Source organism: Stigmatopora nigra, chromosome 5 (genome assembly GCF_051989575.1).
Source record: "Stigmatopora nigra isolate UIUO_SnigA chromosome 5, RoL_Snig_1.1, whole genome shotgun sequence".
Classification (NCBI taxonomy): domain Eukaryota; kingdom Metazoa; phylum Chordata; class Actinopteri; order Syngnathiformes; family Syngnathidae; genus Stigmatopora; species Stigmatopora nigra.
In genome coordinates this window covers 12,911,254-12,982,558 of record NC_135512.1, presented here as the reverse complement: position 1 = coordinate 12,982,558, position 71,305 = coordinate 12,911,254, and the positions used below count along the sequence as shown (strand labels likewise).

General features: G+C 37.3%; 6 protein-coding genes across 14 annotated transcripts in view; 3 read left to right on the top strand and 3 right to left on the bottom strand.

Moving 5' to 3' along the window:
* tie1 (tyrosine kinase with immunoglobulin-like and EGF-like domains 1) overlaps positions 1–578 on the bottom strand; it is an 18,646-nt gene extending 18,068 nt beyond the window's left edge. Inside the window, exon 1 of the mRNA XM_077717761.1 lies at positions 215–578. Within this exon, the coding sequence (XP_077573887.1) occupies positions 215–278 (64 nt within the window). The 5' untranslated portion in view covers positions 279–578. The remainder of the gene's footprint in view (positions 1–214) is intronic.
* Positions 579–5,742: 5,164 nt separating this feature from the next.
* On the top strand, positions 5,743–13,234 carry c5h1orf210 (chromosome 5 C1orf210 homolog). 4 transcript variants are annotated; one of them, XM_077717317.1, is made up of 6 exons: positions 5,743–5,859; positions 8,042–8,364; positions 11,320–11,509; positions 11,604–11,698; positions 11,835–12,014; positions 12,579–13,234. In XM_077717317.1, the coding sequence occupies exons 4-6, from the start codon at positions 11,644–11,646 to the stop codon at positions 12,779–12,781; spliced, it is 438 nt and encodes a 145-aa protein (XP_077573443.1). In that variant the 5' UTR covers positions 5,743–5,859; positions 8,042–8,364; positions 11,320–11,509; positions 11,604–11,643; the 3' UTR covers positions 12,782–13,234. The 4 variants fall into 4 exon arrangements, with proteins under 4 accessions (XP_077573443.1, XP_077573444.1, XP_077573446.1 ...); XM_077717318.1 differs by having other exon boundaries at positions 11,320–11,529; XM_077717320.1 differs by lacking the exon at positions 11,320–11,509.
* A 2,763-nt stretch (positions 13,235–15,997) lies between these two features.
* ap1m3 (adaptor related protein complex 1 subunit mu 3) lies at positions 15,998–32,447 on the top strand. The gene is made up of 12 exons (XM_077717823.1): positions 15,998–16,252; positions 18,544–18,700; positions 19,463–19,530; positions 20,238–20,368; positions 21,899–22,046; positions 23,070–23,196; positions 25,922–26,064; positions 26,181–26,252; positions 26,877–27,035; positions 27,710–27,835; positions 27,914–27,989; positions 31,296–32,447. Exons 1-12 carry the CDS (start codon positions 16,211–16,213, stop codon positions 31,316–31,318), a joined length of 1,272 nt encoding a protein of 423 aa, XP_077573949.1. The 5' UTR covers positions 15,998–16,210; the 3' UTR covers positions 31,319–32,447.
* Positions 32,448–35,406: 2,959 nt separating this feature from the next.
* tmem125a (transmembrane protein 125a) lies at positions 35,407–46,746 on the bottom strand. 5 transcript variants are annotated; one of them, XM_077717167.1, is made up of 4 exons: positions 46,434–46,746; positions 36,768–36,817; positions 36,537–36,654; positions 35,407–36,465 (listed from the first exon to the last, which is right to left on the bottom strand). In XM_077717167.1, exon 4 carries the CDS (start codon positions 36,445–36,447, stop codon positions 35,749–35,751), a length of 699 nt encoding a protein of 232 aa, XP_077573293.1. In that variant the 5' UTR covers positions 36,448–36,465; positions 36,537–36,654; positions 36,768–36,817; positions 46,434–46,746; the 3' UTR covers positions 35,407–35,748. The 5 variants fall into 5 exon arrangements, with proteins under 5 accessions (XP_077573293.1, XP_077573288.1, XP_077573292.1 ...); XM_077717162.1 differs by having other exon boundaries at positions 36,537–36,817; XM_077717166.1 differs by having other exon boundaries at positions 35,407–36,654; positions 46,434–46,745.
* A 7,091-nt stretch (positions 46,747–53,837) lies between these two features.
* On the top strand, positions 53,838–57,793 carry ebna1bp2 (EBNA1 binding protein 2). Its single transcript, XM_077717003.1, has 9 exons — positions 53,838–54,054; positions 54,343–54,426; positions 54,850–55,022; positions 55,397–55,520; positions 56,128–56,217; positions 56,317–56,392; positions 56,525–56,618; positions 56,707–56,869; positions 57,319–57,793. The coding sequence occupies exons 1-9, from the start codon at positions 53,959–53,961 to the stop codon at positions 57,364–57,366; spliced, it is 948 nt and encodes a 315-aa protein (XP_077573129.1). The 5' UTR covers positions 53,838–53,958; the 3' UTR covers positions 57,367–57,793.
* Positions 57,794–58,491: 698 nt separating this feature from the next.
* Positions 58,492–61,011, bottom strand: cfap144 (cilia and flagella associated protein 144). Of its 2 annotated transcripts, XM_077717475.1 has the most exons (5): positions 60,883–61,011; positions 59,309–59,510; positions 59,126–59,185; positions 58,707–58,810; positions 58,492–58,625 (listed from the first exon to the last, which is right to left on the bottom strand). In XM_077717475.1, the coding sequence occupies exons 2-5, from the start codon at positions 59,424–59,426 to the stop codon at positions 58,530–58,532; spliced, it is 378 nt and encodes a 125-aa protein (XP_077573601.1). In that variant the 5' UTR covers positions 59,427–59,510; positions 60,883–61,011; the 3' UTR covers positions 58,492–58,529. The 2 variants fall into 2 exon arrangements, with proteins under 2 accessions (XP_077573601.1, XP_077573600.1); XM_077717474.1 differs by lacking the exon at positions 60,883–61,011 and having other exon boundaries at positions 59,309–59,554.
* Between the last annotated feature and the right edge of the window lie 10,294 nt (positions 61,012–71,305).

The following is a 71,305-nucleotide window of genomic DNA, read 5'->3' as shown; positions in this document are numbered from 1 at the left end:
ACAGAACAATGCCAGGAAACATGGATGAACTCCTTTTTCTCTCCAGAGAGTTCCCAATTCAGCTCGAGAGTCCTTGTGACTCAAAAATATATGTATATATGTATATGTATATTAAAGTTAACTATAAAACATGACATGCACTGACATAATTCTTAATTCTAATACATTGACGCTTCCAGTATTAGGATAAAAGATGGTTAATCTTCATTCTTACCTGACAGGTCCAAGATGCAAAGCACCCACAGGTACATAATCTTCATGTTGTTTATAATCCGCATTGACAAATGATTACTGTTTGTAAATAGTCCCAAAGTGTGCCTGTTTTTTTTTTTTTCTTTTCTTTTTTTTAATCTAGTAGAAGAGTTGACAGCGTTGTATATCAAACGCAGTGGCCATGCGTCACGGCAAAAGATGCGCCTTTCTCCTCATAACTCGGCGGAATATTTTGTAACGCAATAATCTCCCGTCGGTGAATGTTGTCGGTAACTGCGCTCCTGTCGAGAATCGAATCAGAGATTAAAACTCAAAGCGAAGCTGTTTTCACGGGGTGGGAAAGGAAGGAAGAACGTCACAGACTGTTGGCGCTCCACATCGTATTCCAATGAATGTATTTATGAGTCTAAACCTTGTTTCCCTGGCGTTGGAACACAGGATATACTTGAAGTCATTTGATATTGTCAATATTATTCCTCAAAACGCAATTGGGATGATGATTCCAATTTTTAATACTGCATTTCTGCATGAAGGAGACAATCTGTGCAAAACTTCATTAGAGGTAAACACTGATGCGATAAATCAGGGGTGGCGAACTTGTGGCTCTCGAGTCGAATGCGGCTGTCATATCATATTTTGTATAAACTGTGGCTCTTTTCCTCGTTTCAAGTTCCTCTTAGTACTTTTATTCTCTCTTATAATAAATTCAAATTATTAAAAAACAAATAATAAATCTTTTTTTTAGATTTGAGGGTTATGGTGAAGAATATGGTTGTAATTGTATTCATGTGTGTGTCTGTGTGTGTGTGCCTCTGTTTTGGCAGGACTCTGCGCGGTGTGGCTCTTTGAGTCTCAAAGTTTATTTATTTTTTTTGCTGTTTGTATCTGACTTGTTCAACAACCTTGAGATAAATTAATTATTTCAACATTTCTGTTTCTTACATGGTTTGTTTTGTAGTTCATGGATCGATCAAAATACATTTATGTGGCAAATGACGAGACAATATTTTATTTTGAGAAGTCACTGAAGTAATGTTTACCTGGGCCTGCATGGGTTTTCTCCGGGTACATTCCTAAGACATGCATGTTAGGCTGATTGGACACTGTAAATTGCCCCTAGGTACGAATGTGAGCATGGATGGTTGTTGGTCTCCTCGTGCCCTGCGATTGGCTGGCCACCAATTCAGGGTTCTCCCCTGCCTCTGGTCCCAAAGTCAGCTGGGATAGGCTCCAGCACCACCCGCGACCCTAGTGAGGATAACGTGGTTCAGAAAATGAGATGAGAAGTCATTGCAGTACTACAGTATACTTGTGACCTATGAGAACAGGATTAGTGGTTTACCATGAAACAAAAATTCGTTCGGAATGTGTCTTTTTGCTACTGTATGTTTTTATTTATCCAGATATTGAGAAAACAAGCATAGGATAAATTGCAGCCCGTATCATGTTTTGCCAAATGCAACATCTTTGTTCTGTCACTTCAATGAGCTTATAGAGCTGCCGCTTTAGATTCCATGCACCCCCTTCCCCCTCTCCCTTCTTGCAGACTGGACATACTGAACAATATGATTGTTGTGTCTAGTGCCATTTTGTCTCTGATTATTTTAAATGCTAACTTTGAAATATCAACTCACACACGCCTTTTTCTCATTTACACAGCAATAAGTGTCAGACTGAATTGATGTTTTCTTTACGTTTCCCTTCAGCTTCAGACAATCAGGTTTGAGTTGAGTCCACTTCTTATTGTTTGAGTTTTCCTGTTTTCAATTTCAAGAGCCCACTAAGTTGTTGTTTTTTCATCCTGAAAGGAATATCCAGTTGTATGCTAGTCATCTAAAACAAAGTGTAAATTATGTAATATTTAGCTGAATATTAATTGTTTATTTTATTAGGTTGTGCCCATCAGGTGTTCAACTAGTGAATAACAACAAATCATCGTTGATTTATTGCCAACCTCATTGTTCGTAAAGTGGTAATAATAAGGGATGGTAGGAGGTAAGAACGGCAGTTAACGCGTCAGCCTCACAGCTCTGGGTTCCTGGGTTCAAATCCAGGGTTGTGTAGTATTATTGGTGAATTGGTAAAGATGAACAACCATTCATGCTCACACAAATACCTAGGGACAATTTAGAGTGGTCAACCACACTACTACACATAGTTTTGGGATGTGGGAAGAAAGCATAGTACCTCTAGAAAACCCACGCATGCACGGCTAAGACATGGGAATTCCACACAGGAAGGTCAGAATCCAACAGTGATTGAATCCTCGATCTCAGAACTATGAGGATCACATGGTAACTACCCTGCTCCCTGCCCTCATACAATCTTTATTAAGTATTCCTTACTTGTCAGAGAATATTATCAATATTAGCTGGTTGATTGATTTTTTGGGACTCATATCATTGCATCTAAATCTCAAATTGGCCCAATAATTGAAATCAAAACCACTAGAGACCAAAGAATGTTGCATATCATGAATTTCAAGTTATTTGGATTGGATTGGATAACTTTATTCATCCCGTATTCGGGAAATTTCTTTGTTGCAGTAGGAAGAGGGTGAGGATGCAGTAATAGGAAAGGCATTATACACAAGTTGGGAGTTAATAGTAAGTCAATAAATAAATACATGAATAAATATATAAATAGGTAACCGTGTTGCTGAGATATATATATACATACACATACATATATATAGAAGCACATCTATACTATATCAGAATTCAGGAGGTCCTAACCCATCGTATTGTATCATCGTATTATAAGATCGTATTGCTAAAATACTGAGTGTCTGTACCAAATACGCTGGTTCGTCCTTCTATTTTTAAATAATTCCACATTCTGCCCCTTTTTTTGGAACGGATTGGCCAAAGTCTAGAACATGTATGCTGGCTCAAAAATACATACACAGTTGCAGTCTACAAAAAAGGTCCTTATCTGCCGTGCAACTATTATTGGGTATATTGGGGTAAATTAATGTAGGTATTGAGAGGTAGAGCAGTGCAATCAAAGTGTAACACGGGCAATGCTTATCACTATTATATGTATTCCATCATATTACATTACCTGTTTCATGACACCATATCTCCTGCATAATGTATCTTTATTAAACACTGCCAGATTGTCTCCCACAGTTTGTCAAGTGCTACATTTACAGAAGTGTGATACTGATTGTTTGTATTGGTTACGTACATTTTGTTGTGGTTTCAACTAGGGAGGGGATAGCAAAACTTGGAGTGAAAACTAACAACTCAGACTAGAGCTCTCTGTGACTTTGTGAGAAAGTTTGTATTAAATTCCCATTTCCCCTTATTGTGAGGTGAATTGGCAAGGCTCCACACGCACTGATCTTGCCGAGCCCTTAGAGCCTATAGGCTACGGTGTCACTCATACCCTCCAAAATCCCGGAATAGAGGAGTGAGATAAGGGAAATATTAACTTTAAAAAATAGTTGGAGCTCAGCCTGAATGGTTATGAAAGCTCTGAATGGCCATTGTGGTAACTTATAAATTCCAAAAAGATAAAAAAAAGAAAAACTTTGATAAGTCACTTGTTTTGAAAGGAATGTATCGAGCTTTCAAAGTAAAGGAAGTACTTTCTACAATCACTAGAATATTTCCCTTTCATATGAACTGATAATAAATGAAGCAGGGGCCTGTTTCATGTTTGTTTGTTTGTTTGTTTAATAATAAAAATACATTGGCGGAGGATTTGTAACAAGTTGTAAATCTTCAAAACTAAAATAATTCTAGTGAATATTGTATCAGTTTGTTTCTCCTTTTGACATTTCATAGTAATATTAACAATAGCAATAAAAACACCGAGCTGATTTTCATCATTATGAAGTCAAGGTTCACAATGTCATCTTATGAATCTTGACAATACACATTCTGATTTTGAAATGTTGATACAGTGACAGGCCTAAACTTTAAAGTGCTCCTTATAATTATTTTGCATTATTTTTCACGTGTCCCGGTGGAGACAGTGGTTAGCGCCTTACAGCTCTGGGATCCTGGGTTGAAGTCCTGGTCGGTCCACCTGTTTGGAGTTTGCAAGTTCTTCTGGGGCCGGTGTGGGTTTTCTCTGGGTACTCCGGTTTCCTCCCACATTCCAAAAACAAGCAAAGTAGGCTGATTGGACACTCTAAATTACCCCTAGGTATGGGTGTGAGTGTGCATGGTTGTCCGTCTCCTTGTGCCCTGCGATCAGCTGGCCACCGATTCAGGGTGTCCCCTGCCTCTGGCCTGGAGACAGTTGGGATTGGCTCTAGCACCCCTTGCAACCTTTAATGAGGATAAAGCGGTTCTGGAATTAGATTGTTTTTCACAACCATCCTTATGGTTTTCTAGGTAGGTGCTTGTTTATCTCATGTTTACAGTCTATTTGAAAAATATTACTGTTATGTTCACTTGGGTAGCAGAGCGGAGCGGAACCCATGAGCAGGAAGCAGGCAAAGGGAAGTGCTGGTGCACATAAGGTTTTAATGGAATAAAATATTCTTACAAGCAATAAAACTGGGAAGACAATTAACAAAATACCAACTTAGTTGTGGCAGATGAAAAAAAGGGAGACGAACACGATATCAAAGGGCGACAATGAGACATAAAATGTCCTTGGAATGTGGGAGAAAACCAGAGTACCCAAAGAAAACCCATGGAAGCCCAAGGTGAACATGCTAACCCCACCCCGAAAGGTCTACATAGAGGTTCAAATCCTCAATCTCAGAACTATGAGAACCACTCATGCACCAGGCCATTTTGTGTAATAAAGAGAAAATATTTCCTTTTCTTTTTAATTGTAGAAGTATGGAGCTCTTTACACATTGTTATGGGCGATTTAAAATGTGCCAAAATAGTTTTCCATAGTTCAGCTCCTTTTGAAAAAGGAAAACACCAGTCTGAATTCGGCTGGCTGACCTGTCATCTGTCACCAACCCCAATCTGCCAATGTGTCTCCCATGGCGATTGTAAACTCTAGCAATGGTGATGAGGGTGATGTGGGTCCATCAGCAGATGCAAAATAAACTGACCTTTCTGCTGACATCAAAACAACCCTCTGGGCTGACAGGATGTTGACGAATGTTAATTTTACACTTCTGTTAACCTCACAGGTAGCTGTACTGTATGCGGACATGCATCTCATTACTAGTGTTGTGAAAAGACTCGTGACGAATCCCAATCATAACAACATGGAGACAACCTTTGGATCTTACATGGAAGGAGGCCAGAGGGCCCCTCCTGTGGGATTGTGTGTGATAACAAATTTTTATACTGTCAGCAGACAAGTAAAAGAAGTGAGGGCATGTGTTAAATTTTTTCTCTTTACCCGTAGAAATGGTGTACATGTGCTATAAAAAGTTTAACTCAAACTTTGCTCTACATCCCAAATTCTGGTAAAATTTCTATCTGAAAACATAACAATGTTTAATAGAGAGAGAGAGGTAGGGAGAGAGAAACAGAGAGAAAGAGAGGGTGAGAGAGAGAGAGAAAGAAAAGAGGGAGAGATGAGCTATTGTTACTTGTTCCCTATCCAAAGAACTTGAGCCAGACTCAGGAAGAGGGACTGCTGCTTCAGGCTGATATGTGTGTGAAGGAAGTGAAGGCAGTGCAAGGGCAGGAGTCAAACTCCAGGCAGGAAAGGATTGTGGAGGTAATGGCAGTTGTGGAGATGCAAGGGGGGGGAGAGTCTCAGCTCCTGTATGAAACACAATTTCTGATGTGCTTACATTCACAGCAATGCAATGTAGTTTTGAAGGCCATTGAGGCTTATTTACTTGGGAATATACTATATGTATGTTTGGAGGGAGGTGTTGGCATAATGAATTAAATGCATTTTCTTAGCAGAGGAAGGAATAACCTATCACTGCCATGAATTATAAGAGGACACAAATGTTGAATCTGGGTCATCTTGCACAAAGTCAAGAATACATAGTAACATATTTTGAGCAAATCATTTTTCCTATTTTATCTTTTATGTTTGTATTTACAATTATATATTTTTTTAAAAACTTAGTACTGAATGGAAGAAAACATTTTAAAAGTTTGGATCCACTTGCAGCAGTTTGCTTCCCATTTCTTAAAGATTTGAAGCAGATGTTTAACTGCATGTTTATATTATCAGATTTTCAGATGGAGACCACATATGTACTTGCAAACTGAAAAAAATGCAAGCAACATAAAGTGGTCACTTTATGAATTTACAGCTAGTTTGGTTGAAGTAAAAGAAGAATGAAACACTTGGCAGCCAAAGTGAAAGCTTAATTTATATAGGTAGTCTCATGGTGATATTTAACAGTCACAATGTGAAATGTTTGTTATAAACTCGTCCTCGAGAAGTCTGCCTCCTATTGTTCTGTTCAGTGTGACACGTGTTGTGATTTCCTCCTCCAAAGGATTTAGCATAGCTGTCCTATCTTCCTTCCAGAGATGGCCATGGCCTCAGACCTTCATTTACTTTCTGAGTGGGATGAATAGCATAAATTGGGAAATTCCCACTACACTCTTTTTCCCAACTGCTATAAAAGGTCATGTAGTTTTTTACAATAGTTAGAGACATATATGGGTGTTATCCCGACAAACGAGCAATTTACAAGTTATTTTATTCAATTTAGGTTAAGATGACAAAATTGCTGGATTTGTTTTGGTGAAGGAGATTCACTATTTCGGTAATGTGATCTTTTTGAAAACCGTTTGGTGACAATGGAAAAATTTCCTATCACACACAGATGGGGAATTTAAAATAAAATGGAGGAACAGACAGTTGAGTCTCTGGGGTGTGAAGAATGAAGGAAAAGTTAAGAGTGAGACTTGGGGGATGCAAAAAGGATACTGAGCACATTGGTTAGTGTCCAGGAAATACCCCTATTGTCTATCAGAATGCCCTTTGTGTTTCCTTTCTGAGCCATTTTAAAATCAATAATAAAACATAATAAATAAAAATAATAACATATATTTAAAATAAAAAATAATAAAAATAATAACACATTTAAAATAAAAAATAAAAATAATAACATAAATTTAAAATAAAAAATACAAATGATAAAAATGATTACATTTATTTAAAATAAAAAATAATAAAAATAATAACATACATTTAAATTAAAAATTATAAAAATAATTACATATATTTAAAATAAAAAATAAAAATAATAACATATTTAAAATAAAAAATAAAAATAATAAAAATAATAACATATATTTAAAAGAGAAATAATAATAATAATAATATATACAACACAACAGGGTATTTTATCCGCTGTATTCGAAAACAAAAATGTGTGTGCTACATACTGCAGGTTGTACTCACTAGCGAAATCATAAAACACAGGCAACACATGGACCCTTAAGTCTGCAAATAATTCATCAGGTTTAATACAAAAAAAACTAAAATAATAATAATCGGGTTCAAAGGATCCATAAATATTGGCTCATGCAACACAACATAAAGTTTCGAGATCGGTTTCATGAATGATGGAGGGGAAAATTGGATTTCACAAGAAGAAGAAAAACTACCACTTAAATTACGACATGAGAGGCCTTGGCCCCGTAAAATGATTTGAGAAAACATTCCCTCATACACACAACTTCTGAAAGTTAAACAAAGCTGAGTCAACTTACAGTATTTACAGTTGAAGTGCAGTAGATTTTACGCAAAGCAGGTTAGATACAAGGGTTGCAAGAGTTAAATTATTATTTTCTTTTTAGGAGTTATGGAATATCTTTACAAACACTTCAATTAGTCTGGGTTTTTAGTCCGTCTGCCTAGATTACTTATAAATCATAGCCTGGCAGCCATTGATTTTCTATACTGATTTTGCTGTTTTTGTATGCAGGGCACTGGAGCCTATTTGATCCTGTGACAGGTGCATAAAAGTGGTAGATCTACAATCTGGACTCGTCAGAAGTTTCTGACTATGTAATGGTGAGGTGTCTATGGATGAGTTAGAACACCAAGTGGGAGGAGGCTCACCTTAACTCTCCTAAGTTACTCATTCACAGCTCTTCAGGGAAGTAGGTGCAAGGCACGCCTCTCACAACCTTTGCACAATGTTTCTCAGTTTAATAAACACACAAATTGTGTCTATTTGAAACCACAACCCCAGCATACAAAACACTTAAGCTCTGTAAAGGCAGTAGCGAAGTTTCTCGTGATCAGGTATTGAAAGCCTTCGACTTGTGCCTTTTGCCTTATTTTGCACATTGTTGTTTTCTGATGTTAATGACTTCTCATATGACAAAGAAAATCTTCTGTGAGTTTGATTTCTGTTTTTTTTTTATATCTAACATGTTTGATATCAATTTTTACAATTCCATTGCCGGAAATTTGACTAAAGTGCAATAAGCATTCTTTCATTTGTGCAAACCTTTAGCTCCATACCATTGGCAAGAAGACTTGCCAATGGTATGGAGACTATGTTGACATTAGCTTTATATTATTTATACCCTAAACATGAGTGAATCATGCGCTCTTTTCTCACTACCTGACACATTTTTGTGACCCGAAAAACACTTGAATTGAAAAAAAGGCTTAAAGATTGGACATGTTTTTGTATAATACATGGTGGTGCATTTATTCGTCTCTCTGCCAAGTGGGTTAACGTGGCAGCGCACCAGCCCAAAGTCACAACAGAGTAAATTATTGTTATGAGTAGTTGTTCTTTTCCATTCTATTTTGATTCCTTCTACCATGTATTTCCAGTTTTTCCACTGTTCATTAAAATAGGCCATCTTTTTGGCAAGTGGCAACATATGTCCTCAACTGGTCAACATTTAATCACACTGCATTCATTTTGAATTAATAAAAAATTGGGCAAGTAAGTAAGAAAAACTGTTGACCTCAGCTTGACTGTGTTCTTAAATGCACGAAACACAATGGCATTGTCAGAGTCGTTTTTAGATTTCAAACAGGATGAAAATACTTTTTTGGCAATGGCATAAGTGAGGAAAGGGGGAGTCTTATATGTAGTCTTTGAAGTTTTGGGGTTAGAATTGACTTTGGGCGGGATGAACTGTGATTTATGAAGATATATGCCTGCAGATGCTAAAAGGAAAAAAAGCCACAGTAATATTTTGAAAAAATCAAGCAGTTTGAAAAGATTTTAGACACAATTGGCAGAATAAAACAGTTGGAAAAGAGAAAAGTTAAACCCTAAAATTTAGGGTTTAACTTTTCTCTTTTCCAATCATTTAGAGCCTAAATGATTATATTTGGGACAATAATTAATACGTGATGAACTGAATTAAAATCATTAAATTCCACAAATGTAGGCACTATCACCTATTTGTATATAACCCCAAAACTACTTCAGTAAAACACGGCCACCTTTTACTCTTGAAGTGTATGCCATAGATTTTCCTTTGTGCTTTCTCTTTGTGCGAACAGAACAGGAAGAAATATAGTCCCCCTGTTGGTTTGTTTATAAGCTTAGCAAAGAAAATGTCTGCTAAAGACATCAAGGAAGCCAAACGGCTGAAAGTGTGAGACCAAGTTGTTGTTGTTGTTGTCGAGAGATATGGATTACATTAGAAGGGGGAACAAAAACTAAGAAATAAAAAGAGGGTGAAACAATCTTAAATTGATGATTAATTATACAAATTGTGCCCTGCAATTGGCTGGCAACCAGTTCAGGGTCCATTTGGTTTGGTGGGATATGCTCGAGCACCCCTATGACCTTTGAGAGGATAAGCCGTGTACAAAATGAATGGTTAATTGCAAATCACTAATCCTTCATCATTTATTTTATCAAGCTAAACATCATTTGCTGATTTGGCTAAAGCCTCAGAAGGAACAAACATGGGAACGTAGACATACCAATACAGGGTAAATAACAAAAAAAAACGTTCTCTCTTAAATAAGACTCACTGTTGAGTCAGAGCAGGAGATTGTTCCATATGATGAATTGAACGTTAAAGATATAAAAATCATAACACAACACACAGTGTTTTAAAGTTATAGTAACATTCATAGATAAATATGTTGAACTCATAAGACCAATCAGTAGGTCTACCTCAGACATGGGCAAACTACGGCCCTCGGGGCCACATCTGGCCTGAGAGGCCTTTTAATCCGGCCCGCCGACATTGTCCAAATAATGTTTTTTTTTCTCCCCAAGATGGCGCCGTCACCCGGAAGCCAATGGCAGTAGCTCTGTACACTTATTTGTTTTTCGTGTTTTACAGCCCCTTTATCTTTTTTTAAATTACATTGTAATATTTCTTAATACATTTATTTTTATTTTACTTAGTACGTTATACTTTTTACTTTAATGATGAGTGATGAGTATGTTAATACTTTGGTCCTATTTTTCTGTTTATGTTTCATATGTAGTGTTAACGGATGCAGTTTTTTACATGTATCGTATCTTGTGCTGACCCAATTTTTAAAGTCAATCTGCCCCCCGGGCCGAAAAGTTTGCCCACCCCTGGTCTACCTGCACCTAGTAGCGATTGCTAGATGCACAACTTTTCTCCATCATACTGATTTATTTTCCCCTTGTTTAGCTGAATTTGTTGCAAAATATAAATAATATTGATTAAATTCTACCACACTCCAATTATAACAGTAATCAATATTGTTAAATGTATTTCTTTTAAACACTCCAAACCGTATCTTGATATCAAAATCTGATAAACATTCATGTTTAAAACAGTGCGGCTTTAAAAATTCCCAAATCATATCTCTCTGTTGAAATTTGATCCATCATTTATGTATGTATATAAAAGTATCTCTAGCCCATATTTAAAATGCTCACATACTCTGTGTAATACCCGCAAAACTAAATACATTCACACCAACACAATGGTTTTTGCAAGTAATTTGTGTCAGCGAGACCTAGGGAAGAGTGTTCATCAGTATATCAGGTTTCCTGTTTATGGCACACTTTTCCTGTTATGGTTCCTATCCTCTAGAATTCTTTACAACTCAAAAACAATCTGAATTTCTGGATTCAATTTTTTTGTTGCATATATGCATTACAGAGTAAAACAATATTTACTTGCAAATGTAATTCAAAATAATTGACATACCCCTTTCTTTGACATAATCATATTCTAGATTTATACAATCACTGGATTAATACTGGTTTTATTTCCCTGTTTTTGTTTTTCCCAGTCTTACTGAAAGCCAAGGAATCTGTCACACAACCTTGCCCTCTAGTGGGATTCTCTTGCTACAACATCATTCCCAGTCAAGAGTGAATCCCTGCAACTCTGAATACTTTCACTGAAGTAACTTGAATCCATTGAAGAACTGCTATCCCAGAACTTTCCAGAACTTTCCCAACTATTCCAAAACTGATAGTGTCAGTTTAACTGTATTAAAGTAAATTCGAGATACTGAACCCATTTGTTTATTTTGCCAGTCTTGCTAAAGAACCTACAAATTGTGCCAAACAGGAGAGGAAACTTCCCAATAGAGTAAAGAAAAGCAAAAATAATGGATGCACTGGTAAATACAAGCACACTGCCCATAACTACATCAGCTCTAAATGGTAAGAGATTTCTTTATTTCCTTTATTTAAGCTCATTGGAACACCAAACTATTGCAGAGCAGAAATGATCAAATATCACCTAACCAGGAATTGTATTCACACTTGGTGTCATATGTGATTGTCTCTGCCTTCTCAGACACAACGAAGACTACGTCTCACAGGTGGGAATTCTTGCTGGCAGTTCTGGTTACTGCCATCTCAATTTCCATTCTTATTGCCCTACTGGCAAAATGGCAAGTGGTTTGGCGCTACCTCTCAAGTTATCGGCACACTCGGTTGAGGGAGATGGACACAGTCAGCCAGTATGAGCAGTCAGGTTGGTTCTCTATTTGCTCAATTTCATAAATCAACTTTATTGGTCCCAAATGCTGTTCATGTCATTTTTTTGTGTGCTAATGAAGTATTGTGTTTCCTTTTTAACTGAGACACAAACTTGAAAGACTAAATTGACTAAGTATGAGCAATCTTGGTCTGGAGAGCAGTCTTATAATACTTATAGAGTAGACAAGCAGGGGCCTGCTTGTTTAGAACCAAAAGACTATCATTCACGCTCACTCTCATACCTATGGGCAATTTAAAGTGTTCAACAAGCCTACCATCCATGTTTTTGAATGTGGGAGGAAACCGGAGTACCCGGAGAAAACCCACGGAGGCCTGGTGAGAACATGCAAACTCCACACAGTTGGACCGATCTGAATATGACGGATAAATGTGCAGAAAAAGATTATATGCCAAAATAATGAAATGAGAATTATTTAACATTTTCAGACTACCTAAGAGATCTAATGTTGAATTACAGGCATAATGCTATGCTTTTAAAATTACAGTCCATATGATGATCTCCTGTTTTGGGAACCTTCTGATATCCTCATTTTTCTAGGCCTGGAGGTGGGATTTGACATACATGGGGAAAGTGATATAAACCTTCGCCATGCTGTACATGCTGAAGATGATGATGGCTTCATTGAGGACAACTACATCCCAACAAGTGAAAGAGTAAGAGCTGAAAGAGCAGAAAAGAACATGGAGGACAACGAGGACACAGAGGACGAAATGGATGAAAATGAATTCACGATTACTTAGAAAGAGTGGAATTCTACATCATCTGATGGATCAACGGGCGGCCCGGTGGATTGAGTGGTCAGCACGTCAGCCTCACAACTCTAGGGTCCTGGGTTCAAATCCAGATTGGTCCACCTGTGTGGAGTTTGCATGTTCTCCCCTGGCCTGCGTAGGTTTCCTCCAGGTACTCCAGTTTCCTTCCACGTTCCAAAGACATGCATGTTAGGCTGATTGGACACACTAAATTGCCCCTAGGTAAAAATGTGAGTGCAAATGGTTGTCCGTCTGCTTGTGCCCTGCGATTGGCTCGCCACCGATACAGGGTGTCGCCCCCCTCTGGCCCGATGTCACCTTGTATAGGCTCCAGCACCCCTCACGAACCTAGTAAGGATAAAACACTTCAGAAAATGAATGAATGAATGAATGAGGAACCGACACCCGCACCTTCAAGTGTATATAAATAGCACCATATCCACTCCACTTTTACTTGTTGGGAAGGAGGTCTCAATAACTAATTTACATTTATTATTGTTCATCCTGTTTTTGGCGAAGACACTAAGCAAAATTGCTATTTTTCCAATGTCAGAAATTTGGTCGCTACATTCTTGGTGTTTATAAGCATCAATACACGGAACACGATTTAGTTTTGTTTTCTGTTTTGTCTCAAGGCTGATTAATTATATTCATTGTGTAATAAAAATTGCATCTCGTTTTTTCTGTATCTTTGGAGGAGCCAAAACTACGTTAAACTTTTCACATATATTATATAATATTTCAAAAGTTTTGGCTTTATTCTTTGAGCTGATGGGCTGCGCACAAATTGCAGCCGTCCCTACCGTGAGAGAATAAATAAAAGTGGATCTATCTTGTGAACTTATGGTCTCATGTAGCCTATAACCTCATTCTTTAAGTTCAACTGGGAAATTTCAACAAGAGGGTCATTTTCAGCTGTACTTTTCCACAATTATTTCCCATTTTGAGCACAACCAAAGACAGCTACACACCTCCAAAACCTTCAGGGGAAGTTGAACCTTTTTTATGTATTTTATGTAGAAAATACCGTAAATAGATCTAAAAACTGAACTATATGGAGTATGAAAAGCATACAATTTGTGTTAATACATGTAAAATAAATGCAGTTAGTTGGGGAAACCCTACTTGGTGGTTTTTCACTTTTCAAGGGGGGTTATGTATTGGTCCTTATTGAAATTATTAAAATGAGGGATTACTGTATATGGATTTAAATGTCAACCTCCTCCTTGAAATATTAAAAGTCGCTGCTTTCATTTGCTTTTGTATTGTGTTTTGACCCCCACTCCTCATACCTTGCCCAAATAATAAAAAAACGCAACATTCTTGTGCAATGATGAATAATACATTTGTGGGTGGGACACCATTTCTTTGGGTGACGGCGAGGTCTGTCTTTGGCTTCTGGCGCAGTGAAAACAGGTAAAAGTAAAAAAAGAATGGGAATTAAAAATGAATGAACCTTCCGAAGGTCAATGCTTGTTCCAGCAATTTAGAATTTTCCACAAAACAGCAAATTAATTCATACTGGTTCATTTTGGGTCAATATTCCATAGCCATTTTTAACTATTGTGTTTGGGCAAGCTAAATCAAAAGGTTTCCAGTAAATGGACATTGGGACAAATTTACAAATACTTTGGTTACTAGGTGAAATACTTCTCTTTAATAAATCACGTGATGTTTAAAAAGATCAGCATTTTTCATGGGACTGTAATACAGCTGCTCCGATTTTCTGTTATGGTAATTCTAAACACTAGTTTGGCTGAAGGGTAATTTACCTCTGTGAGTATTAAGAGGGAATGTGGGAATTTCAATTGACGGTGCTATCTCAAATGCTTTACTTAGAAGGTGACGTTGGACTTGGGGACTTGCCAAAGTCATGTGCACTCTACATCAATCCAATTCTTTTATTTTTTCTCGCGTTGGGTAATGTAAAGGCAATTCATATTTATAATTTAATCACCCAGCAACATCTGTGAGAAACTACAGTAGATAAATGCCTTGCTCTTGGACTTCAGTAAATAATTATTTAGCGGTTCATGCCTTGTTGAATATTAAGGATCATCACTTCTAACATCTCATCACATTTCATTTTATGAACCGCTTTATCCTCATTAGGGTGGCAGGGGGTGCTGGAGCCTATCCCAGCTGACTCCGGGCCAGAGGCGGCAGACATCCTGGATCAGTGGCCAGCCGATTCCAGGCTACAAGGAGACGGACAACCATGCACTCTCACACTCATACTCATACCTTTGGGGCAACTTAGAGTGTCCAATCAGTCTACCGTGCATGTTTTTGGAATGTGGGAGGAAATTGGAGTACCCAGAGGAAACCCACGCAAGCCTGGGGACAACATGCAAACTCCGCACAAGTTAACGTGGCCTGAATTTGAACCCAGGACCCCAGAGCTGAGTGGAAATAAAAATAATACGAAAATAGGAAATAATATTCAAAATTAAATGTAAGTACAAAAATAGTAGAAACCACAAATGATTTGTGAATTTGACTATCCGTAAATGGAGGCATATCTTACATAATATATAAATAAAATAATAGTATCACACATCGTACCATATGAGTATTGTGCATATTATGTACATGGCAATGTCACAGTACAAATGAGACAAAAAAATTACGTATTATTTTTACTTTTAAATTCTTAGTATGGGCGGCCTGGGGGTATGAGTGGTTTGCGTGATGTCCTTACAACTCTGAGGTCGAGGTTTCAATCCCAAGCGCTTCCTCACCGTGTGGAGTTTGCTTGTTCTCCCTGTGCTTGTGTGGGTTTTCTCTAGGTGCTCTGGTTTCCCCCCACATCCCATAAGGGAGTGTAAATTTCCTTGTGCCCTGTGATTGGCTGGCCACCATTTCAGTATTCCCCCTCCCCCCACCACCTCATGTCTAAAGTCAGCTGGGGTAGGCTCGAGCACCACCAGCGACCCTTGTATGGATAAGGAGTTGAGAAAATGAATGAATTCTCTCAAGGATATAATATATCCATCAAGTGTAAATTATACATTTAAAAATACCATGTATACTAGACTGGATTTTAAAAAAAAATCAGCATTAATTCATTATTAAGTGTGACGACTCAAATTTGCTGTTTAACATTTGAAATCAGCACTGCTGTAGGCATCGCAAAATCATGTCACACGCGAACTCTTCCCTTTTGTTTCACAGCCTTTATTTTCGATACCGGAAGAGCTTTATTTCTTTTTTGCAAGCTTGACGCTACTTGACAGAAGAAGAGCCGCAAGTTTGAGTCAAAAGAAACGCAAGGAAATGAGGATGGATGGAAGAGGCTGGTGAAGAAGGGAAGAAAGATGATGGGAGCTGCAATTATATTACACAAGTGACCCACTTCTAACTGTAGACATTGAAGCCTACTTGTAGTATCCAAGGATTTAACTCTCTATAGCGAAGATGTCAGCCTCGGCGTTATTTATCCTGGACCTGAAAGGAAAGGTTAGTTTTGAAGATTTGTGCTCAAATTAACACCTGCTTCACGGGCGCATTAGTATAAACATATCGTTAAATTCTGCAAATCGTATTAATGCAAAGCAATGGGAACTCTCTGTTTTTCATGAAAGACAGACGTGTCAATAAGAACTTGTCAAACTGGTTGCACGGAACAAGCTTTTCTTTTGGAGTCATGTAACTTGTATATCCAGTGAGACTTTTGAAGTGCATGCAAAAGAAATATTTTGTTTTTCATTCCTCATGAAAGGGTTTAGAATCAATGAACACGACTAAACTTAGAGCAAGGATTTTATTGTACTTTTTTTTAAAAAACAACTTTTTTTGGATTGACATTGCATTGAGTCTGAAACACTGTGGATGTCGTTTTATTTTAAAAAAACAAATAGAAAAAGTGTGCAGTACCGTATGACCAATTCATGATTACACAAAAATCTCAACATCAAATCTATGCGTATTGTCCACAGTAATGCAATTTTCTACTAATTTTTATACAAAAGGCGGCCCAGCGGGGCCAGTGGTTAGCACGTCGGCCTCACAGCTCAGGGGTCCCGGGTTCAAATCCAGATTGGCACCTGTGTGGAGTTTGCATGTTCTCCCTGGGTCTTTATGGTTCTTTTTCCAGGTACTCCTGTTACCTCCCACATTCCAAAAACATGCATGGTAGGCTGATTGGACACTAAATTGCCCCTTGGTATGAGTGTGTGCATGGTTCTCTGTCTCCTTGTGCGCTGCGATCGCCTGGCCTCCGATTTAGGGTGTCCGATGGGTCAGATTGGATAGGATTGATCACCCCCTGCGACCCTAATGAGGATAAAGCGGTACAGAAAATTATTGAAAGAATGAATGAATAATTTTCATTCATTTTCCATACTATTCCACTTAGGGTGCTGTAGCCGCATTCAAGCAAAAAGTGGACTACTACACCCTAAACTGGTTGCATGACAGTCACATACATGACCACAATGGTATCGTAATACTGGGTGATTCTAAGACATGTTATTCAAGACAATATATTTATTTGTAACAGAATAGGAAACATGTCAATTGAGGGTCTTATTTGTATATTTTTATTTTTCCATCTTGCAAAGTGAATTGCCTCAATGTAGAACTTTTCTGTCTTTAAATGTGTAAATGCAAATTTGCTTAAATTTAAATGAATGCAAAAATACAAATCCTCATTCTGGATGCACAGTGGTCGAGTGATTAGCGTGTCAGCCTCACAGTTCTTACATTAAGGGCTCAATCCCTGGTGGGTTCAGACCTCCCTGTGTGGAGTTTTGGATGTTCACCATCAATTTTGTTTACAAAAGTCTGTGTTAATTTGACAACAAGGAAAGGTACTGACAACACTTGTTAAACAGTTTTGCCTGGTGGTGTTGTGGTTCACTCACCTGACTTCGGTTTCGGCAGACGTGGGCTCGGTGGTGGTAGTATGATTGTTAGTGTGAATGGTCATTTGTCTCTCTGTGTGCCCTACGGCTGACTGGTGAACTGTCGAGGATGTAGTCAGCTGGGATAGGCCCCAGAAACGAGGATGCAGGTTACGCAAGATGACTAACACTTTTAATTCCATATTCATGTTTTATTGCAGAACCTAATCTTCTGGGCCTAAAATTTCTTGGCTGTGCTTATCTGTCCTCATTAATGGTAATTATAGCAAAGTTTAACTGCGTTGGACTTAGACCTTTGCAGGCTCCTATATCTATTTCACTTATGATTCTAAAGCATCCCAGAGATGCCACAGATCATTACTAATGACTCAATGTGATTAATTGTGTTGACTAAAGACTGAGTTTTATCTATTGACAATGATTCTTCCATTTCCTTAACTAAACTAACAGTAAAGAGGACAAAGCCAGTCAGGATATTTACCAGATGAAAGGTTTTTTGCAGGGCAAGGCAGCAAAGTCAGTAACATCAGCATCACTCAGTTTTGTCTTTTTATTCCTCAAAACATTTTAAAAGTTTTCCTAACACTTCCAGGCTATTATAATTCATCCTCTAGTAATGCCATCACATACCCTTTTTTACCCATCCATTAAAACCCATCTGGGTCAGGAGGTAAAGAAAAATATACTGCTATACAATATATATACTAGCAATTTTCCAGTAAACTGTTCTTGGTCTTTGTATGTTTTCAGCGCTAATTTTCAAACATAATTAATATGCAGGAAACGCAGCATGTTAATGACTCCACATTGTAAATATATCAAGACATTATGATGCTTCTATGCTTATGTTATTTACCTCTACATTATTTTATGTTATACATTCAGGTCTTGATCAGTCGTAACTACATGGGAAACGTGGATATGAATGAGATTGACCACTTCATGCCGTTCTTAATTAAGCGGGAAGAAGAGGCAGAGATGAGTCCAGTGATCACCCATGGTTCCTCACACTTTCTGTGGATCAAACATAACAACCTGTACTGTATCCAATTACAAATCATTTTTATTTACATTCTTAACGTCTTGGTAACAAAAAAATAGGAAACTATGGAGACAAAAGGAATTTTCCTGCCTAATTAAATTTTTTTTTTTTTCCATAACAGCATCTGAGCTTCAATTTAGATCACAGGTGTCAAAGTGGCGGCCCGGGGGCCAAATCTGGCCCGCTGCATCATTTTGTGTGGCCCGGGAAAGTAAATCATGAGTGCCGACTTTCAGTTTTACGATCAAATTAAAATGAAGATTATAGATGTATATTATATTTACTGATTTTCCCCCTTTTAAATCAATAATGAAATCATTTTAATCCATTTTTTCTGTGTTTTTATTTCAAAAATATTTTTGTAGAATCTAAAAATATTTAAAAATATTTTCTTTTTTCCTCTTTAATATGGAACATAATGATTTAAAGAGATTTTACCTTACTAAGAAAAAAAAGCTCAAATAAACATTGTTTTAGATGTATAAAAACCTGAATATTCAGGACTTTTGATCCACTTTTTTTAATCCATTCATAAAAAAAACATTCTAAATATTATATCTAAAATGGTCCAGCCCCCATTAATCAAGTTGACGTTAAAGCAGCCCGCAAACCAACCCGAGTCGGACACCCTTGATTTAGATGAACAATTTTGTTTACCTAAAGTTGAATTTAGCCTCATAACAGCTTTGTAGTGTTACGTACATATCACACATTCTATATTTTACCCTACATGACTTTTTTTCTTAACGGTCTGCTATACAGTGGTGGTCATGACCAAGAAGAATGCCAATGCTGCTCTGGTGTACTCATTTCTTTATAGAATTGTCCAGGTTTGTAACTTTTTTAAATGTATTTTCTCAAAAATAACAATATCGCACATGTATTTTATGCAGTATTTTTGATTGACAATTTTAGTGGAACTGATTTTGTTTCTTGCCTCTTTATTGCTACTGTTTATTATTTTAGAAAACAATACACAGCGAGGTTTCTCATGAAAATAATAAATTATTCAAACAGAGTAGGCTTTCTTCAAATTCATTTAGTTATGTATTTCATAAGCACTTAGAGGAAAAGAAATTGCAATTTTTCATGAATTTTTAAAAAATGCCCCCATCCACACACATTAGCCAAATAATTTAATGATGTATATTTATTTTAAAAAGAAATTCCAGCTACTTTTAACAGTGCGTGCATTGATTTAGCAAGTATTGTTATGCTCACTTAAGCATGACCATTTGGTCCAATGTTTTATTTAGTTCTCTTAGAATGTAATATACCATAGAAATTTTGGGTTATTAATGCTAAATATTGTAAAAAAAATAATGTTAATAGTGCTTGTCACTGATGATCTTGTGGTACATTTTCTGTTCTATGACAATTTTAATCCATATTCAATCATGTGAGTTATATAAAATGATAGGCGGTACAGAAAATGAAGGAATTTCTACTCCATAAATTTGCATTACATTTTATCTAAATTTTTTTACACGTTTGTAACATTATTTTTAGACGCTAAATGTTTTTTTTTCCTGTTTAGGTGTTTCAGGAGTACTTTAAGGAGCTGGAGGAGGAGAGTATTCGTGACAACTTCGTCACTGTGTATGAACTAATGGATGAAGTGATGGATTTTGGATTCCCACAAACAACTGACAGCAAAATTCTTCAAGAGTAAGAAAAAAAAATTACAACAATATATTTTTCAGAACAGCTATTACGATAACGCTGCTGCTGATGCTAAATATTATAAGGAAAAAAGGCAATCTACTCGTTAAGTTTTTCTTTTTCTTCATTCATCTGTTGAACTTGTACATCAATCAAACCTTCTATAATTCTATTCAGTCTTTGTGTGCCAAGGCTTGCCGTTTTTGCCTTTCTTGCTGCATAGTTGGATTTTTCTTTTTTTTTTATGGTCGTTGGTTCAGCTTTTGTGTCTGACACAAATTGGCTGGCTTTCAGAAGTTGGTTCCTTTAGTTTACAGGAAAAAAAGAATACAATAGCAGCTCAAATTACTTGATTTATATGAAAGAGTAAAAAATAAACAAAAGGTGTATGTGAGATGTATCCCAATTTATAATTTTGAAATGATATCTATGGTTTCTTGATTGTATTTCATTGCGTGATATATACATAAAATACAATGAATAATGGAGCTTTATCCGTATACTGAAATGAACTGACCAAAGTGCAATGACAGCGCCAGTGGAGCGTGCTGTGCTTTCACTATCTATTACAGGGTTTTTTCTGTTTTCCCTTGCCCGGGCAGGCAATTCTGCCTAACTAAAGACCTTAGTGTTTTCTCCACAACTAGCCCTCAGTACCATCATCGTTTTTTTACTGTCAATTCACTGCACACGCCACATCAGCACATTTAACCTAACTGGTTTTCTATTGATATTGTGAATATGTTTATGTATCGAATCAAAAGCTTTTATTGTCATCATACACAGCTGCGCATAACGAAGTTGGTGGTGCTACTCCAAAAGTGCGTTTTCCCAGTAAAAAAAAAAAAGTAATATGAAAATTAAAAAAAAGATATTGCATATTCTTAGATTGTGCAATATTTTAGAATTTATTTTGCCAAGATGTGTTTTTTTTATATTTTATATTTTTTTATATAACGAGACAGACAACTATTCACGCTTACACTCATTCCCAGCGGCAATTTATATTGTTCAACCGGCCTCTCCTTGGAATAATTTGGAGGGTTTACTTGAGAGGGTCATCAAACTTTGTTGAAAAATATACAATTGTTACTGTTGGTAACATAGTTTTAAGTTAGAAGATTTCCATCTGATGTTGTGCCTTGAGATTATCTAAATGCAAAATAATGTGCCAGAGGTCAAAAAAGGTTGGGAAACACTGACTTAAATCTGTCATAGAATATCTGTGTTCCTGATTATTGTTTTAGGTTTAATTAAGGAGATTCTTGAAAAAACATCTGAAAATAATTTACAGAAGCAACAATAACTTCTTATGCATGTCATAATTTTTAATTAAACCCATAAATATTCTGTATAAAAATGTGTTTTGAATCAGAATAAATTAAAACATAAGATTGTTGAAAGTAATGCCTTGTGAAAGATTAATGGAAATTGAAGAAATGAGAAATAGATTATGTGATTCCAGTGTAATTGCTGTTCAAGACTAGTGCCTAATTAGAAATAAACCCATTAAACTTTCTTTTACTTTTTTTCTAGGTACATTACACAGCAAGGTCACAAACTGGAGATTGGGGCTATTCGACCTCCTGCCACTGTCACCAATGCTGTGTCCTGGAGGTCAGAGGGTATCAAGTACAGGAAGAATGAAGTTTTTATGGATGTCATTGAGTCTGTAAATCTATTGGTGAGGAAACATTAATATATGTATGTAAATACATACATACATACACATACATACATACATACATACATACATACATACAATTAAATGCAATGAAAAAACATGTAAGTCAGCTACCTCGTGGTGTCGAGGTTCATTTGCCTAACTTCAGTGCGGGCAGGTGTGGGCCCGATTCCCGCCGGTGGTGGTATGGAGTGTGGATGGTCGTTTGTCTCTCTGGATGACCTACGAGTGACTGGCGCCCAGTCTAGGGTGTAGTCTGCCTTTCACTCAAAGACAGCTGGGTTAGGCTCCAGCAACCCCCGCAACCCTTTCGAGGATGGGCGGTATGGAAGATGAATTAATTTAAGCAATGACTAATGAATGAGTCCTTATCACGCTGGCTTCACAGTCCTGGGATCGAGGGTTTAATCCCAGGTCCTTTGTCAATGTTGCACGTTCTCCCTGGGCTTGCGTGGGTTTTCTCTCGATACTCCCGTTTTCTTCCCACATCCCAAAAATATGCATGGTAGGCTGGTTGAAAACTCTAAATTTACCCTAGGTATGAGTGTGAGCATAAATGGTCCATCTCCTGGTGCCCTATGATTGGCTGGCCACCATAGTTTGCTGGGATAGGCTGCAGCACGCCTCACAACCCTTGTGAAGACGAACGATACAGATAGGCAACATGCAAATATCACATAGGTGGAACAACCTGGATTTGAACCCATTACCCCAAAACTGAGGCTGACGTGCTAACCACTCAGCCGCCAGGCCACCCTGTGGTGTATTCAATAAATTTAATTTCATTATAATTTGCTAATTGTCACCATTAATATTTACCAGATTAAATAGTTTCAGAATCTATATATTTTTTTAAAAATCATTGATTTTAATTCGTCACTTCAGGAACCAAATGAATGGACTCTCCTTAGGTATTATATTTTCTTACTGTTGATAATTTAAAATATGTAGACTGTTTATGTGTGTTTATATGTATTTATATTTTTAAAATGGGTAATAGATTGTAAACTGCTTTTCTTTCAGGTTAATGCCACTGGCAATGTCCTGCGAAGTGAAATATTGGGCTGTATTAAGCTTAAAGTGATGCTTTCTGGGATGCCTGAACTAAGGCTGGGACTTAATGACAAAGTACTGTTTGAAATCACAGGCAGTAAGTAACAGTCCATAAATCTCTGTATCTTCAGACATATTTACATGGATTAGGTCCCTACTTTCAACATCCCTAATTAACAGCAGTAGGTTGCCGTCTTGTTGGGTAATGGTTAAAGTCAAATAAGTCCTGACTGATCAATCAGATTTAACTCAGTCATTCAATCTCATACCAACATTTTTGACTGTTACCATACAGATGTTCTTCTGAAACACTAAATTTTTCACTCAACAGTTTTAAATTGTCAATTGTCAGTTTTGTGAATCATTCTGAGGTTTTTACCTTTAAATGCAGCCATGTTCACCCATTGGCCAACTTGAATCCAGCAGCATTATCAAAGGAAAAACTGTTATTTCATATAACAGATTTGTCTCAGTAATTCACACCTTTAGCTCTTAAACATCCCGAGTAATGTGCTCTCATACCAATGCTTGTATTTATTCATGCTCTCTAATTACTTAAAGTAGAACTCTTTTATCCTAATGGCTCACACTTTTTTGGTTTTTATTTGCTTTATTTACTTGCTAATGCAACCAAGGCAATTTCCCAAATACGGGATGAAATACAATTCTAATCTAATGTAATCTAATCTAATCCTCAAATACCACAAATTTGGTAGTTCTATTGATAACACTCCGTACTGGGATCATTACCCATAATAGTTCCCCTTCTATGTTTTAAATATATGTTTATAAAAAAATAAATAGTAAAAATCCAAAAGAAATACATGTAAAAACGAACAAAAATTTGCCTTAAATCCAAAAACAATATCAGAATAATTTCCCAACATAAATCATTCAACACTGCCCTCTTCTGGAAAAGGTCTACTGCGACAAGAAGGCAGGTCGTTTCATTGTATTCTTTGAAATACAATGCATACAAGACATATTATACATTATTGGCTGTTCAGTCAGATCTTAACTTTGCTCAAAATGTGCAACTTATTTCAAGTAATTAATGTTTATTTGTAAAAACTGTGAACTGATCATTTTATTATGATAATTTTGATTTAACAAAATTCAACAGAAAATATTCAAAAGGGATTAGAAGGTCATCTGGGATGATTCTTTTTTTAATTTTAATTTGTTTATTTTTATGATGTTCTGTATGGTGAGAGGAGTTACTAAGCAGAAACACAAGGGACACTGTCACATCTGCCCTACCCTAGCTTTTTCAAACACGCACATGCACAGACTTGTCCCTTGTTATTATCCCTCAGGTTGTTGCAGTGACAGAATGTGTCTCAAATGACCTCTGCTCTGTACCTTGGCTAGAAAGCACAATGACTTTGTGAGGTTGTAACTGACAGATCATGGAACAGAGGAAAGCAGATAAATTCAAGTGTTCCTCCAGTTTGCATTCGTTAAAAGAGTAGGATTTTAAGATATTAATCACTCAAAAAAAAAGGAAAACACCTCATTTAGGTTGTATGTAATCTTTCTTATTGGAGAAATAATAGACATGCATCATTGAAAGCAGGGAGATTATGTTTTAGCTGACTTGGAATGAGGGGGATTTAGCTGAAGGCCCACTGTTCCAGCAGTTTTTCACCACTCAGCACTCACAATTAGGCAGAGAAGAGGAGAACATTAGGGTCATTTGGGTTATTTCTTTTCAAGGAGAACATGGATGCCACCATTAAGGTGCTCACATTTTAACAATGTCTGGCAATAATTGAGTTTATTATCTACTCTTGAGAGGTCATGTCTGGAAAAGATAACACAGTCTACAAGTTTTGTCTATATTCACATTAAATGCTCTATATAGGAAAGACATACAATATGTATTACATACATTCGGTTTTAAGGCAGTCCCTTTAGTTTGCATGGAGTTTATTTTGGTAGCTATTTCTTTAATTGACCAGTTAATATGAGGTTTTTCTTTTTTTCAGGTTTTCAATCTCATACAATTTGTAGATTTTTGCTCTTACAGATTATTTATACTACAACGCTAACTCAAAATTATGATAATTAAAAGTATAGAAAAGTAAGTATACTGATTTGCATACACAGTTATTATGACAAGCTGTGTTTTGATATGTTTATTTTCAAAAATTTAGAAGAACTTTACTTAAAATGTCAATATAACACCAACCTTCCATCACTGAAACGCCACTGTGGCATAACTAATTATAATTATTTAATTTAAATTAATGTATTTTCATTGATATAGTGAAAATTAGGTTGATGGACTGATCGAATCATTATTAGATCATTATCGGATTTTATCTATTGTCTATTCATGCTCAAACAAGGACAATTTAAGATGCCTGACAGAGTTTACTGTGCCATAAGAGAGATGGACACATTTATATGGCATTCAAAGGATTATAATTGGTTCGTAATCTCATACGGTGACATGTTTGGAATATTAAAAAGAATAATAATAATAATAATAAAAAAAACTGAATAGCAGTGTCTGAAACTTTCACTTTCAAGATACTAACTTAACTGTTGGTTAAAACTGAAATAGAGGGTAGAGGTATAGTAGTTATACTGATGATGCAAAAAAGAGGTACATGGTTACATGCTATATATAATCATTGTGTGTGTCTGAGCCCGTTTCTGTACCCTTATTGAATACAATTGGCATTTTAAAATGGTTGGTCATATACATGGCAAGTGAAGTTAGTTGGGGTTCAGATAGACAGAAAGAAGTCTTCATTACTTGACCTTGTTTTGAGTACAAAGTTCTCACTATGTGTGTGTGTGCACCTGTGTTTCAGGAGAAAAGAGTAAAAGTGTGGAGCTAGAGGATGTGAAGTTTCATCAGTGTGTTCGACTGTCACGCTTCCAGAATGACCGCACAATTTCCTTCATCCCACCTGATGGTGAGAGCGAGCTTATGTCCTACCGACTCAACACTATGGTGAGCCCTGTCTTTATTTTTTTAATATCATTATGCAGTGGTCATTTATGTTTTATTGATGCTGTTAATGTCATTGCTTCCCCGTCTGAACTTGTCTATTCTTCTCATCCCCCCAGGTGAAGCCACTCATCTGGATCGAAAGCGTGATAGAGAAGTTTTCCCACAGTCGTGTTGAGATCAAGGTGAAGGTAATGGCAAATGATAGACAAAATACAAATATCAGCAGATTTTCAGTTCAGTCCCTAACTTGTGTGTACTTATGACATGTGACTTGCCAAAAAAAATCACATTTCCATTTGCATTGTAGTTTAGCTGGCTGATATACATACACATTTATTTGGGAGCCAACATGCGACATACGCAGTAAAATTTAAAAAGAGATTAAACCGGAAGCTTGGCAGAATCTTGTGAATGGCTACCAAAAGTGCCTAATTGAAGTGAAAATGGTCAAGGGACATGTTACCAAATATTAGCGCTGCTGTATGTATATTTCTGACCCAGCAGATCTGATCACTGTTTTCTGTTGACCCATAATAAAGTCATAAAAGAACCAAACTTCATGAATGTTTTTTGTGACAAAGAAGTATCTCTTCCAATCACTATCAGAGAAAAATCTGAGTTGTAAAAATAACTGGAATCTCAAGAGAGCCATGACGATATGTTCTTTACAAGTGTATGAAAATGTTTGACCACAACAGTACCTGGCTCCCAAATATAAATGAAAAAAAAACCCATATAGATTTCCTTGTGCATGCTCTCCTTTGCTGCAAATTTCAAATGGAATTTGTGTTGTCGTCTGTTTATCATTGCAGGCTCGTAGTCAGTTTAAGAGCCGATCAACTGCCAACAATGTGTCCATTTTGGTGCCAGTCCCCAGTGACGCAGACTCCCCAAAGTTCAAGACCAGCACCGGCAGTGCCAAGTGGATGCCCGAGAAGAATGCAGTGCAGTGGGATATCAAATCTTTTCCTGTTAGTGTGAAACCTCCTGTGCTTTCATTCTTTCAAGTATTATCTTGCTTTCAGATTGTACACATTTGGCTTCTAAAATGGGAAATGCCACTAATGCTTTGTTTAGACTGTATGCAAATCTGATCCCAATTAGATTCTTCTTCAAATCTGGTATTTGGGGATAACTATTTAAACTACCTTTAGCAAGTGTCCAAATCAGATCTGGGTTTGTTAAGACTGTGCCACAGTTTTGACCCATCTCACAGGTTGCTATGGCAACAAAAGGGTCATCCAGCATAAGGTGAGAGGCAGTTAAAACCCATTTAGGATGTTCAGACTGAGAAGCATCCTGTCCGGATATGAAACTACCTTTGATAGGTAGTGTCAAATAATCTCACAAAAAATAGATTGTGCTTTTTGACCGAACAGACTTTAAGAGAGCCATCCATTTTTAATCTGGATGGACTAATAATCTGATTTTGGATGCCGGTTAAGAGTAGTTATTACACACAAATGTACAAATTTGTATATATAGGTAATTGTTTTTGTTAAATTATTTGCTTTTGAATGAAGTTTAAACATTGTGCTCATTATCCTCTAGCGTACAAGATGTGTGGGTCGTTGTGTTTTGAATTTGGTGCATTTTAGCGGTGTGAGCAAAGAGTGAATTTTTTTCTTCTTCTTTGTATCATAAGGGTGGCAAGGAGTACCTGATGCGGGCACACTTTGGGCTACCTAGTGTGGAGGCTGATGAGTTGGATGCAAAAAGGCCAATCACTGTTAACTTTGAGATTCCCTACTTTACTGTGTCTGGCATTCAGGTTTGTGCCTAGGTCTGCAAAAAAGCTGTTTAACTTAACTGTTGACTCATTAGAATTCAATCATTGTTTGTGTCCTAGGTGCGTTACCTCAAGATTATAGAAAAGAGTGGCTATCATGCTTTGCCTTGGGTGCGCTACATCACACAAAGTGGAGGTAAGAACAAGATTGATTGGTTACTTAGTACTTACCCAAAAGTTCAGAGGCTCGGTTTACTCTATTTTCTTTTTTTCTTTTGAAAGTTATGGAATATATTTTAAAAATTGTTTACTTAATTTCATCAACAAAATATGGTAAACAAACACATCCACTTTCTCATAAGACCTGCCAATGGCATCGACTGATGCCTGACACTAAAACCAGTAAAGTGCCTGCCAATTAAATACTCATGTTAGGTTTCAATGTGGCTGAAATGTCACTGTGGCATAACTAATTCTAATTCTTTAAATTAAATGAATGTATTTTCATTGATACAGAAATCAGTCATTGATTGCTAATTGCTTTTTGAAGCATGGCCTAAAATTTCAACTTTGATTGCTTCAGATTAAAAAAAAACTTCCAATCGTGTGGGAAATATGTTTGTTTTTTTTATCAGCAAAGTTGCATACCATTGCAAATTAACAACCATGTATCATAATTTTCCCTTATACATGGTTTAGATTTGTTCTATACCAGTTTTATATCTCGAACTTCATAGTCTAGTTTTCAACATTCCTTCATCATCATATGCTAGAATAAAATAGTTAATGGCTGCTTGAGTTGGGAAGGTTCTTTCAATGATTTCACTTCTTATGAAAGCAATGGCCAGATAGGTAGTTTGAGGGAAATTGTGGATAAACCCGGTAGCTTTTTGCCATAAACCATGAGGATTCCAGGGATGTAGCATTGTTAACTTAAACTAGTATCCTTTACCTCTGTCAATGGACTTTGGTGAGATGAGAAAGAGAGTAAAAGCACGTTAAAGATATATCTTATTAACCTGCAAAGCTTTTCGTGACTTAAAGGGGGGAAAGTAAATGATAAGCAAAATGTATCTCAGTATACTTTCATCAGACCATGCCAGAAACCATTAAGTTTCATACTTGCCATTCACTCTGGGAAATAAACATGACTGTAGTGCATACATCATGTTCATTACTTTGTCAAATAAGAGTCAAAAGCTGTAGAGATAGAAGTGCCAGCAGGCACCCTGGTACATCTCATTTAAAAGATGGAGTTGGCACAACTGAAGGCAAAGATTGTATTAATTACATCGTACTGTTACTATCAGCCCAAAGACAACCATGGTCACATTTATTGAAAAGAAAATACCCCATAGACAAATCCATTTTGATTAAAACACCCTACAATGCATTTTTGCTTGGTATTAGTGAGTGAGGACAGTAAAGCAAATGTGGTTTATCATTTGTCCTCATGTCTTTTCACAATACATATTTGCAAGCAGCCACGTGAATTTTGTATTTCTATCACGTGTTCAATTATTATTCAATTATTCATAACAGCCTTAATTTTGAAAGACCACGAAACAGTCTTCTTCTGCATCATCGTCTCTCACTCCAACTACCGTATTTTCACGACTATAAGGCGCACTTAGAAGTCTTAAATTTTCTCCAAAATAGACAGTGCGCCTTATAATCCAGTGCGTCTTATATATGGAAAAAACTGAAAACCAAAAATGAAAAACCACCACTGTTGGATATTAAAAAAAACACAAACGCCTGAACTGAAACAGTACCGTTAAATATGCAGATACCATCTTAGTTTACAAAATATTGCATCATATAGCTCCTCCCCCACTGCAAGATTTTATACAAAAAAAATCCAAAACATAAACAATGGCTGGCTCTAGAGGTGACTGTGTAGTGAGTGTTTCATACCTGGAAGTCAATACAAATTACTGTTTTTTTTTAATTAACGTATTACCGTACCTTTATCCCTTCCCTCACCACATCCTTAAACCCCATCTTTCGTCTTCTTCTTGGCCTCCTGTCTTGAATTTTGGAGGCTCAGCATCCTTGTACCAATATATTCTCTATATCCAGATAAATGTGCAAACCATTTCACTATGGCCTATCTGACTTTTTATCCAAATCATCTAACATGTGCTGTCCCTCTGATGGACTGATTCCTGATCCCATCCAAAGACATTTAATTCTAAATGGACTTACACTACCCACCTTCAAGGCACTCAATGAGCTAAGACAGGAAATTGTCTTTTACCCACTGATGATGCATTATCTGGAGCAACATTGGGTTTAGTATCTCGCTCAGGGATTCAAGGGCAGGCAATCAAACCTGCGACCTTTGGATTAGGGTATGACTGATCTACCATTGATCAGCGCTTCCAAACTATCCTACAAGTCATCCTAAACCTCTTGTTTGGCCTATCCCACCTCCATTTTCATCTTACACTGCATCTCTTCAGTCCTCTGTGTATCACTTCTTCTTAGCAGACCTTTCTCTGTATACACTTCTGCACCACCTCCTTGCACTATCAAATTTCCAAATCTACTTTTCTTCTAGATGACACACCAAATACTCTCCAATCTGTCTCCTAGATCACATTTGATGTAACTGTGCGGTCATCTGGAAGCACATCCTGACCATCCTGTCTAAATCCCTTCCTGAAAGTCATACAACACTCTGCCTCTTTCAGATTTCACAATGTTATCTATCCTCTGCTCTATTCGTATTCTTTTTGGGGTTGATGGTGGTGTAGTTGGAATAGATGTAGTCTACCTGTACACTGCTACTCTAACACTCTTTGTTCTTACCTATTTTGGAAGAATGTATTCACTACAGCGATTTCCATTCTTTTTAAAAAGTTAACCCTGCACCCGTCTGCAGAATACCAAACCTTTTCCATTACCTGTTTCTGGCACCAACACGACCTGTGAAGTCTGCACTAAAGACAATGCACCCTCTCTTTGTCAATATCTTCTGCAGAATGTTCTCTTTATCTAGTGCAGCATAACCACCAATAAAAGAACATTACACCTTCAATTTGTAGTTTCAGACTCATTAATCTTTAATTTGGACACTCTTTTTACACTTAGGACATTGCTAACCAACCCTTCCTCCAAAAGAATACCCACTCTCTTATCTTCCTATCTATTCCATTATAAAACAACCTGAACCCGCCCCTAAATTTAAAATGTACAGTCTACCTCTACTTCCGAATGCCTCTAGGTGTGAATTTTCAGGTTATGAAACCCTCTGATATGCGTGATTTACATCCTCTTACAGTCCTACTCAAATTTACTAACCATTGTTGTTAATGTCTTTCCTTTCACCTTTACCTAAGGAGACAAATTATTGAGTATTTGATTTAGTGAACCACTGTTACAGCTAGTATATGCGTAAATCATTTTTAAAGATTTGATTTTGCCAATGATGGGATGCGCAGAAATGATGATAGGGACAAAAGCTGTGTTAATGCACTGCTGTTACATCTTTTGGCAGATTACCAACTCCGGACAAACTAAAGGGCGAAGATGCTGCTAGACAAATGGCCCACTGTCTTCCTCCAATGTCCTTCAGTCCGGTGTACATGGAACAACAGCAACAGCATCCCTTGTCATGCAGAAATATTTGTTATAACATTTTTGCAGAAGGTTTGTCTTTTTAGATAAATCATATAACAAATTCCCCTTTAAAATTTTAATTCAGCTCACTAGCTTCACTGAGTGACAGCTAGAGATCAATGCGAGCCACTGACCACTTTAAAAGTATTTGCATAATTTATTCAGCCAAAATGGAATCTTTTAGCATTTTAAAACCTGGATTTGTCTTTGTGGTAGTTTTTTTTTGTCATTATGTCTTTAGTACTATCAGAACCTCGGTGGTAATGGTATTGACCAAAATGTATTGTTGATGTATCATCTCTCCAAGCACTTTGAACATAATCCTCAGTCAAGTGAACCAAACACCAGCCAACATGTCAATGATTAATAAGTGACAATATTCTTTTCGACTTAGGCAGTGTAATATTACACCGCTAACAGGCCCGCAGAGGCTGTAACTTTGTCCTTGCGCTCAAATCCTACTTGCCGCCTTGAGTCAGCATGAGTGAGTTTAATACAATAATCCTGTAACTTCTGCATGTGTTTTTAGAAAATGACAACTTGGTTTTTATATGAAGAAAAGTTACCTTAAACTAAAATGACTGCTTCACAATAATTATTGCACTGCTTCAAAAATTAAATTTAGAGTAAAGTATTGTACTGTTTCTCCTAACGCTGATCCTATTTACTACAAATCTGAGTTTGAGTTTGATTTATTTAATCAGAAACAGCATTTTATGAACATATTTATCTTCATGTAAATGAACATATATATGAAAATATGTAAGATTGTAGCCAATGTCTAATTTCCATCTTTTGTCCCTTGTTTTCGCTTGCATGCTAATCTGTTAAAGTCTGCCAAATCTGCTGTGTGATTTGCTTTAAAAAGCTTATATTTATGGTATTGGTTATCATTAATTTATCATTGATCAGCTGGCTTATGAAGCAATAACACATATTTGAAAATAAAAATATTTTACTTTCTAAAATATTGAGCCGTTCTTTGGAATGTTTCAATTGCAAATAATTAAAAATACTCCTAAAGTGGAAATGGCCACAAGCATCTTTAAGCTCCCTGAAAAACAAAAACAAGTTTAACCAAATAGTATCTTTTGTACTAGTGTCTTAATAGTTTGTTCTTACAGTTAAGCATTGACAGATTTTCATACTCAATGGCATGAAAATCTGGTGGCCACACAAAACAATCTCTAAAAATATCAAACCAAACCAATGTGATTCTTTCCAGAGGAAAATTAAGATGGGAATTTCCCATTTTAAAAGATGATTTGTGACAATGCTAATTTGTTTTGGTTTTGATTCTGGGTTTACAAAGCACATGTTGATTTCCACTATCAGCCAAATAATCCAGGTTGCCACATTTCTGTAAGATACGTGAACTAAGATTGCTACCACATTCACACTATTTAAGGTTAAAAACACAGACTTTGTATACAAATAGAGCAATATTGCCAAATGAGTCATGACAAATTCAGAAGCAAAAGAAGGATTTACATCGGAGATGCCTTTTAACAAACGAGACAAATAATAACATGGAAAAAATTAAAGACAGGCTAAAGTTGCACAATTTCTTCACAAAAGATGATGCACTTTTGAGTTTTCCTGTATTACTTTCTGGCATTGTACATTGACAATATAATTATAGAAAAAGATGGTATGTTAGTGCTGACATTGTGTAGCACTACAACCTAGTTCTACTTCAACTAAATTAGAGAGCATAAATTATATTAGGTGACCTAGATTCTAGGTCAATTGACCAGAGTAAAGATAGCGTCTTCTTCAGTCCACGTTTGTATTATTGGAAACTAGAAAGGATGGAGGAATAAACGCATGGTAATGGGTTGTTGCACGGTGTTCTCAAACCATTGCAAAAGAAACAAAATAAGTGGAGGCCATAAATCCTCACTCTCTCTGCACACCTTGTGTTGATATGCTAAATTTACATTTGGAATATAAGGTTTTGGGAGCATTGACCAGGGAAAAGCATCCTGCAGTTTCAAATGTGTTTGTATGCATCATTTATCCATTTAGATTCAGTCACTGAAAACGTGTCAACCAAACAAATTCCTGGAATTGGGCTGATGGTGTCTAGTTCGTCTGTGCACATTTTGTTTTCTTCAAGCCAATTAGAAAAAAAAAGCCTTATGACCTTTGAGTCTGAGTGTGTGTGTGCATATAAAACAAAGAGCCTCGTTCTAACCTGTGCCAGCCCCTGCGGGCTGCAGTCTTGTGCACCGGACCTCCATTTATTTTTTTTATTTTCTGTCCTCTCCCTAACAATGGCTCACTATGTGACTCCTTTGTGTCGCAGCAGCATATGCAGAAACAGATAAAGACAACATCCAGCTAACCACTACTCTACTATGCAACCAAATAAGATACAATTTGATGACAGTGATATATTTTCTGAAAGGTAATTTATGTAGTCATAAAGTATTTTATCTGACAGGTGGGGTGGCCATACGTCGTGATTTATGCAGGACAATCCTCCATTTACAATTATTTTCAGACTAAGTGCCTATCTTTTTTCTCTAATGCTGAACTCTGTGGCTTTTTATAGCAAATCGGCTTATTTACAGAATTTTGAGGATAACTAAGCATCATGTTTTCTCTTTAAAAAGGAACATAACATTTCATTTCCCAGTGCAGCGAATCATTATGAAGGTTTGAAAACATTGCTCTCATGTGTTTCAATGAAAAAACATCCTTAAATATGCTTTATCGTTATCAAAACTTTGAGATGGGGATACTTTTTCATGTTAATGCTGACTTGGTATAAAGAAGACCATTGGTGCTATTGGAGAATAACCATTTAAGTAAAATCATGGATGGTAAAACGGTTCAGAGGACAACAAAGCTACGGGAACTGCCGCTTAGTCAAACTTCTCTGGGGATTTTATAGATAGTTATGCAGCGGTACAGAATAATAGTTTCAAAAGCTGTTTGCGACAATGACAGGATAATACGTCAACGCCGATAGGAGAGAATTTGAAGTCATTTATGGTTTGCATACTTCGAAAGTGACAGCAAATGTCTTCAAGCTACCCACTTCAAGGTGGACAGGAGTCTCAACAGAAGTACTGATAATTGGGTGTTTCTACTTCTGTTTGAATTGTAGTCAGAAAAAAATTAAATACATTTTCCGTAACAGATAACTATCTCCCAAGTATATGGCTTATCCCGAATATGTTATATAAAAATGGGATTTTTTAAAGTGCATATTGGCAGACATAAGCAAGAGACAGCACTGCTAGGCTGCGACCTTGAGCATGTAAACACTGCCATCTTAGCAAACATGGTAAAACGCCAATGAAATTCACGGTATCCCAGCTGACATGTTGCTGAGTTCAATGATGAATCTCAACAGCAGATATTAAGAATGCATTTATACAAGAAAATATTGTCTATTTTTCTTTTTTATCTTCTTCTAAAAGCCACAAAGTGTGCTACTTTTTGGTGTTGTGGAAATAGAAACCCTCCAACTAGGAATTAATATATTTTTGAACCACAGTAAAGGATACAAATAAACACAATGTTATTTTAATTCATTGTCCATTTACTGAACTTTCGATCAGTGATGAGAAATACAGCTTAAATTTCCCTTTAACACAAAAAGCTCACATTTTTTTAACAGACTTGCAGACTGAAGATCCGGCCAATCCTCAATGTTTCATTGTCCCTAATAACCATTCAGTTTTCAGAATCTGGCACCAAGAGTACCAGGAGAGTTGGAAAATAAGCAAAAGCTCCAAAGGAAGGGTAATGCTGTGTTTTGAACCCAAACCTTGTGCAAATGTGCTCACAACTAGAACAAAGCGAATATTGTTGTAAAATTCATAACGTAGAAAAGACCTTTTTTTCAATTCAGCACATCATTTCAGAAGTTCTAAAGTTGTGAGTCAAATTTAAATTCATAAGCTATGCATACTGTTTACTATGATAAACTATCAATTATAGGACGGCATGAGCTTGTGTGCCATTGACTGAAAATCCTTAAATGCTGACTTTAGTTGATTTTAGTTGAGTCGATGTGCAATAAAATTCTAAGGGCAGAGTTTGTTCTTAATGAATGCACTAATTTTACCTTTTAGATGCAGCAATATGAGCATTTAAATTTGTTACATGTGCTTAAAGTACTGTAGGACTCTCATTGTATTCACATTTCCTCTCCATTTTTACTGATATGCTCATCCTCATGGTAAAAAAAAATGTTAGCTTATCAATCATGTGGCATCTTTATGTAATTTTTGTCCCCAAAGCATTGGAAGTCGGGTAAAATGTACAGAAATTAGCAGCTGCATCCCAACTGTGGGTGGCAATAGTCCATTTTACTGTCATATGAGGTTAGCCAGGCTGGAGGTAGTTTCTCTCTGAGCTCGGTGGTCCATACGTCCCGAGATTGTAAAGATGTTGAAAATCCTGTCCACATACCTTCGTCCATTTCGCGTCCTTTCAAGTAAGATAACCACAAGAGAGTAAATTCCAACACCCAGAACTGCAGCCCCTCCTCCCGTCAGCAGCACCACCCCAGAGATGTACATATCATTAAGTGCTTGGCCTGGTTTGGGCATATGGTTCACCAGGGCTAGATGCAGTAGAACCCCTCCGCAAATGAGTAAAGACACCCCAGCAATCAAAACCACAAGGAAATCAGATAATCCCCCGCTTTTGAGCAAGTTAATTTGCTGCCGGCTTCGAATGCAGTTCATGTCTTGCACGGCTGAGCTGAGCAGCTGTTTGAGCAGAACCCCCAAGGCCAGCAAGCAAAGGGCTGTACCCGCACCTAGCCGCCATTCGCTTGAAACACTGGTGGTGGTAGAAAGGAGGCCGACTCCTCCCAGCCCACAGCCCAAGATGAGAAATACGGCGATGGAGTAGCACAGTAGAGACTTTGCGGGTTCTCTGAACCACCACAACTCCACTTGTTCCTCTAGGATGCCGTGCTGAATCTGAATTGGGTCAGCGGGACCGTGGAGGCCCATTTCAGGGTCGCCAGGTCCCCTCAGGGGGGGAATATAGTCCAGTTCAGGCATTCTGCTGCCACTCCCAGCCTGATGAATAAAGCAGCCACCAACAATGAGAAAAAAAGAATCCACTTAAAAATCCTTTCAAGCTGTGTCACCTTCACTCATAGCTCGCGACAATTCCGTGGAGGTTTAGCAGAGGGTCACTTTGGATGTTAACCCGGAGGTCTCCAAGGTAATTTGAGAGGCTTCACCATGGGAAAAGGATGCAGCGTGCTGTGTGTATAAAAGCACTTGCCTGTGTATTATTGCTTCATCCACCAAATTCAATTACCAGTCAATTCGGGACACTTAGTCCAAGTTGGAGGAAAGATTGGATCGGCATTCACCTTCTTGCTTGTAGAAATGTAAATTTGGAACAGGCAGGAGGAGACCAACCCTGGAAGAAAAGGCAAATGAGCTTGTCTGTGTAAACTGTTGAAATATGAATTAAAGAGTTGAATGTATTTCGTTTTACTTTTAGCAATACGTTGATATCATTTTTTGACACGTTGCATTTTAGTAAGAACTGCAATGCAGATGTGTTCAAAATACACCTAATTAACTTTCAATGCACACATGGTTTCAAGCCACATTCCAAATGTTATTGTGGCTCATTATAAACAACATTTTAGGTCTCATTATCTCTATTATAATGAGCGTTTGGTACTGCAGCTTCAGCTAACAGTGTGATCTTTCTGTTACACTGACTTACATCGATTTTTTGCAGATTCTGAAAATACAACATGCATAAAGAAATTACATAAAGGAAGCATTGCTTCTAACCCTAAATTTCAAATGAAATGATCATTTTTAAACTGGATTTCCAATGGCAATGTGACAATTTCTTTCTCTGCCTCTCTTGTTTTGAAACTTTGCTGCTCTTTCACTCTAAACAGGAGATGTTGTTACAACTTCTATTGGCTAAAACACCACAGGCTGAAGTTTACTTTGCACTCCATGGCCCATTCCAGGCACTGATTTTACTTTAAATTTGACTTTGACTCCTCAAGCCAGATGTTTGGACACCGTAATAATATATTATAATGGTTTACTGGGTTCCCATTCCTTCCACCATTTGTCCTTTTTATGCAAACATATCTTATTATAAGTTTCCACCTTAGTTGGTACTCATACACCTCTCCAAACCATTGTTGCAGAAATTTCACACCCAATTTTTCTCAGATATTTGTGCATTTTTGTTGTGGGTAATGCTGGCAGCAAAATCCTTTACTTATACTGTATTCAGGTTGAAAAAAATGTTACCCTCACGTCAAGTGTTGCCCAGCCTTGCTTGACAAATGAACGTCTGAAAATATTTTCTAATAGTAGACCATTTTTTTCTTGGATATGAGGCAGCAACAGTATTTATTTCAGCTCACACATACTTGTGACATAGTCAAAGTCCATATGCTATTCACAGCCACCAAATAGCCTAACTGAATGTCATGTATATGTATTTGAGAACCGCTGTAATTTTCTGTGCTGGCTTGAACAGCGTTATGGTCATCGGTTAATTGATTATTATAGTATTTTGTATTTTTGTGACAGCATTTTAGCCACAATTTGTAGTTCTTTGGAATGCACTTTTCTTTCAATTGTGATGTTGCCTATGTGTATTTGATCTTCCATGGCTTCAAACCTCATCACAGGCACTATCACATACCCGCATGTAAATTTATACAGCAAACACACATGCTAAATAATATCCTCAAGGAAAAAGCTGTCAGCAGGTTGTCTTTAAAAACCTGTCAGCAGCTTCATTTTTTTATCAAAGTCAGCATTGTGTGGCACAAGACCGAGCATCCCAACACAAGCTGACAGAACTTAAACAAGTCCCCGCATTCAATGAGGGAAAACCCTATTCAGCAAAAATCTGTATCTTAACGGACATAACTATATATTTATGACTGAGATCATGTTTTAGTGCAGTAGGCAAAATGATTTAAAAATATTTAAATTGGATTCTCTGATATAAAGATTTATTTAGGAATTGATACTAATGGACGTAGTGTTCACCTTGTGAACGGTGACTTAGGAAATAAGCAGACAAAAGGTGTGAATTACAGTGGTACCTCGAGATACGAGCTGAATGCATTCCAGAACAGAGCTCGTATGTCAATTTTCTCGTAACTCAAACGAACGTTTCCCATAGAAATGAATAAAAAAAATTAATTCATTCCAACCCTCTGAAAAACATTTTTATTTGTTCTAATTCACCATCTATTATCAAAGTAACAAATAACTAGTGGTTTAATAGTACTGAAATGTGTTTAATAGGATACTTAAATAAGACAGATTTTGCGGAAGGGAGAGAGAGTGACAGAGGTGTTGTCTTTATCTGCTCGTATGTCGGGGCACTCGTATGTCAAGGTACCAGTCGTAAAATATGGTATTCATTGCTAATATACTGATTTTAAAAGCCTTTCAAATGCTGTGACGGACAGTAAGCTGAAGGATAGTGTTGGACCTGTTGTAAATTTAGTAAGAAAAAAAATTCTATTTGTGAATGGTTGGCTGTCTTTCTGTGTGCCACGGCTGACTGGCGACCACTCTAGGGTGTACTACTAGTCTGTCTTTCACCTGAAGTCAGCTGGGATAGGCATGTGCATGCCTTTGAAGACCAAAAAATAATCCACTCAACAAGGCAAATGTATAATACCACTATTTTATAGTTGTCCCAAACAATAGACATTAATTTGAGCCAGTAGGAGTGCTTAGTCACCTGTAAGAGGTTTGATTCAAAAAGCAAACAGGAAAATTCTCTTCAGTCTGTTAATCTTCATATTCTTTGGTTTCAAAGCTTAGTCACTAATTCATCCAAGCTGGAGAGAGCACAGTGTTAAGTAGCACCACAAAAACAGAACAGTCAGTTAGGCATGTTTTGGAAGCTTGAGCTTGATTGGGACCAATAAGGGAGTTCAGTATTAAATGTGCTTACAGTATGGAACCATCAACAGAGACATATTTGATCACATAAAACTACTATGATCTTGTCGCATATATAGAAACGACCAATAAAATACAAAACACAGTATAGTGTGTAATACGATACGTAAATTACCTGGAGCAGCTCGGGCTCAATATGCATCAATTAATGGGACAAAAAAGATTTATTAAAAAATTATTCATACTCATTATCCATTAAATATACATGTAGATCTTTGTCCATTTGTTTGACCGTGAAAATCACCATCAATGATTGAACAGGTTTCTAAACAACAAATTAGAAATAAAAATGCTGATGACAACCAGGACTAGAATAAAAAATATAATCAGGTTTGTTGATGAAACAGTCCCATTGCTAATATCTTCTAATACTGATTCCTGAGTAGAATAGATTGGAAGCTAAAATACTATTGGATAAAACAATCTAATATCTACGTTTTGGGAGTAGTGCAGGCAAGAGAAAGGCAATAAGAGCAAGCGATTAAATGGTTAGGAATAAAAGATGAGAATTGTATCAAACTGAGACAATCATTCTTGGACAATCTATTGAAAAATTGTATCACATTAGCATTCTAAAAGTATCACAGCGAGACAAGAAGCAAGCAAGTTTAATGTTAAATCACTACAAATTTAATGGTGTGAAACTCCTTGGAAAATAATAAGTTACTCATCAAGGAGTAAGAATTGCACACTTTTCAATGCCACATTTCATTTAAAACTGATGCTATTGAAGAGAACTGCACAAAATGGGTTTCTTTATTGTGATGGGAACATGCAGGCTGAGAAATGAGTGATAACAGACGGACAGTCCAAACATCCTTTGTTATGCAAATGATTTAAGAGTTATGATGAAAACCTTAAAGCATAATCATAAACCTCAAACATAAATCCCAATCTTTATCTCTCAGTGCCTGCCTCTTGGAAGTGCACAGCTTTGCAAGGTCACCAGAAAATGTGTGTGTGTGTGTGTGGGTGTATGTGTGTGTGTGTGTGGGGGGGGGGGGGGGGGGGGTCATGTTCTACTCCAATTACCTGGGATGCTTTGGGACTACGGTATTCCCCTTCTGTTATCTTGGCACTGAATTCATTTTACCTGTTTTTACTGTCTCATCTTGTGTTGATACTTTGTTCTTTCGAGATTGGTTGCTTGGCAATATGCTAATTAGATGATCAGTCTTTAGAATAGTAGGTTAAAATGTAGCAGTAATTTAATGTTGCTGTATCTTTGGGTGTCATTTTGTAAAGCCATCAAATAAGGCTTCACTCAAATACATGTAGAGCCACATTAAGGATGCTGTCAAATTCCAAATATTCCTTCACATCCATGATATTGTTGCAGAATCAAGAAAACAATAAAGCATATCAAAGGAGAATCCCCTGCTGTGTGGTTATGGGCCTAGTTTGGGGGAAACGTAGTAATAGTTGAGGGGTATGCATTTGATGAGTTACTTTATGTCAAAGGAATACACTCCTCCTTTTTACCTACCCGTTTTATAGTCATTCTTGCAGCGCCCTATTCTCTAACTAGGCAGTGATTCTCCTGACATCCATGCAGGAAGGAAGGGATCAGGGTGGGCTCCATGTCTTCAATGTGATGGGCACTGATGGCAGGTGTCACAAGAATTCGGTAGAAGGCTTGTGGGACATAGAAGGGTAGTGGATTTTTGAAGATTGAAATGGCAATGAGACTGATTCATTAGCAACAGCATAACAATGTTGTCAAAAAAATTCAGACTCTTTATACTTTAAAAGTGGTGAAATGACGGGGGGAAAAATCACACATTTTCATGTATTTTTACATTTCAATTCCGAGAATGGCCGTCAAGAAATAACATTAGAAAGTATTAATTGTTTATGGCTCTCTGTGTCAAAAAGGTTCCCGACCCCTGCTCTGTGATATCATTCATGGGTTAATGGGCTGTCATTTTCAGACATTTACAAACATGAAGATTTCCTACATGTTGACAAAGTCGTGTGGCATCAGCATGCCTCATGTCCATATCAAATTGAACAACCACACAGGGACGTCATAAAGACAATTAATAATGTGAAGACCTTACACAAATCCAGCCTAGTTCATGCTCCTATATACTCAGTGGCCTCTATAAAATGATTTTATTTAGCCTATTATTTATTTATTTATATATTTATTGTTATTTGTGCCACCCCAATCATCTTAACCAACTAAGACCTCCACAAAACCTAAGGCCCATTTATTTTGGGTGCTTAACCACCCACTTTCTACACCCTTCCATTTTTCCTTCAACTATGACCATTGTTGCACCAAAAGTACTCTTAATCTCCTTGACTTTGTCTTTGTCATGTCTACCTGCTTAGGGGTTATGGATCTCCAAGGAGAGACTCCTGTGCCTTTTAAAGGGACTCTTCTTTTGTCTCATTCCACCCAAGAGTTACAGCAATGAACCTTGATTTGACTTGAGCTTCCACTGAAGTCTCTGCTGCAATAGCCACATCAGCTATGTAAATAACATTGGCATTATACCAGCGTGACAATGTTTAACCCACTAATGACAACAAGGAACATGGAAACATAACACATAAAGCTAAGAACAGCCTAGCAGGTCCTCACGTGTAATTCCGCACTTTTTAAAGATTTGTTGATCTAAGCACAACAGTGAGTGGTCATCTGATCCGACAGAACATGCCATAAATCATGTGTCAAAGTGGTGGCCCGGGGGCCAAATCTGGCCCGCCGCATCATTTTGTGTGGCCAGGGAAAGAAAATCATAAGTGCCGACTTTCTGTTTTAGGATAATATTAAAATGAAAACTGTAGATGTATATTAGATTTCCTGATTTTCCCCCTTGTAAATCAATAATAGTAATTTTTAATCAATTTTTTCCTGTGTTTTTAGTTCAAAAATAATTTTGTAAAATCTAAATATATATTTAAAAAAAGCTTAAATAAACATTGTCTTAGATCTAAAAAAAAACCTGAATATTCATGACTTTTAATCCAGTTCTTTTAATCCAATAAAAACAAAAATCTAAATATTATATCTAAAAGGGTCTAGCCCACGTGAAATCAAGTTGAAGTTAAAGTGGCCCGCGAACTAACCTGAGTCTGACACTCTTGCTCTAAATATTGGTTCTTCTTTTTTAAGTTTCAGTTAAAACAATCTTCTCCTTTTGTCTGTGCTTCCTTTTTCTCTGTACCCACAAAACCTCTTCATGTCTATGGTTTTCTCCCAATAAATAAAACAATGGGAGTAGATCTACCTCTCATCTGACACATTAAAACTGTCTGGTCTATAAGAACAGTCAAAATGGCATTCTCAAAAATCTATATAAAATTGTATATCTTTTGGACCACTAAACGTATACAGTCACCCAGTCATCGGAGATTCACCAATCATGTGACATTAAAAATGGCTCTAAGTGTGGACAGTGGATCTCTTGGTGTTGAACTGCATATTATAGTCTTGGCTGTACCCATATTATTGCCCCTGCAGCTCAACTTACCCGATCACATTCTTATCTGACCTAGCCTTTCTCTTCTTGTCTTTAAGTTACTAGGTATCCTCTTGCCACATGGTGTCCCTTCAGTAAGAGTAGTCGTATAGACAAGAATGCTACTGCTTACTCAACATTAGGTAGCATACGCTATATAAAATGATTCTTTTTCATCACTATTTCCTCTGTTCTTTTTTCCGGTCTCCCCCACAAACCTTTTCCTGTCCAGCTGTATTCACAAAATAAACAACACGTGGTGCATCAAAAATGTTCGGCCTATAAAGACACTCAGATTCCCCGTCTAAGCAGCTGAACAGGACACGTCTAAAAAATGAAAGTCTATAAACTAGACCTCCATGTAAAATATTCATTGACCACATATATAATTGAGACAGGACTGTTTAGTCATTTATACCCTTAATTGAGATAATTAACAGCTAAAAGAAGTTAGAGCTGTATCCATTTTTCTTTGATAATTATTTTAGTTTTATCTGAAACAATAGTTTGCTTGTGTTTTAGTTGGATTTAGTTTGGTTTTTCACTGGAAATTATGATTTGGTATATCGTTGGATATCTTCATTGCAACTAAGGTGACTTATTTTTTGGTGCTCAGGTTTGCTGTCTCTGTAGTTTGTGTCCATCATTTGGGTCTTGCAAAAATATACAAAGGGTCTTTTTTCTGTGTAAGGCTGATTTTGGGACATTGAAAATACTTAAAAACAACCAATTTGTAAAATGTACCAAATACTAAAGATGTTTAGCAGGAAGCAGGGCTTTTGCTCCAGTAAGAGCAATGAAACAGCTAAGCTCAAAAGCAATTCTGGCTCTGTTAGTCAATCTCCAATCCACACTTTCAATGGTGTGAGGACATTAATTCAATAACTCACATAAAGCACCTAGTTTGAATCCCCTTAGTCCCAATGATGGAGGGGTGGCTGTGAAACCCTGTGGACAGCTGCTTACTTTAGTTGGTCATGCACAGCTGCTAAATTCAAGTACTAATCAAATCACTTTTTAACACGCTTGCACCTATATCTCCCCTGGGAAAAATGCTACCGTTTTTGTATACTATATATTGCAATTTTCTCAGTTTCACAATGTGGGTACTGCTGTAATATTCAGCATATCCTAATTGAAATAAAGAAGAACAAACAAAAGGAACAATAGAAATTCATCTGAGTGGTTTCTTGTCTGTTCTTATTAACCCTGAGTATTGAAGTGACATTTTCTCCTCACACTGAGGCGATACATCTCATGAACAAAAAAAAAATCTCAGGTCTTTTTTTACATTTTGTGACAAACTCTTAGTGTGTACTCACTTCTCTACTTTATACTTTATGAAGAGTCACTGGCTTGCATTTCTCTTGACAAGAGTTTGTGTTGAATTCCTGTTCCCCGTCCGGTATAAACCACTATCCCAGTGTTAAAGTAATTTGATTAATGTAAATTCATTTTTCGGTCCTGACTAAACCTTTTTGCATGAACGGATGAAGCAAAGCTCAGATAAAAAAAATTCCCAGGCCACCTTGACATGATATATACGTGATCTCAAGCAAGATGTGAAAGTGGCATGGCGCTGTTATTTTAATTCCACATTCACATAACCGTTTTATGTGGGAAAATCTGCTTGCACACGGAAATGCAAAACTACATTAAAACCTCCAATAGGGAAATACTTGCAGGTCTCATCATTGGTCTTTTACACTGCCTAGTCTCCAATGCACCAGAAATTTAATGGATTTGCTGAATTCTCCTTCTCTAAATGACTCTGTAATGAGTGTAGTCAATCGTGGATTCAACTGATTTATAGTGTTCACCACACTTAGGCCATGTAGATGATTGGTGCATTAAGACATGTTGCTTTCATTAACTGGTCATGTATATTAACATCATCAGCATACCCCTCAATTCACTGGAAAATAAATCTTGTAGCAATGTCGCCTCCTACTGTTCTGGAGTTTGATGAGACCCAAAACTCAATTTTGCATTGTCAACTGTTTCGATGGCGATGGCAGGGTAGAGCATTGTCAAGGTTGTCATTTTGAGAGGATTTTTTCAGGTGTTCACATTTTCAGTCCCCAAATGTTGCCAAGTAAATAAAAGGGGTTTCTGGGCATAGGGCGGGGCCCGAGGGGAGGAGCTAAAAATAAGTATGATGACGTGCGGTACCATAATACAGTGGTACCTCGGGACTGAGCTCGATTTACTCGTAACTGAAATGAACATTCCCAATAGGAATGAACGAAAAACAAATTAATTCGTTCCAACCCTTCGAAAAAAACACCAAAAACAGGATATTGGATTGGAAAAACATTTGTATTCGTTCTAATTTGCCATCTATTAACAAAGTAACAAATAACTAGTGGTTTGCTAGTACTAAAATGTTTTAATAGTATTAAAATCAGATGGATTTCGCAAAACAAATTTAAATAAACTTGGATTACGATGCAGACACTCAAAAATAAATTTAATCTAACCTAACACTAAACTTAATTTTAATTTTGTTTGACATTTTGATACCTTTCTTCTCCTGGGTTGGCTCTATTTGCTCCGCCTCCACTCTGACTTTTCAGATTTTCCCTTCAGAATATTCCCAAAATGATGCACACAAATGTCCTCACAATAGGATAATGCACGACCACTTGTGTTTGTATTGAAATATTAGATTGTATTACTCAACTGACTATTACATGAAACTTATTATGCTTAATTGTAATGGGCAAGTTGAATGAGTGTGATATTTCAAGTTGTAATTGGCAGTACTGAACAGACTTTCATTTTTTGCTGACTAGGAAAAAACACACCTCTCTTAGAGATATTTAACATTCAGCCGTTGTCTCTGTTGCACCCGGTGTCGGTCACCGATGTCACAAACATAAACACATGAATCACCCATAAGATGTTAGCTACTGCACACTGGATATCTTCAGAACTGTTTTTCCTCAGTTCTTTCAAATATGTTTCACCAGAGACTCCTCACTAATGAGGACAATTACTGCTGCTCACAGTCTGGTTTGCTTTTATGTCTTTGACTATATCTTATGATGTTTAAATTTAATTTGTTTACTTTGTTTGATTTTATTTACCGTCATGACTTGGGCAATTCAAGATGTGGCAGTAGATGAGTGATTGATCTGTATATGAATAAAGTGGCATTAAGGCTCATGGGAGGGAATCTTGTCTGTTTAACTCAAAATGATGACTACTACTGTAGAATTTCTAATATATAGGGAAATTGATATCTAGCAGTGAAACAGTAGCTCTATTATTTGCATTTGTGCATTTTATAAATATGGGCCATCCCATGGGTGCAAAGGTTAGGCCGCAGTCACCAGGTTTCACTTCCTCGATGTGAATGAAAACAAACAGGACCATACAAATGAAATACAGCAGTAGGAAAAATAATGAAATACCTTTAAATATTTTGTGGGGAGGTGTTGTTACCTTACACAAACAATTGAATTTAATGAACATTTCATGCAATACATTTCAGCTATAAAGACAATCCTAATTTATTCATAATAATTAAGGAAATAAACTTCAAATAAAGTTGCTAAAGAGAAAAAATGAAAGAAAAAAAGGCATTCTACTTACATTGTTCTCAGCCGATGCATAGCGTTCTTCCGTTCTTTGCGATGATCGGAGCGTCCTTTTTATCTGGAATCCAGGTTGAGTCTGTACAGCCTATTGAATTGGCAGACAGCCGCGTGCGACTCTGCTTGAAGCCCCCTCCGGTTTCTGTCTACACGCACTAGATTGCATCTGCCGGTCTGTACTAGCCCTTCCCCGGACTTCCCCCGGTCTGCTGCAGGAGTGGCAGAGCGAGGCGGCACGGGACGCGGATGGGAGGGGACACGGGCGGTGGATCGACCTCTGTACCGAAGCGACTTCTCGATTGGGAAGTAGAGCATGTGGCTCAGTTTCTGACTACACTATACGTCTCTGACATATTCTATTTACACAGTGGCAGTGCATTAAAAAAATGTAATATTAATAATAATAATTTCAATTCTTTTTACTTAATTTATATATTTTTGATAATTACTATTTTGGATGCAGCCGACCCTATTCATCCAGCAATTTTTTATTCTTTCTTCTTTTTGTACTTGTAAATTTAAGACAAATTCTGTGCCAGTGAATGAAAGCGGACTCTACAACATTTGGCTAGAACTCTTCATTCTTTTTCTTAACTGTTTATCATCACAAAGGTTGGGGGAGTGGGGGTGCTGGAGCCTATCACAGCTGACTTCAGGCACCAGGTGGGAGACACCCTGAATTAGTGGCCAGCCAATCACAGGGCACAAGAAGATGGACAACCATTCACGCTCACACTCATACCTAGGCACCTGCATGTCTTTGGAATGTGGGAGGAAACCGGAATACCCAAAGAAAACCCACACAAGCTCAGACAGAACATGCCGTGAGGACAGACCATCAGGAAATTTCAATATGTTTTCAAATATATATAGCTGATTAGTGGAAAATAGAAAAGTTGGACAACTGAAGTGTATGACTAGTACAGTATCCCACTTGAAGTCTGCAACACTTAAGAGGATATTTGAGATTAAAAAAGGGATGGGAATTTGGTCTTCTGTACAGTATATAATGGCTCTTAAAGATGCAGGGAATTGTGGAAAACAAACTATATACAATAAAGTTACAATAACAGCGGGAGATTGGTTTGAAAATTAGTCATTTATTTTCTCAGTTTGCATCCAATTGAATATTGTCTTCAGAATGAGGCAACCTCTGGTTTCTTCAGATTCAATATTTCTACTACATCAGGGCTATGTTCCAAATTTAGATCAAATATTTCATTCACAGCTAATTGTTTACTCATTGAAGTGTTACCACAGTTTGGCACGTGCTCAGACAAGTATTATTTATAGACACACACACAAAAAGGGTGTGTTGTGTTGCTTAGATGCAAATGTGTCTGTCAACATGAAAAACATGCGCCAGGATTTAACATTAAAGTATCCACATTGTAAACTTTGATAAGTTACCAAAACTCCAAATGTTTGACGCAAACAAGTGCAAATATAACGGGCAGGTGGACGAGTGTTGACAACTGGTCAACCAACCATTCTGTAGGTGGCCGAAATCAACAACCAAAAATTTGATTGAATCAGTTAAAAAATTATTATGGAGCTGTTTAGAATAACCACCACAGGCAAACTGAAAGTAGCGTTAAGCAGTTTCCCCCTCTTCTTCCCTTAAACGACCCGAAAAGAACCAATGCTTGTTGTTTTAATCAAAAGGGGTCAAATCCTATTGTCATCTGATCGACTAGTAAATCGTGATTGATACGTCGAGCACCAACTTTTAACGAATGGACCAAGTGGGAATCATTCATATTAAATCAACATAAAATTAAGTCACGTCACGGAATATTTGTTAAATTAGTCTTTTAAGAACACATTAAAAGGTGACAAAAAGCTCTAATTATCAGTTGTTGGTATGCATGTTGTTAGGGAAAAATATTAATGAGATACTGTAAACCACAATACTATACATTTAAAAGTAAAAGCTAGTATACTAGTGCCTCTCTAAGCAACACAGGTCGCAGCGACTTGTTTTTCACTGTGTTCCTACTCCGAGCCACCACTCTTCTCTTTGGGCACTCCCTGCGGCAGCAAAACTCCATCTGTGTTCATTACACCTCGAGCTCCATTCCCGAAAAGGGGGATTGCTCTTGTGAACAGATGTATGGCAATCTGTTAATTCTGGTACTGCCACTGAAATGGGGTTGAGATGCATTGTGCATTTTACCCTTCTCATAGGGTTAGTATGTGACCCTGAAATGATTGATCTTGGTTTTATAATCCTGCATTTTTGCATAAATGGACCCAAAGACTAAGGTTACAAATTGAAAATAATGTTTCTCATATTCCACTCAGCCTTTGGCTGATAGAATTCAATATAAATACATTCATTCACATTATGCTTAACATACTTTGTTTATTAGGGCTTTTCAATACAGATATGTTTAGGTTGGTTCTTTCGACCAAATACATTAAGGCATTATTCCTTTTTTACTCTAACTTAATATTATACATGTATGTACTACAGTTATTCTAGCCCAGTGGTTCTTAACCTGGGTTCGATCTAACCCTAAGGGTTCGGTGGAGCCCCTGCCACGGAGGTCTAGACACATCGATAACATGCCCAACATGACTATTACTGCCTGCAGATGATCACGTGACATTGCTTGGCCAATGAGTACTGCAAGGAATTTATAGATCTTTCGGTGAAAGCCCATATGTAACTGGTGGGATTCGGTGACTCCAACAAAGTTAAGAACAAATGTTCTAGCCATTTAAAAAATATATTCTAATTAGGAGTCAAAAAACTGTCTTGAAACAGAACCGCTGTTGCAACTGTTGATTTTTCTAACTGGGAATTGCATCTTTATGGTCAAAAAGTGCAATTCTGCGGTATTTTTTTTTTGGTACATGCGAAACTTTTAGACATAAATGCATTCATGTATTTAAAGCACCATTAAGACACAAACATTTTAAGCCTATCTTTTTCCAGGTCAATGGCTGTATGTAGCTATGAATTGATAAAAACCCTCGATTTTGGATATCCAAGTGCATTCTCAAAAACAACCCATTACTAAGTTTGGCACATTCTATGGCTCCATTTTCCATCTAACAAGCAGAGGGACCCGGCTTCCGTTACTTCATTTGGTGCTTCATGTCCAGGTGAAGATCAAGTGTTGGTTTCAGTTTCACCTTCTTCAAAAAAATGATTCATCCAGGCATGGATGGCAAGTTTGAGGGTAGCCTTTTACAACTTTTCCAGTACGTGCAAACGAGCAAGACCAATAATTATCTGCTTTTTCATAGTACAACAGAGAGTGAAACCCGGTGGAATGAGTGGTTAGTGCATTGGCCTCACAGCTGTGCGGTCCTGGGTTCAAATCCAGGTCACATTCACCTGTGTGGAGTTTGTATAATTTTCCTGGACCTGCGTGGATCTCCTCCGGGTGCTCTGGTCTCCTCCCACATTCCAAAAATATACATGGTAGGCTGATTGGACACTCTAAATTCCCTTCAAACTTTTTTCAATGAGAATAAAGCCATTCAGATAATAAAATGAGATGAGAGGAGACAATAGAGACTGTCCTGCAGAGCTAAAAATCGATAAAAACACTCGATTTTGGATCGAAAGTGGAGAGGCTTTGTCGCCAAAGCAGGTGGGACCCGCCCTTTGCGTGTAGTACATAAACACACAATACAAAGTACACAATACACCAATTTTTACCCTTTTACTGCAAATGAATAACTGCTCCAAATATCAGTTATTGTCCACCTTTTACTATTAATCATCAATATCGGTCTTGAAAAACCCATATCGGTCAATCCCTACTACCTACGTACCCATTATCTATCTAATTAGTCCATTCATAGTTGGCAACTGTTCTCTTTTTGTCATTGGAAACTCAAGAATGATGTTTGTTTGGCTTTCAATAATGATTTTATGAAATGATATTGATTTTGGCAAAGCAGAGGCATACTTGCTCAGACTGGCAAAGATTAATAGTCAAAGGGCTTCCAACTTTACCCCTGATAAAATTTAACTTATCAACATTAGCCCACATAAGACACAGAACTAAGCAAAGCAGCACAATGAACTTTGTTGCGAATGCCGGACAAGAAATTAAACTCGTGAGGAATGGGCAAAGTTTTGGACAATATTGATGCCGTCTATTGAGCCAATATGCGCAACCATGTTTCATTGCTTAGAAAGCCTGAATTAATGGACTTCTTGATGGCAAAATCAATTTGACGATTGTCAGGGATTCTTTTGTGCTCATTTTCTACCCTTTTGGCTACTTTTTACGCAATGTTGACTTATTAGTATATCCACATTTGTTGTAATGTACTATTGCTTGTAAGGTTTGTAAAACTGGACAATCATTGGAATTAGGGGCAAACTTAGTATGATTGCAAATAAGGTTATGATGCCTGCAATTTCTTTTGTCGGGCCTTAATTTGGGGTGGCTATTTAAGACTTTGAAAGCTAAGTGACTTCTGAATGTGTAATATTTGAATGTATAACTCAAGGAGCACAAAACATGAAGAAAATATAACGGGGAATGAAAATGTTAAAAGGGTTGTACAATGATGAGATGATTCAACAAGATATCCCAAAAGTTCTGTGCAAAGCATAGCATTCTGCATCCAAAGCAGCTTGGTTTGACAGATGAAAGAATATTACAGCATAATTATTATAGCGTTGATTATTCTCTGTAAAAAAACTGAGGAAAATAAAACAAAAAAAAACATCCACCTGGCCATTTGTATAACAGGGATGTTTCATATCACATCTGTTTACACTTCAGGGAGGATTTTTGACCAAATATTAAATACATGTTGGCCAAACCTTGGTAGAAAATGAAACTCATTGGGATAATGACAAATTTCTGGGGGGTGAAATTAAGACAAGCCAAGAAAAGACCATAAAAATGATGAATTTTCTGGGATGGTGGAGGCTTGTAAAACAAGAATTAAAACTAATGTTATTTTACCTAACTTAACTCAATAACAAATTAAAGAAGGCAAAAAAGAGCAGACTGGACACAAATATAGGGATTGATAGAATGATAATTAAGGGAATAAAATTCAACACTGCAAAAATTAGAGAGAAAAAATGGTTATAGGGGATTTTTATAGCTCTTAATTAAAAACAGTGACCAACTCATTAAGTGGATTCAGGAAAAGGAGCATTTAATTGATTGAGACAGTGGTCTTTTATTTCCAATGTTGATAAATACTGTACTGCATTTTCAGGTATTTGTTATAATGAGAAAATGCAGCTGCGAGATCAGCCCGACCTTTGGACATTCATTTTGCCCACAATTGTCCGAAGATTCATGGAAGTAAATAGGCACTTTTTTTCCATTACCTACATATTTACAGCAGCATTATACAATAGTGCTGAGGACACGAAGTTGTTCAATAAATCGATTTTCTCAAAAGTGCTGAACAATATTTTCTTTTATTTGCTAAATTATTTTCCTTATCTATAATCCTTATAAAGTGTGATTAATGGGTGCGTGAGAGAGAGAGTGTGTGGGTGTATATTAAGATTCTCTACGTTTGTCCAAACCGTGAAGCGTAGAGTTGAATTTTTTTTAAAAAAATTTTTTTACAGATCCTAATAGACGAGTGATTGAATTATTTCCCCTTCTTTAAGTGTGTAAACTCAAACTTTTATTTGTTAAACACCCATTTTTCAAAAGATATTTTTTCATTAGCGCAACATTCACTTTCGGTTCTAAACAAGAAGCTTGTTAACTAACTACAAAGATGATTTTTACCGCTTTCTGAAATGATTTTTTTCAACGTTTTGTGAAAGGACTTTTATAATGTTTTTCTTTTTTTTTTAAATGTATTTATTTTTTTAGCTCGGTCATTAAATGTGGTATGATAATCTTGTATCATATATTATTTTTATAGGAGCCCATTCTCGTGTTTTGTTTTGAACATTAACTTCTCATTTTGAAATACAAATGTGATGATAACACACCTGTCAACTTATACCCTTTTCCTGTATTTTATGTTTTTTTTTAAATAATTTAAAATTGTGCCGTATAACAACTTTTGTACGGGAAAATGTTTTTTAAAAAATACCAAGTGTTTTTGTGAAACCAAACTTGTCTTCCTCATTTCGGCTCTGTGTGGAGTTTGCATATTCTCCCCAGGCCTTCATGGGTTTTCTCAGGGTATTCCGGTTTTCACCCACATTCCAAAATACGTGCGTGGAAGGCTAATTGGACACTCTAAATTCTCCCTGGGTGGGAATGGTTGTCTATCACCTCGTGCCCTGTGATAGACTGGCCCAAAGTCAATTGGGATAGGCTCCATCATCCCCCACGGCCCTAGTGAGGATAAAGCGGTTCAGAAAATGAATGAACAAATTACGTCCCCAATGTCCTGTGCAATTTTATTGATGATAAAATGTGTTCATGCTAGAGAATTGTGCTCAAAAATATAAAATGACAACAACATCAAAAAACAGGCCAAGAATCTCAATAGACATGTCATCAATATGTTGAATATGCAGAATCCGTCAAGTATAGCACAGCAACATATATGAACATTTTTAATCAATGGGGACGGTTTGGTTCCATGAAGATAGTGACACCTAGTGGCCAAAAGGAAATAATAATTTGTCCATTCATTCAGAATTGTCTAGTGGAGTGCTACTGAACTTTCAAGATCTACTTTTTGAGAAGCCAATTTACCGCGATATACTTTTTTTTACTTGGCAAGTTCCTTGGCGATTGATGTATGAAGAACCCTTCGTATAGAACCCTTAGTATAGTGAATCTTTTGTTCATAATTTCATCCATTAACGTACCAAAACATGTTACACAGTCAACACTATGATTAACTGTGGAAAAAACTATTGTTTTTTTCATAGCCTAATTCATATTGCTATTTAACTTTTTTGTTTTGTATTTACTTTATTTAATGTTTGTTTTGCTTCCAGTTTGAGTCTTCGAGGCTCGGAACCTTTGCCGTAAATGTACCTTAATCTGCGGACTTTGAAAGAGCACAAACACAGCCTCTTCCTCGTCGATATCACATATTTACACTAGATGGTTAAAGCGCCATGTTATCCAACGGCGACGGCCATCATCACTGTTGGCCATTTGGTGTCAGTTAAATTCCACCAACATAACATTACAAGGAAATGTAAAATACTCACATTTTAAAACAATTTGACATCTGTTCGTGAGCCACAGTAAAATGAACTGCATGCATATATTTTCCACCATCTACCCAGGGACTTTTTTTAAGATGCGCCAAGATTTTTCCAATTTGAGACTATTTTAGTGTAGACAATTATTAACTTAAGATAACAAGATAAATAATTTTAAAAAATCACTTCTGATTTATAATACAGGAAGAACCAATTGCAAAAAAAAAAGGTCTGCTTTAAAATGGCCGTCTTTAATAACACCGCCGGCTCCAATCCTTCACATCTAATGCAGTATATGTGATATCTATGCACTTCCTCCCCACGTGAAGTGTGGTGAATAGCTACAAAGTGTGAGGTCCGAGCACATGTTCCTCAGTATTAATTGATCATTTAATTCGATTATATGGTTATTGCAAGTGAGATCATGGGGCCAGTTGAAGATGACGAGATGCTCAGCGAGGATTCAGAAGACGAAAATGACGAAATGACAGATGCTCAAGTGAGTAGTAGGCTACTTTGCTTCACTTAGTCGGCTAACAGTTAGCAAAGCATGTACCATTTAACATATTTCTTGAACATATACCTATGTAAATTATAAAATACACCATCCGATACACTCACTTCAAGCCAGGAATATCTTCCAATATACTATGTCTGGCTTTCTAAATTATTTAAAAGCAACCTTTTGTCAAAACTAGTCTAGCAAAAACACCAGCGATGTGATCATATCATCAGGTCGTTTATGCTCAATTTTGTCTTATTTTTTTGTCTTATTTGGTCTGTTTAGCTTCAGGAAGCTTTCGCACAAGGCCTTCTGAAACCTGGAATGAACTTGGTCCTGGAACAACCTAAACATTTCGCCAACAATGTGGTAAGTTTTTGTTGATTTGAACTAGTTCTCATCGCATTTTCTGAACCGCTTTATCTACATTGGGGTCGCGGGGGGTGCGAGAGCCTATCCCAGCTGACTCTGGGCCAGTGGCAGGGGGCACCCTGGATTGGTGGCCAGCCAATCGCAGGGCACAAGGAGACAACCATTCACACTCCTACCTAGGGGCAATTTAGAGTGTCAAATCAGCCTACCATACATGTAATTTGAAATGTGGGAGCAAACCAGAGTACCTGCAGAAACCCCACGCAGGCCCAGGGAGAACATGCAAACTCCACACAGGTGGACCGCCCTGGATTTGAATCCAGGTCCCCCACTGCAAGGCCGGCACGCTAACCACTCATCCACCGGGCCGTCCTGAATTGAACTAGTTACACGATTAAATCACATGACTCTTGTATACAGAATGCAATGAAAGAATGTTTGGCTCACTTGAAGAAAGATCTTCCCTGGTTGGAAAGATTGGACTTAACCAACCCACCTGCTGAAGATGTCCTTGCTAAAATTGAAGGGAAACCGGAGAGTAAGAGCAACGAAGAAGTCGATGCAGATGATGATTTCAAAAGGGAAATGTTCTTGTAAGTGTCGTAATTCTTTTTTTATGCAACAGTTTTGGATAAGTGGTTACTTTAAGTGAGCAATATTGTGATCAAACATGTTTATGTGTAGGCCTGGGCGATATGACAAACAAATCTATAATATAACCGTGAATCGGGACATCCCTCTTATCACCACAACAAAGTTTCACTTTTTGACTGTGTGTTAGTCTGCGACTGTTTTTTTAATACATTGAATTTACTTATTTATACATCAGTATTTGTTTTTGCGGGAATATGCTGTTATATTAGTCCTTCTCAATGAGGACTAATCTAAAATTCTCAGTTAATGCTCGACTCTTTGAGAGGTCATCAAGCTTGGCTCTAAAAATGTTTAATGTTGATTGCTCCCATAGTTACCGGCAGGCGCAAGCAACAGTTCTTAAGGCATTGCCTATTTTGAAGAAAAGCGGCATTTCCACCAAGAGGCCCAATGACTATTTTGCTGAGATGGCCAAGTCTGACCAACAAATGCAAAAAGTAAGTTTCCCCACTCTAAAACTCATTTTATCAGAGTGGCGATTTGGCATGGATTGGATTATAAAAGTTGCCTATTTTTCAGTATACAAATGGATATTGTGGAAGTTCAAAACTATATAGCCTTTTGTATAGACTTAGACAGTCACAAATAACCCTTTTTTAACTATTTGATAATTTGTATTGGATTTTTAAATCTGTTTTTACTTTTTATGAGCAGTTTTCCGCTGTAATGCAGCATAATAACAATGAAATTTAATATAGGGTAGATAAAACTTTTGCACTTAACAGGTTCTGAGACAGTGATCCCTCGCTTATCACGGTTAATGGGCACCGGGACCACCCGCGATAAGTGCAAAGTAGGGATTCCCCTTCAAAAATGCTTAATTAGAATTTAATTCCAAAATTATTTTTTAAAATTTATTTTTTAATTTGTGAATTTCCAATTGATTGTCTACTAATAATCAATAATAATAATCTCCATTATTTTGGTCTTAGCTTTTAAGGATTTTCTTTTTACTGCCTTTGTTGCTTCACCCTCAATGATTTTTGAAACTTTCTAAGATTCACAATCAAATGCATATCTTTTCTCATCTGTTCCACCTTGCAGATCAGGAAGAAATTGCTTTCCAAGCAGGCGTTAATGGAAAGGTCAGAGAAGGCAAAGAAGTTACGTGAACAAAGGAAATTTAGCAAAAAGGTTACTCTTCTTTTTTCTCTAATTTGAAATGGACACAATTGCTTTTTTTAAGTTCATTTGTAGACTAGTCACTAATGATTGTGTGTAATGGCAAATTAGGTGCAAGTCGAAGTGATCCAAAGGCGACAGAAGGAGAAGAAGGCAATGATGAATGCTGTAAAGAAGTACCAAAAAGGTTGGTTAGGGGTTTATTTTTCACGCCAATATATATATTTTTTAATTGCCAGACAGGCTTGATACATGATTGTCTTTCGAATTTGTTCTGTGGTGCATTACAAGCATCTGCTCTGATTTTTCTCACTTTCAGGAATGACTGACAAGTTGGACTTCTTGGATGGCGATCAAAAGGAGCAGAATACGTCCGGTAAAGGTGCCCCTCAGAAATCAAAGAACAAGAGGGGGTAAGGTTTTCGTTTTCGCTAACTTTGCATCAACTGTTAGCTCTATTAGTCCCCAAAATAATAATTTCTCATTGCACCTTTTTTTTAGCCAAAGTGCCAAGAGAAAATATAAGGATCAGAGGTTTGGTTTTGGCGGAAAGAAGAGTGGAACGAAATGGAACACTAGAGAAAGCCACAATGAGATCCCCAATTCCCGTTCTAAAGGGGCTAAGGGTTCAAAAGGAAAGAAAGGAAAAGGAGGAAAACAAAATGTAAGTATGGTTATCACACATAACGGAATATTCTTTCATTTTCTGAAACGCCCTCAAGGCTTGTGGGGGTGCTGGAGCCTACCCCAGCTAACTACAGGCACCAGACGGGGGCTGGCTGAATCAGTGGCTAGCCAATCCATAAAAGCATTTGAACCGTATTTTCCACGCTAAAAGGGGCACCATAAAGGCTTACATTTTCTCAAAAGATGACGGTGCGCTTTATTTATGGATCAATACTGTCTAATCATGGTATGATATTCCCTTTTGCCCATCTAGTAGATGTATAATGTAACCCAGCAACCAGAACTTTGGTGCCCCTATTTAGATGCAAACCGTTTTCAAATATGCTATCGATTGAAGGAGCGCCTTATTGTGCGGAAAATACACTACTATTCGTATGAGTTTTTAGAGATACCGAGTTTGTAATATTTCTTGACACTTTCTTCTAGAAACGTCCAGGGAAGTCTGTGCGCAAGAAAATGAAGAATCGCTCATAAACACAGAGAGGCATTTCAAAAGGATTTGAACTTTGTTCCAGGATGGATTTCACCGTAGCTGATTTTCATTGAGGAACTTCTTTGAGACATTCTGTTCAAACCTCCCTCTGTCAAAGTGTGTGATTGAGGGTGCATATAGCAGACTTGTGCTAAGTGGAGGGATGAATACTTTACTGTTGTGGCCATATGTAAATCAATGCTAACAAGCATGCTCATATTCCACAGGCTTTGGAAAAAGTAAGTTTAGTAAATGTCACCCAGATTCTCTATGTTGCCTATTTTATGCGATTTTAATATCATTGTCCTCATTACTCTCACCGATTCATTTTTGAGTGGTACTTGGGGGATTTATTTCGATTTTGTTTTACTTTGATCATTTTGGCTGTTGGTTAACGGATGTGATTTTAAATTTTATTTTAAAAAATGAGACTGTCACTTCATTTATTTCATTGATATAATTGATACAGGGTGGAAAAAAATCATAAAATTGTAAATGCATCACAATTTACTTGCTTTAAATAGATTATTTAGAAAGAGCAGACTCTTGGTGCTTCATGGAAGAGCGCAAAGGCCATTTAATTCTGATTTGAGGAAATGCAGTTATGATTTACCATATAAATTGGAAATTCAATGACATTGGTTCATTTTTATTTTTGTTACATTTTGTACTTGACAAATTGAGATTATCCTCAAATATATATGTAGATTAAAAACAGTTTGAAAACTTGACTGTTAAATTTAAATTTGATTTTGCCATCTTTAGTTGTAACATGACAGATTTACACGATGGCTGATTCAACATGAGTGACATAAATAATATGAAAGCAAAGTCTGCATATTTATAAAATGTCCAACTTCAAGACTATTCAGGGACACTCGAACTGCGACTAAGCTGCTTTATGAAATATCTTTTATTTTAAGCTATCCTTTACAATGCTAATAGTGACATTAAAAAATGATGCAATGTTTTATTGCATCAACTTCAGATTTTTGTGGGGATTCTTTCAGTTTGGATATGCCAACATTTGGTCATGGCCATTTTTAAGAAAACACATTTACCTTAGTGTCATTTTGAAAATCACAACCTGGATTTTGAACAGGCCTAGTTATACTATTTATATCTGCTTTTTATCAATAGCATTTTGACAGTTACTTTAGTTGGTTCATTTTGAAGTGCGTAGTATCGACTCTTGATGCTTGGTAATATCTGAGCTGTGCCTGAAGAAATTCAATCTATTGTCATTGCGATTTGTATCAATCTGGAAAGAAAAAAAACATGACTTTAGGTACGGAAATCCAAGAGGTCCCTATATAAACAAAGAGTCTTTGAATATTCTCACCAGAGATGTAGATACCCATCCAATCTCCTGACTTTCAGTCAATGGCGTTGGGTATTTTTTAGTTGGCTCCTGGCGAGCTTTGTGGAAAGCTTCAATGAAATCAGCTTGCAGGTGAAGAAGCAAGTGCATGGTTAGCAACATATTTTCTAACACCTCCCCCAACTTTGCCAATAGTTTTTGTCTACATCTTTAAGCAGGTATTCATGCACATCTTTAGCAAAGGCTCTGTGCTGACGTGATCATTAATATTTCCACAGAGCCATATTTAGACACTGTAATCCAGTAAATTTTTTAAACACTTCTTTTCCTTTGGGTGATAAAGAGTGGCCAACACCTTAACACCTCAACACAGAGGTGGGATGTAGATGACGACTGGTTTTAGTCATTTTTAAAATGAAGATGAAGGGTGTTATACTCACAATTTTCAGGAATCACTTCTTGTGGTTTTCTGCACATGGGTTTGTCTGGTAAGATATGTACTTGGAAAGAAATAGGAGAAAGTAGAGAAGTTTCTGATGCAACCAAACCATTTCACAATTACCTGGATAAATATTTAATCCTTCTACTCAAGCATTTTTTTCAACAACAACAAAAATACTCACACTTTCGATGCGGATTGATGCTAAACTCTGTGTGAAGTCTTTGTTGTCTTTGCTCTTTACAGATCATCTCAATCTGAATTGCATTCTGATGGACCAAATCTTTTTTTGTTGTTGCCATTTTCTTAAAACCAAGCACTCAACAAGTTAAGTGTTGGACTTGGAAATTGGTGGGCCTGTTTTTGTCCTATGCACGCTCCATTGCCTAGCAACAGAAAACTCACACCAATGCTGCAAGAACAAAATTAGGCCACAGGGTGAGGCTGCACACTAAGCTTTGAACATTGTTTGTGACTGGGTTTATACAGTAAAAGCTGTTTTCATTGTACTTTTGCATCACTACTCTACCTTAATATTACAGTACGTAATCCCTCAAATATTGCGGTTAACATTAACCAGACCTGGCCGCGATAATAAAAAAATTGGGTAGGGTCACTCCTATTATAACTTTTTTTTTCCCGCAGTGCTGAGTCTAAGTAGCCAGAGTGGCTTCCGCTTATGAGTTTCAGTGTGGATTCTCACATTTTTATGACCTTAAAAAAAATATATAATTAATAGCAGAAAAAAATCGCAAAGTAGTGAACGTGTGATAAGGGAAGATGCGCTAATCAAGGGATTACTGTACAACGTTAATGCCTCTATTGAAAGGCTGATTTTTTTCTAACCGCAGTCTTATCCGGTGTCATCAGAGATAAAAAAAAATGTGTATAATACAGCATAATTATGTAAAGATTCATCGACACAGTTGTGATTATTTCTAAGTAGTATTTGAACCCCATTTTATGTTGCAAGTTCCTCCTCTTACAAAACATGGAGGGGTTTGATTTGTTCTTCATACCTGCATGTCCAATGTGAGAGAGATAATCTGAAAAGAAAAATAAAACAATGCAGCGTATGACAACTTGTGTAATACAGGTTCAACTATTTCAGTACCTTTTTATCAGCTAGAAATCTGACCTTCTAAGACCTCTTAGTCCGCCTTTTAAAATTTCATGTATTATCCTGAATCAGATATACTAGTTTGCAGGGGTTAGTTGCAAAAATATACTTGTCTACTGGATACAATCAATAAGAACCAAACTTGTAACATGGCCAAGATCAAACGGCTGTCCAAAAGATTTTGTGGTCAGATGAGACCAAAATGGAACTTTTTGTTCATATTCACTAATCATTTTTTAGGAAGAATGATGAGTACACTATCCCTACTATGAAGCATGGGGGTGTAGCATCATGCTTTGGGGTTGTTTTTGTTTTCCATACCGGGTCATGCATTGTGAGAATTTGGGGAACAACAAACACTTGAGCTCTGTAATTGCATACAAAGGCTACTGCACAAAAAATGGTTTTCTAAGATGTTCAAATACATATTTGCAGCTGTATCACACAATTGATTTGTTTTAAAGAAATCATGTATTGTGATTTCTGGATTTTCTTTTGAGATAATCTCATAGTGGACACGCACTTACGATGAAAATTTCAGACAACTCGATGATTTTTAAGTAGCGATAAAGTGGGGTGTTCAAATATTTATTGAGCACACTAAATATAAAGACAAGTGCTTAGTGCATCAGCCTCACAGTTCTGTGGTCGTTGGTTCGATCCAAGGTCAGTCCTCTCTGTGTGGAGTTTGCATGTACATCCCAAAAACATGCATGGTAGGCTAGTTGAACATAAGTTGCCCCTAGTGAGTGTGAGCATAAATGGTCGGTTGTCCATATTCTTGTGCCCTGCAATTGGCTGGCCTGCACTTCAGGGTTTCCCGTGCCTGGTGCCGAAGTCAGCTGGCATAGGCTTCCGCATCCCGTGACCATTTTGATGATAAGCGGTACAGAAAATGAATGAATTATGAATTTCATGTTTTCGTGACTGCATTTTTTTTGTGCAAGTACTTGGGCATGCAGTCAGTAGAAATACTATAAAAGCTATATTTTATGTCCTGAGAGATCAAGGTGTTCATGGGTGGTATTTACTGGTCCATGTAACGTTCACAAGCCCAGTTTTGCCTTTTTGCTTTGCCAATGCTGTAAGTGTCTGGACTGAATGGAGACCCCGTGGTTGTGGGAAAAGTGTGTTACCATCAGATGGAACTTCTGTGTCACCATCGCTCTTATCTGTAATCTTTTGTTTTGTCTCGCTGACAGAGACTTTGTCAGAAGGGAGAGACCCCTGCAGCAATAATGGGATGTATCTTATTTCAGGTAGCCACGCCATAATGGTAGTACCTCATGTACTGTTTTTCATTCTTTTTTGTATTTTTTTTTAGATAAACACAGGGTTAAATGTATATTTGTAGTGCAGAAAACATATAATACATCAATGATTATTTTTTTTTTATCTCTGAATGAATTATTTTTATCACCAAAAAAAACATATTGATTGGAAGGGGGCGGCCTCACAGCTTCGGGGTCCTGGGTTCAAATCCAGGTCATGTCCATCCGTGTGGATTTTGCTTGCATGTTCTCCCTGGGCCTGTGTGGGTTCCCTCCGGGTACTCTGGTTTCCTCCCACATTCTAAAGACATGCATGGTAGGCTGTTTGGACACTCTAAATTGCCCTTAGGTACAAATGTGAGTGCATAGTTGTCCATCTCCTTGTGCCCTGCAATCGCCTGGCCACCGATTCGGGGTGTCCCCCCACCTCTGACCTGGGATAGGCTCCAGCACCTCCTGCAACCCTAATGAGTAACGCCGTTGAGGAAATTGTGATATTAAAGACACTTTTCCCCCTCAAATAATATGTTGTTCAGAATCTTGCCAAGTTCAGCCTAATGAGGATAAAGTGATTCAGAAAATGAGATGAGATGAAATGTCCTTGTAAATGTGGTATCTGTTTTATGAACAACTCTGTTTTTGCACTGGTGTTGAACTAACTTGTTCCTTGATTGGAGGAAACCTGTCTTCTGTAAGTGTGTATTTTACACATTTATATCTAAGCAACTAATCCAAATGTGTTTAAAAACATAAGATCCTTGCGATTATTCACAATCAATTGGAATATCATATTACGGAATCCAAGAATATACTCAAAGATAGTGGTTGCAAGTGACTGGCAATCGAGGTGTACCCTGCCCCAGCATCTATGTGACCCTCATGAGGATAAGCAGTACAGATAAGCTATGGATAATATCTAGTGTACGGTGGCATGGTGGTTGACCGGGTAGCATTTCTGTTCCAAGGGTTCCAAGATCCAGGATTCAGACATCAATCCAGCCTTCCAGTGTGGAATTGCATTTTATATCAGCCTACAAGAGTTTTCTCCAGTACTTCGAGTTAATCCCATAACCCTAAAACATGATTCTAAAGCCTCATTTTCATCGGCACTGAGCCAATCAGACAGACGTTCTCGAACAGACTGAATTTAAATCGATCATAATCATTGTGTTCAGTTATACAGCCCACGTTTACTTTCTGATGAGTCGCTACACTGCTTGCCGGAGAAGACACTCAAGGCTTCAAAATGCAATTATTTAGCATAACGTAAATCAAGCAGCAGGAGAAACTACCTGGCCACATAACAACAAATATATGGCTTACTTTCATAGAGACCTCAATGTGTTAGAATGTTTTTCATTTGATAATTATGCATGGATTCAATTTAAGATTAAAACGTTTTTTTTTACATTCCCAATGCGGTCAATATTGGTCGTGGACAATGTATGGAGGCATCTAATGGCCGACAGGCCCGTCTATTCTATGATGAATGCTCAGTAACTCCATTATCAGTGTAGATAGTTGTTCGACTAGCAACCAGTTAACGGTGTACAAGTTTCTTACTCAAAGTCAGTTGCAAAAGATTCGGAATTGATGCGAGGCACAAATCTATAATGAGGCACCCACTTCTAAATTTAATCTATAATGAGAATCAGATAAATGGCTCTATATTCTGATTTAGTACACAATTAAAATAAGGAATTGTGTTAATTGTAGTGGCTATAAGTAAAAAAATAGAACGTTTTGATGTCAGGATTCTCAACTTTATCTCAGGTGTGTGGTAGGCGGAGCTCCCTGTATCGCACCTGCGTTCCATATCATGAGTACAGCATTTAAACACAGGCCAGCCAAGAGAAAGATGTCGATATATTTCGTTGCCAGTTTGTCATCGCTTGCCTTAGTTCTTGTATTTAGTCTATCTTATTTGTTGTCGTTTTACCATTCTTCTCTAGCACCTTGTCACTGGCCCTTTTTTCATTCCTTTTGGTGTGTTTTGATTGGAATAAATCTTGGAACACGACTCATTGGTCCAAATTGGCTGCTTTTGGGTCAATGCGTACTTTCACTCTCACTCACTTTAATTCCATGTCAGCAATTCAGCAATTCATTCAGCCTGGCTTGTTCTCTTTCCCTTTGTAAGCAAACTAGCTCTCCCTGTGGGAGAGGGCACTCAAGCAATGCTGTCATTTATTGTGTTTTTTGGGGGGGAAATATGGTCATAAAACCGTTATTATGACAGGCCTAAAATGAATGCTGGAATATAAAATAGCAATTTAATAGCAATATTAAGATTATAGTATTATAGAGTAAATATCAAGAGGGAAATACTATACCAAGTTGCTTTATATTTTACATTCTCTTGTCAGAACTGCTCCAATTCACAAATGTTTACAGCCTTTCCGCCCTGCATCATTAACCCTTTGTAGCTTTAGGGCTAATAACACGAACCTAAGTGTCCATGGCTCAGATCCCCTGAATAGAGAGATCATTAAGGAAGAGTGTCAGGGTTATCACTCATGTCAAATTCCTTTGCAAAGTGGCCACTTTGTTTTGGAAAGAGATCCGGCTTTGTCACGCCTTGGTACTCACTCATTCCCCTTGAGTAAAAATAAGAGCCCAAGACATCAGAACAAAATGATCTAGGAGAAGAACAACAATAAGAAATGAATCACATTGCGATTATGACAACAAGAGCAAAATCCACAGAGATTAAGTCAACATATTAAAGATTGGACGGCCCAGTGGAGCGAGTGGTTAGCGCGTCAGACTCACAGCTCTGGGGTCCTGGGTTCAAATCCAGGTTATTTCTATATATATGAAGTTTGCATGTTCTCCCCAGGCCTACGTGGGTTCACTCTGGGTACTCCAGTTTCCACCCACATTCCAAAAACATGCATGGTAGGCTGATTGGACACTCTAAATTGCCCCTAGGTACGAGAGGGGAGTGTGCATGGTTTTATGCTCCAGCACCTTGCATGTTTTTGGGATGTGGGAGAAAAATGGAGTACCCAGAGAAAATCCACAAAAGCCCAGGGTATAACATGTAAACTCCACACAGTGAGGACCGACCCGGGATCAAAGACTGTGAGGCCAACATAAACATTCAAAATTAATAGACTAGTAACTCTCATAAACTTTAATTTCTTCTTGAAATTTGGGAATATAAATGCAAAAATGTGAAAATATTGTAATAAGATGTTTGAAAGTTCAAATGTACAATGTACAAAATCTCTTTGAATGGATCTCAGGAAAGAAAATTAGTTTAATACAGTTTGTTGAAAAGTTTTCCTGTATGTTGTACTATCGTATTGTGAATATCTGGAATGATATCCAAAATAATTTGCTGTTACTGACTACTCTTTTCTTTCCTTCTTCTGCCAGAAATTGTAAAAAACACCAGATCTTTCAACGCCCACTTTAATCCAACCGAGCAAAGTAGGATCATGTTGCTGGAGTGGAATATTGTTTACCAGAGCTTTCACACGTGGGATTATATACTTTGACAATGGAATACAACATTTGTTTTCAATTTCAACAAAAGCAACTGTTAGGACAAAGAGGACAAAAAAAAAACAAAGTTTTAACTAAACCTTTGGGTTTTGCATTATATTTGACACCTCTATTAGCTACATGGGAACAACCCAACGTTAGAGGCAATTTTAAAAAAGGATTTAGTGAAATTCTACTTTACAACATACTCAAACATGCTATATTAATAAATACTGTTATCACATAATTTAAGAAAGAGAAGAGAAAGGTTCTCCATCCTCGTGAACATTTATACATACTCCCCAAACCTGTGATTCTTTACCCGGATTCAATGTCTACAACAGGTAGTAGAACATGGATTTGAATAATAACAACATGACCTACAGTTTAGTGTGCATGTGATTTAGAAATGTGATGAATCATTCCAAAATATGTGAGAAAAGGTTTTTTTTTTAACTCAAAAGATTTAACTTCTTATTTATTTAATTTGTTAACATTGTAACTTCTAAAGTGTGACTTAAACCTTGCATTTCAATAGGAGTGGGTCTGCTTTTTCAATCACTGTTATGATACAGCCCTAAAGACCTTACACACACTGTAAATCAGAGGGCTTACATGGCTTTACACTCAGTACTGGTCTAGAGCCAAATGCTACTGCCAGCATCTCATCAGCCAATGTTTCAACTGGCAGTGTCTCAATAGTTCATCATTTGACCACCAGCCTGTTAAAATGTACCAGTGTGTGTAAAAAGGTGTTAATGCGTGTATCTCCTTCTAAAATGACAATGTGTGAGGAAATATCTATCCATTTTCAAGTGTGCTGGAGATTATCCCAGTTAAGCATGGGCAGGCACCATGAATTAATTGCCAACCAATCCAAGGACAAACCGTCTTTTAAATTCATATTCATAGCAGAGTAGGGTCTTCAATTAGCTTGCATGACTTGCCTGTTTTTGGGACATTGGAGGATATTCGGGTTATACTGAGAAAGTCGGCACAGACGTGCCAACTGGAATACGCGGAGAATACTCAAACAGGAAAGAACATGCAAACTCCACACAGATGGACCGACCTGGATTCGAACACAGGACCCCAGAGCTGTGAGGCCGACACGCTAACCACTCATTCCTGGCCCACCTATTTGTATTCATGGTGTGGCTATTTGTACAGATGCTTTGGCCAATTTGCACTTTTGCTTTTCTTTTGCCAAGTGTTTTGAAACTGCGTTCGTGTTGGGGCAATTTTCTTCCATACTTTTTTTCTTTTTTGCAAAGTATGCAGTTTGCCTGAAAATTCTCGGCCTGTAGTTTTTTGTGCTTGTTTCCTGCAATTGGGGAGGACCTATTACAATAACTATAGCAAGTTCAGTCACCCTCATTAATATAAGCAGCTTGGAAGATGAATGAATATATTGGGTTATACAAATTTCTTTGCTGTGCTTAATGGGGAGAAACAGTACAAATATGGATGTTCTGTTTTACAGACCTGTTTCTATGCGTCAGTGCAAGGTCTAACCTGCCTGTCATCCGAGTCAGTCAGATGTGATAGGCTTCAGATGTCCCATGACCCTGAGCATGACAAGTAATATTCAACATAGAAGGATCAACTCTGTTGCCATGTGACCGCTGGAAGCCAACATATAACAGCATGCGTGAGTGCCGTTAAAGCGGCGTTTCCCAACCTTTTTTGCATTCTCAATCTCAAGGGACATCACCATCTGAAAATCTTTTCATTGAAAACGTTGTCGCCTATATTACCAATAGTCATTCTCATCAAAGTTTTATCAGCAGGAATGAAACACCCTCTGACTTAGCTAATGTCACAAAAAGTCAGACCGACTCCATAGCGGAAGAGTGTCCAACCTCCCTCGAGAGGAGGGGTACCTGAACCCAAGGTGTGTGCATGGAGGTGAGCCCGACTACATCGAGTTGGAATTTCTCAAGCTCACACACCAGCTTAGTCTCTTTTCCAACCATTCCACGTCCCAAGAGCCAGTTTCTGCAACCAAAGATCGGACCTCCAACGCTTCCTCCTTTGGCTGGCGCCCAGCTGTTGTTGCACCCGACCTCTTTGGTGCCTCTCACAGTTGGTGAGCCCATGTGAAGGGGAACCAACATCATCTCCTCGGGTTCTGCCTGGCCCCATGGGTGTATGCCCGACCACCATGCCCTGACCATTGTGCCCCTTCCCCAGGCCTGACTCCACAGTGGGGCCCCGGTGACCCACATCCGAGCGGGGGAATATGTCGTTTAATAGTCTTTCTCTTCTCAAGAGGTCTTCTGAGCCATTCTTTGTCTGATCCCTCACCTCTGACTAGTTTGCCATGACCCTACCAGCGGCACAAAGCCTCAGACAACTAAGCTCCAAGGACCACTGGAACACACAAACCCCAGCACCACGATAAGGTGATTCTTTGTATACTAATATATCACGCAAAAGGATGACCAAAATATATGATCTGACACATCTTTACAGGTTGCTGCATGAACACAATTGATGCATCATGCTCAACGCAATGGCTAGTAGCTCTGTGACAAATATCTTTTTTTTATTTGAGGCAAAACATTGACTTTTACTTAAAGATTTTGTGTGTTTGAGGAGAAAAAAGATTCACTAACCATCAACAAATAGTTCTTGTTGAAAAAAATCCCAATTACTAAATCTTCTAGGCCCAGTTTCTGTTCATTTGCAAAAAAATTTGCAACATAAACTATATTATAACTATTATACAAATATTTTGGATAGACATTTGGCAGATACTATACTTAAACAATAATATATTGTATTTATTTAGGTATATTTTTTTATTAAACTTGCCGTTGATATTAGAAAACAAATTATGTTCAACATTTCTTACTAGTTTTAAATTATAATAAATATATCTTTGACAGTTACATTCAGAATGTTATCTTGAAAAATAAGACTGTATATTTCATGGATGTCATTCATGTCCAGGTATATATTAAAGTCCTTCTTGGGTTCTATTCTGTGCTAAAAATATTGAGTATCATTCACAAACATTCTTAAGAAAAAAATTATTAAACTTTGCATCTCTTTTCGAACAGAACAACTCATTAACCACTGGTTGTTTGCTTCCGAACACCCTAAATATTACCCACACACATTTAGAATAGGCCTTAATCGTATCTTTTACTGGTCATTATACTAAATTAAATCATTTAAAATTTCATCTGTTACAGTTTAATCATCATAAAACTTGTCACAAATGTTCTGGTTTTTTTCAGGCCAGAAAGACACATTTTCACATTCTCCATGTGTTCCTAATAATAAGTCGACGCCTGGTGATATATTTTCAGAAAATATTTAAAAGTTAGGTTCTGCTATCTTGGTACATAGTTCCTATTTTCTTCACACTATCAAGCAAAGATTGTTTTCACTGGTACATGGAGGACAATCTACACATTGCCTTGTTGCCTAGAACAAAGACGGCAGCGACACTTGGCCCCTGAGAATTGCATGTTGCCCTTCTTGGCCCCTCTTTCTGAAAGGTCTTTGAGCCGCCGATGATTGCTGTGTGACCATTCAGTCATTATGTCAACATGTACTCGCTAGTACAGCACTAGAAAGCTTGACATGATCATCAATTCTGGTTGTGATGACATGAGAAATTGAACAACAGCTGCAATCAAAATGGGGGGGACATGATGAAACGCTTGTAAGAGCAATTTTTATACTCGTTTAATGTTATTGTGCTGTCGTTTTTCCACATTTGAACACTTGATAGGACTTAACATGATATGAAACTTCAGATACTGTTCAATGCAGGTGTCCAAGTTTCATTTTTTTTACGTTTGTTTTAGACATATAAAAATAAGGATGATTATTAATAATGGTGATTTGGGGGATTTCTATTTGAATCACTATATAGACCAAGGGTGTCAGACTTGAGTTGGTTCGCGGGCAGCGTTAATGTCAACTTGATTTCACGTGGGCCGGACCATTTTAGATATAATATTTAGATTTTTTTTCATAAATGGGTTAAAAGAACTGGATTAAAAGCCCTGAATATTCAGTTTATTATAGACCTAAAACAATGGTTTTTTTTTAAGATTCTTTTAGATTTCACAAAATGATTTTTGAACTAACAACATTTTTTATTAAAAAATCACAATTATTGATTTAAAAGTGGGAAAATCAGGGAATTGAATATACATGTATACTCTTAATTTTAATTTGATCCTAAAACGGAAAGTTGGCACTCATGATTCACTTTCCCGGGCCACACAAAATGATGCGGCGGGCCATATTTGGCCCCGAGGCCGCCACTTTGACACACGTGATATAGACTAAGCGGGTGGCCCGGTGGAGTGAGTGGTCGATGCGACGGCATCACAGCTCTGCGTTCATGGGTTCGAATCTAGGTCGGCCCACTGGTGTGTGTAGCAGGAGCTTATCCCAGCTGACTTCAGGCAACAGGTGGGGGACAACACCGTGAGTTGAATCGTGAAAACATAACACTAAATAACAAACATAACAAAATATTCTAGCAATACTAAAATTTAATTTTAAAAAAATTGGATTTACACACACACACACACACACACACACACACACACACACACACACTTTAATTTATTCCCTTGTAAAACCTTAAATTTGATGAAAATGAGAGCAACGTGAGTTCTACTTTTGCCACCCACCCATCCAAAAACTAGAATACTCCTTTATTTTCTAAGAGGCAAGTAGATCTATTAGCAAGCCGTGTTTCCGCTGTGTATTCTCATTTGTACGCGTGTTATTACGGCAACCCAACGTTTTTCCCCCTTATGGTCAACCTCATTCAGGTATCTGAGACTCGCTTGGGGCAGTGATTGAACACACAGGAACTTAACTACTTGAAAGTCAGGAAGGGCTTTCCCCACTTATGTGTTGATTGATAAATGGTAGTCAAGCCCTATTGACTCAGAGCCAGATTTTCCTTCCTGTAAATGTGGTTACACAGTGGACAGAAGCACACAACTCAATCTCTCCACTGTTCTGTCTTGCTCTGTCTTTCTTACTTCTGCGTTCCATTTCTCCCACTTCCAACAGTGTCACCTTTGTCTACAAATACACTCCTGATCTACAATGACTAATGTTACTCTTTTCAAGGAGAGCACATTAGTATGATGGATTATTAGAGAAAGGTGTTGACTGCGAGTTGTGATTCCATGGAATTTAAAGGCACACAATAGTTTACTTATAAATCTCTTTGTGTTACGTTAAGATCGCGAGCAATTACGTAAAAAACATCATTTAATAATGACACTTTGAACAGTGGGGGTAACACTCAAGACAGGAGGAAATTATCTTCATGTCACTCTGTGTGCTTCAATTAATGTCCCTTTTTTTAATCTGCTGTGACTTCATCCTCCATCCTGCACGACCGCAAAATGAATGCATACATGCATTATGATGAATAAAGATAGAATTTGACAAAAGAGTTTTCCAAAGTACAATAATAGGCATCAGATGGATAGATGTTGATGGAACTGCTTTAATCTGTCAGGATGGGACGGATCCCCTCGTCCATCCCTGTCCATACCTAGTATACGGTGTAGGGCACATGTGTCAAAGTGGCGGCCCAAGAGCCAAATCTGGTCCACCGCATCATTTTGTGTGGCCCGGTAAAGTAAATCATGAGTGCCGACTTTATGTTTTAGGATCAAATTAAAATGAAGAGTATAGATGTATATTCAATTTCCTGATTTTCCCACTTTTAAATCAATAATTGGGATTTTTTTAAAAAATATTTCTGTGTTTTTAGTTCAAAAATCATTTTGTGAAATCTAAAAAAATATATAAAAAAGCTAAAATAAACATTGTTTTAGATCTATGATAAACTGAATATTTAGGGCTTTTAAATCCAGTTCTTTTAATCCATTTATTAAAAAAAAATCTAAATATCATATCTAAAATGGTCCGGCCCACGTGAAATCAAGTTATAGAATGTACAATATACAAAGTATGTATATGAATGTATGTATGTACAATGACAATAAAGATTTCAATTCAATATTCATTGGCTTTTGTCTCTTGAAACTTACCATTTATATTTTGGGAGTGCAACACTACAGTTATGGCCTTAGGGAGGATGGTAAGTGAACTGTAGATTACACAATATCACCACAGGCAGAAATGGACTCCCTCTGTATGACCATTTCTTTAAATCAACGTGCACTCTAAGCTCACTCCTTCGTCGGGCGTTTTCCACGAACCGTTTTTCTCCAGATAACATTTTTTTTCGTCTTAGGCAATGACATTATATAAAGTTGTTTACGACAGAAAGCACTTCGTGCAT

Excerpts from the sequence above, each read along its gene's own strand:
- tmem125a (XM_077717162.1), bottom strand. The coding sequence starts at position 36,447 with ATGCCTGAACTGGACTATATTCCCCCCCTGAGGGGACCTGGCGACCCT.
- c5h1orf210 (XM_077717320.1), top strand. The coding sequence starts at position 11,644 with ATGGATGCACTGGTAAATACAAGCACACTGCCCATAACTACATCAGCT. Across the intron at positions 11,699-11,834 it reads AACTACATCAGCTCTAAATG|ACACAACGAAGACTACGTCT; the intron begins GTAAGAGATTTC and ends CTGCCTTCTCAG. Across the intron at positions 12,015-12,578 it reads CAGCCAGTATGAGCAGTCAG|GCCTGGAGGTGGGATTTGAC; the intron begins GTTGGTTCTCTA and ends TCATTTTTCTAG.
- ap1m3 (XM_077717823.1), top strand. The coding sequence starts at position 16,211 with ATGTCAGCCTCGGCGTTATTTATCCTGGACCTGAAAGGAAAG. Across the intron at positions 18,701-19,462 it reads CAAACATAACAACCTGTACT|TGGTGGTCATGACCAAGAAG; the intron begins GTATCCAATTAC and ends TCTGCTATACAG. Across the intron at positions 22,047-23,069 it reads TTGAGTCTGTAAATCTATTG|GTTAATGCCACTGGCAATGT; the intron begins GTGAGGAAACAT and ends CTTTTCTTTCAG.
- cfap144 (XM_077717475.1), bottom strand. The coding sequence starts at position 59,426 with ATGGCAACAACAAAAAAAGATTTGGTCCATCAGAATGCAATTCAGATT. Across the intron at positions 59,186-59,308 it reads CATCAATCCGCATCGAAAGT|TACATATCTTACCAGACAAA; the intron begins GTGAGTATTTTT and ends TTTCTTTCCAAG. Across the intron at positions 58,626-58,706 it reads GATGGGTATCTACATCTCTG|ATTGATACAAATCGCAATGA; the intron begins GTGAGAATATTC and ends TTTTCTTTCCAG.
- ebna1bp2 (XM_077717003.1), top strand. The coding sequence starts at position 53,959 with ATGGTTATTGCAAGTGAGATCATGGGGCCAGTTGAAGATGACGAGATG. Across the intron at positions 54,055-54,342 it reads ACGAAATGACAGATGCTCAA|CTTCAGGAAGCTTTCGCACA; the intron begins GTGAGTAGTAGG and ends TGGTCTGTTTAG. Across the intron at positions 56,218-56,316 it reads AAAGGAAATTTAGCAAAAAG|GTGCAAGTCGAAGTGATCCA; the intron begins GTTACTCTTCTT and ends ATGGCAAATTAG.